Raw genomic sequence first — 72,089 nt, 5'->3', positions numbered from 1 at the left:
ATGAGTGTAGCTCTGTGAGGGTTGTCCTGAGGGATAGTAAAACGTCCTGGCTTGACCGAGGGAGTTCGGGGCGAGGAGGAGGTGAACCTTCCTTTGTACACAAGAGTGATTGTAATTCATCAATTTGAAGTAGCTTGTTTGAAGCTCAAGAGGAGCTGTGTTGTTAATTGGTTTGCAACTCTTTCCCTTTTATTTACTTATTATTATATTGCGATCTTTTAATTGCTTATCGATTGGCTTTTCGATTGGTTGTCTTCGATCCTTACAATTGGTATCAGAGCTTGGTCTCCTTGAGATTAAGCTCTAACGGCTTGGAGTAAAGATGACAACCAATAATGCTATGTTTTTTGAAGGACATTCTGTTATTAGACCACCTATGTTTAATGGGTCAAATTATGTGAGTTGGAAAGAAAGAATGATTATTTTTTTGCAGTCTATTGATATTGAATTGTGGTTTATTATTAGTGAAGGTCCTTATGATACCTCTCTTATAGATGAAAATACTCACAGATCTAGACAAAAAATGAGAAGTGAACTGACTGCTGCGGATAGAATTCATCTCACCTTAAATGCAAAAGCCATGAATGTGTTATATTGTGCCTTAGATTCAAATGAATCTGCTAGAGTCAAAGGCTGCAAGTCAGCCAAGGAAATTTGGGATAAATTGAGAGAATTTCATGAAGGTAGTGAGAATGTTAGAGAACAAAAGAAGTCCATTCTGGTTACCAAGTATGAATCGTTCAAGATGGAAACTCATGAAAACATAGATGAGATGTACTGTAGATTCAACGACCTCATTAAGGACTTAGAGGTGCTGGAAAAAGAATATTCTCTAGGTGAGAAAAATAGAAAAATCCTGAATGCCTTGTCCAATGATTGGGAAAATAAAGTGACTGCTATTGAGGAGGCTAAAGATTTGAATACTATGCCTATTGAATCTCTTATTAATTCTCTAACCTCTTATGTGCTGAAATTTAAATCCAAAGTGCAAGAGGAGGAGGATGCGAAAGTAAGAAGGAGCATTGCTCTAAAGGCATCACAAAATGAAGATGATTCTGCCTCCCTAGATGAAGAAGATGTGGAAGGTGATGATAGTGATATTGCACTCATCACACGAGGCTTCAAAAGAATACTCAACAAGAGGAGATTCAGAAAAGGTGGACCTAGCAACTCCTTCCCGAATCAATCCAACAACTTGAGAAACAAAGAAAAGCTAGAGTTCAACAAAAAGCAAACTGATAAGTGCTTTGAATGCGGCCAACCTGGACACTACGCAAGTGAGTGCCCAATGAAGAAGAGAAAAGGTGAAAGAAAACCCAGATTCAATAACTTCCAGTTCACATGGAATGAATGCAACTCCGATGGTGAAATTGAAGAGGAAGAAGAATCTGCTCAATTGGCTTTCATGGCCATTGGAGATGATGAGGTAACATCTTCTAACTCTCAATTTGAAAGTGATGATGAAACTGATGATGATCTTGAATCTTTTATTATAAAATTGCATGATAGTTTGAAAGAATCTTGTGTTAAAAATAAGGAATTGAAACACAAAATTAGTTTTCTTCTTCAGGACAATACACGCATTTTTCAAGAAAACAAAAAGCTGAAAACTGAAAATGATTTCTTGAAAAAGAATGAGATTGATTTACACTTTGAGCTTGATAGAAAAACAAAGCTTTGTGAGTTGTTCAAAAAGGAACAAGGTGATTTGAAAAGAAGAATGGATGGTTTAAATGAGTTGCTTAAACACAAGAAACAAGTCTGTTTTCAAAAGAATATGTTGAATTCTAATTCCAATGAATTTGCTATCCATAGGAGAAGACAAGTAAAATTTATTAAACCTGTTCATGTTAATAACTCTTTGGTTATGTGTAATTTTTGTTGTCAAAAAGGTCACATGAAAAGTGATTGTTATGTGAGAAAGAATATGAGAAGAGGCATGAAATGCATGTGGATAGTTAGACATGATGCTAATTTTAACAAGTATGAGGTTTTGTCTAATCATTGCAGTGATTCTTGTTCATAACATTTTTTCTTTTGATACTTTGATCTGAGTTTTCGCTGATATCTTTGAATACTACTGAATCTATATGATGTCAAAAAGAGTGATAAAAGAATAATGCTGATCTCATGATGATTTGCTGTGATTGCTGTCATTTCTCTATTTTTTCTTGAAATATTGAATTCTCTGTTATTGTTGCTGGATTACAGTAGTTGATTTTTACTCTTATGATGACAAAAAGGGGGAGAAATGGATGCAATGTGTAATGTGTAAGGGGGAGTTATTCTGAGATTATGAGTTTGGCTCTTAAAAGTTTTGGTTGCAATGATTGAGGGGGAGCTTATACTTATTTTTGTTTCTTTCCATCCATTGTTTTGTCATCATCAAAAAGGGGGAGATTGTTGATCTTGATCCCTATCTTTTGATGTTTACAAAACAAATGGATGTTACTAATGTCTCTTAAAAGATCTATTCAGTTATGAAGCAAATTAGTTCCAAAGATCAAGTACAATTGAAAGATGACAAAGTATGCTGAAACTGTCGGACGCTCAAGAAGTCAGGATCGGACGTCCGATAATCATTGCACAACTTCGGACGCATGCTTCGGACGTCCGATAGGAGCCTTCGAAGTCGACGAAACTATCGGACACTGAATATGTCTCTACCGGACGTCCGATAGAAACAAGATAATTTCTCAAATCTGTTTGTTTGCTGTCGGACGCACAAAGAGCTTGCACCGGACGTCCGAAAGAATTGAAGAAAATCTCTGAAACTCACTACCTGCTGTCGGACGCATAAAACAGGGCTATCGGACGTCCGACACTACCAACAGCTAGTTGACTGTTCAGCTACTTTCTATCCGTTGGAAGCATTAATGAGGCACTTTCTTGGTCCTATATAAATAGTGGTTAGTCAGACACTTCAAACAACTTTGGCACACTGAAGATACAAAAGATCTAGAGAGATTTTAGTGAGAAAATACTCCAAAAAGAATATTTGTAGTCTTAGTGGTGTGAGGTTCATTGTAAGCTTTTCATTTGTGAGTGAATCTTTCATGAGTGTAGCTCTGTGAGGGTTGTCCTGAGGGATAGTAAAACGTCCTGGCTTGACCGAGGGAGTTCGGGGCGAGGAGGAGGTGAACCTTCCTTTGTACACAAGAGTGATTGTAATTCATCAATTTGAAGTAGCTTGTTTGAAGCTCAAGAGGAGCTGTGTTGTTAATTGGTTTGCAACTCTTTCCCTTTTATTTACTTATTATTATATTGCGATCTTTTAATTGCTTATCGATTGGCTTTTCGATTGGTTGTCTTCGATCCTTACAATTGGTATCAGAGCTTGGTCTCCTTGAGATTAAGCTCTAACGGCTTGGAGTAAAGATGACAACCAATAATGCTATGTTTTTTGAAGGACATTCTGTTATTAGACCACCTATGTTTAATGGGTCAAATTATGTGAGTTGGAAAGAAAGAATGATTATTTTTTTGCAGTCTATTGATATTGAATTGTGGTTTATTATTAGTGAAGGTCCTTATGATACCTCTCTTATAGATGAAAATACTCACAGATCTAGACAAAAAATGAGAAGTGAACTGACTGCTGCGGATAGAATTCATCTCACCTTAAATGCAAAAGCCATGAATGTGTTATATTGTGCCTTAGATTCAAATGAATCTGCTAGAGTCAAAGGCTGCAAGTCAGCCAAGGAAATTTGGGATAAATTGAGAGAATTTCATGAAGGTAGTGAGAATGTTAGAGAACAAAAGAAGTCCATTCTGGTTACCAAGTATGAATCGTTCAAGATGGAAACTCATGAAAACATAGATGAGATGTACTGTAGATTCAACGACCTCATTAAGGACTTAGAGGTGCTGGAAAAAGAATATTCTCTAGGTGAGAAAAATAGAAAAATCCTGAATGCCTTGTCCAATGATTGGGAAAATAAAGTGACTGCTATTGAGGAGGCTAAAGATTTGAATACTATGCCTATTGAATCTCTTATTAATTCTCTAACCTCTTATGTGCTGAAATTTAAATCCAAAGTGCAAGAGGAGGAGGATGCGAAAGTAAGAAGGAGCATTGCTCTAAAGGCATCACAAAATGAAGATGATTCTGCCTCCCTAGATGAAGAAGATGTGGAAGGTGATGATAGTGATATTGCACTCATCACACGAGGCTTCAAAAGAATACTCAACAAGAGGAGATTCAGAAAAGGTGGACCTAGCAACTCCTTCCCGAATCAATCCAACAACTTGAGAAACAAAGAAAAGCTAGAGTTCAACAAAAAGCAAACTGATAAGTGCTTTGAATGCGGCCAACCTGGACACTACGCAAGTGAGTGCCCAATGAAGAAGAGAAAAGGTGAAAGAAAACCCAGATTCAATAACTTCCAGTTCACATGGAATGAATGCAACTCCGATGGTGAAATTGAAGAGGAAGAAGAATCTGCTCAATTGGCTTTCATGGCCATTGGAGATGATGAGGTAACATCTTCTAACTCTCAATTTGAAAGTGATGATGAAACTGATGATGATCTTGAATCTTTTATTATAAAATTGCATGATAGTTTGAAAGAATCTTGTGTTAAAAATAAGGAATTGAAACACAAAATTAGTTTTCTTCTTCAGGACAATACACGCATTTTTCAAGAAAACAAAAAGCTGAAAACTGAAAATGATTTCTTGAAAAAGAATGAGATTGATTTACACTTTGAGCTTGATAGAAAAACAAAGCTTTGTGAGTTGTTCAAAAAGGAACAAGGTGATTTGAAAAGAAGAATGGATGGTTTAAATGAGTTGCTTAAACACAAGAAACAAGTCTGTTTTCAAAAGAATATGTTGAATTCTAATTCCAATGAATTTGCTATCCATAGGAGAAGACAAGTAAAATTTATTAAACCTGTTCATGTTAATAACTCTTTGGTTATGTGTAATTTTTGTTGTCAAAAAGGTCACATGAAAAGTGATTGTTATGTGAGAAAGAATATGAGAAGAGGCATGAAATGCATGTGGATAGTTAGACATGATGCTAATTTTAACAAGTATGAGGTTTTGTCTAATCATTGCAGTGATTCTTGTTCATAACATTTTTTCTTTTGATACTTTGATCTGAGTTTTCGCTGATATCTTTGAATACTACTGAATCTATATGATGTCAAAAAGAGTGATAAAAGAATAATGCTGATCTCATGATGATTTGCTGTGATTGCTGTCATTTCTCTATTTTTTCTTGAAATATTGAATTCTCTGTTATTGTTGCTGGATTACAGTAGTTGATTTTTACTCTTATGATGACAAAAAGGGGGAGAAATGGATGCAATGTGTAATGTGTAAGGGGGAGTTATTCTGAGATTATGAGTTTGGCTCTTAAAAGTTTTGGTTGCAATGATTGAGGGGGAGCTTATACTTATTTTTGTTTCTTTCCATCCATTGTTTTGTCATCATCAAAAAGGGGGAGATTGTTGATCTTGATCCCTATCTTTTGATGTTTACAAAACAAATGGATGTTACTAATGTCTCTTAAAAGATCTATTCAGTTACGAAGCAAATTAGTTCCAAAGATCAAGTACAATTGAAAGATGACAAAGTATGCTGAAACTGTCGGACGCTCAAGAAGTCAGGATCGGACGTCCGATAATCATTGCACAACTTCGGACGCATGCTTCGGACGTCCGATAGGAGCCTTCGAAGTCGACGAAACTATCGGACACTGAATATGTCTCTACCGGACGTCCGATAGAAACAAGATAATTTCTCAAATCTGTTTGTTTGCTGTCGGACGCACAAAGAGCTTGCACCGGACGTCCGAAAGAATTGAAGAAAATCTCTGAAACTCACTACCTGCTGTCGGACGCATAAAACAGGGCTATCGGACGTCCGACACTACCAACAGCTAGTTGACTGTTCAGCTACTTTCTATCCGTTGGAAGCATTAATGAGGCACTTTCTTGGTCCTATATAAATAGTGGTTAGTCAGACACTTCAAACAACTTTGGCACACTGAAGATACAAAAGATCTAGAGAGATTTTAGTGAGAAAATACTCCAAAAAGAATATTTGTAGTCTTAGTGGTGTGAGGTTCATTGTAAGCTTTTCATTTGTGAGTGAATCTTTCATGAGTGTAGCTCTGTGAGGGTTGTCCTGAGGGATAGTAAAACGTCCTGGCTTGACCGAGGGAGTTCGGGGCGAGGAGGAGGTGAACCTTCCTTTGTACACAAGAGTGATTGTAATTCATCAATTTGAAGTAGCTTGTTTGAAGCTCAAGAGGAGCTGTGTTGTTAATTGGTTTGCAACTCTTTCCCTTTTATTTACTTATTATTATATTGCGATCTTTTAATTGCTTATCGATTGGCTTTTCGATTGGTTGTCTTCGATCCTTACAATTGGTATCAGAGCTTGGTCTCCTTGAGATTAAGCTCTAACGGCTTGGAGTAAAGATGACAACCAATAATGCTATGTTTTTTGAAGGACATTCTGTTATTAGACCACCTATGTTTAATGGGTCAAATTATGTGAGTTGGAAAGAAAGAATGATTATTTTTTTGCAGTCTATTGATATTGAATTGTGGTTTATTATTAGTGAAGGTCCTTATGATACCTCTCTTATAGATGAAAATACTCACAGATCTAGACAAAAAATGAGAAGTGAACTGACTGTTGCGGATAGAATTCATCTCACCTTAAATGCAAAAGCCATGAATGTGTTATATTGTGCCTTAGATTCAAATGAATCTGCTAGAGTCAAAGGCTGCAAGTCAGCCAAGGAAATTTGGGATAAATTGAGAGAATTTCATGAAGGTAGTGAGAATGTTAGAGAACAAAAGAAGTCCATTCTGGTTACCAAGTATGAATCGTTCAAGATGGAAACTCATGAAAACATAGATGAGATGTACTGTAGATTCAACGACCTCATTAAGGACTTAGAGGTGCTGGAAAAAGAATATTCTCTAGGTGAGAAAAATAGAAAAATCCTGAATGCCTTGTCCAATGATTGGGAAAATAAAGTGACTGCTATTGAGGAGGCTAAAGATTTGAATACTATGCCTATTGAATCTCTTATTAATTCTCTAACCTCTTATGTGCTGAAATTTAAATCCAAAGTGCAAGAGGAGGAGGATGCGAAAGTAAGAAGGAGCATTGCTCTAAAGGCATCACAAAATGAAGATGATTCTGCCTCCCTAGATGAAGAAGATGTGGAAGGTGATGATAGTGATATTGCACTCATCACACGAGGCTTCAAAAGAATACTCAACAAGAGGAGATTCAGAAAAGGTGGACCTAGCAACTCCTTCCCGAATCAATCCAACAACTTGAGAAACAAAGAAAAGCTAGAGTTCAACAAAAAGCAAACTGATAAGTGCTTTGAATGCGGCCAACCTGGACACTACGCAAGTGAGTGCCCAATGAAGAAGAGAAAAGGTGAAAGAAAACCCAGATTCAATAACTTCCAGTTCACATGGAATGAATGCAACTCCGATGGTGAAATTGAAGAGGAAGAAGAATCTGCTCAATTGGCTTTCATGGCCATTGGAGATGATGAGGTAACATCTTCTAACTCTCAATTTGAAAGTGATGATGAAACTGATGATGATCTTGAATCTTTTATTATAAAATTGCATGATAGTTTGAAAGAATCTTGTGTTAAAAATAAGGAATTGAAACACAAAATTAGTTTTCTTCTTCAGGACAATACACGCATTTTTCAAGAAAACAAAAAGCTGAAAACTGAAAATGATTTCTTGAAAAAGAATGAGATTGATTTACACTTTGAGCTTGATAGAAAAACAAAGCTTTGTGAGTTGTTCAAAAAGGAACAAGGTGATTTGAAAATAAGAATGGATGGTTTAAATGAGTTGCTTAAACACAAGAAACAAGTCTGTTTTCAAAAGAATATGTTGAATTCTAATTCCAATGAATTTGCTATCCATAGGAGAAGACAAGTAAAATTTATTAAACCTGTTCATGTTAATAACTCTTTGGTTATGTGTAATTTTTGTTGTCAAAAAGGTCACATGAAAAGTGATTGTTATGTGAGAAAGAATATGAGAAGAGGCATGAAATGCATGTGGATAGTTAGACATGATGCTAATTTTAACAAGTATGAGGTTTTGTCTAATCATTGCAGTGATTCTTGTTCATAACATTTTTTCTTTTGATACTTTGATCTGAGTTTTCGCTGATATCTTTGAATACTACTGAATCTATATGATGTCAAAAAGAGTGATAAAAGAATAATGCTGATCTCATGATGATTTGCTGTGATTGCTGTCATTTCTCTATTTTTTCTTGAAATATTGAATTCTCTGTTATTGTTGCTGGATTACAGTAGTTGATTTTTACTCTTATGATGACAAAAAGGGGGAGAAATGGATGCAATGTGTAATGTGTAAGGGGGAGTTATTCTGAGATTATGAGTTTGGCTCTTAAAAGTTTTGGTTGCAATGATTGAGGGGGAGCTTATACTTATTTTTGTTTCTTTCCATCCATTGTTTTGTCATCATCAAAAAGGGGGAGATTGTTGATCTTGATCCCTATCTTTTGATGTTTACAAAACAAATGGATGTTACTAATGTCTCTTAAAAGATCTATTCAGTTATGAAGCAAATTAGTTCCAAAGATCAAGTACAATTGAAAGATGACAAAGTATGCTGAAACTGTCGGACGCTCAAGAAGTCAGGATCGGACGTCCGATAATCATTGCACAACTTCGGACGCATGCTTCGGACGTCCGATAGGAGCCTTCGAAGTCGACGAAACTATCGGACACTGAATATGTCTCTACCGGACGTCCGATAGAAACAAGATAATTTCTCAAATCTGTTTGTTTGCTGTCGGACGCACAAAGAGCTTGCACCGGACGTCCGAAAGAATTGAAGAAAATCTCTGAAACTCACTACCTGCTGTCGGACGCATAAAACAGGGCTATCGGACGTCCGACACTACCAACAGCTAGTTGACTGTTCAGCTACTTTCTATCCGTTGGAAGCATTAATGAGGCACTTTATTGGTCCTATATAAATAGTGGTTAGTCAGACACTTCAAACAACTTTGGCACACTGAAAATACAAAAGATCTAGAGAGATTTTAGTGAGAAAATACTCCAAAAAGAATATTTGTAGTTTTAGTGGTGTGAGGTTCATTGTAAGCTTTTCATTTGTGAGTGAATCTTTCATGAGTGTAGCTCTGTGAGGGTTGTCCTGAGGGATAGTAAAACGTCCTGGCTTGACCGAGGGAGTTCGGGACGAGGAGGAGGTGAACCTTCCTTTGTACACAAGAGTGATTGTAATTCATCAATTTGAAGTAGCTTGTTTGAAGCTCAAGAGGAGCTGTGTTGTTAATTGGTTTGCAACTCTTTCCCTTTTATTTACTTATTATTATATTGCGATCTTTTAATTGCTTATCGATTGGCTTTTCGATTGGTTGTCTTCGATCCTTACAATTGGTATCAGAGCTTGGTCTCCTTGAGATTAAGCTCTAACGGCTTGGAGTAAAGATGACAACCAATAATGCTATGTTTTTTGAAGGACATTCTGTTATTAGACCACCTATGTTTAATGGGTCAAATTATGTGAGTTGGAAAGAAAGAATGATTATTTTTTTGCAGTCTATTGATATTGAATTGTGGTTTATTATTAGTGAAGGTCCTTATGATACCTCTCTTATAGATGAAAATACTCACAGATCTAGACAAAAAATGAGAAGTGAACTGACTGTTGCGGATAGAATTCATCTCACCTTAAATGCAAAAGCCATGAATGTGTTATATTGTGCCTTAGATTCAAATGAATCTGCTAGAGTCAAAGGCTGCAAGTCAGCCAAGGAAATTTGGGATAAATTGAGAGAATTTCATGAAGGTAGTGAGAATGTTAGAGAACAAAAGAAGTCCATTCTGGTTACCAAGTATGAATCGTTCAAGATGGAAACTCATGAAAACATAGATGAGATGTACTGTAGATTCAACGACCTCATTAAGGACTTAGAGGTGCTGGAAAAAGAATATTCTCTAGGTGAGAAAAATAGAAAAATCCTGAATGCCTTGTCCAATGATTGGTAAAATAAAGTGACTGCTATTGAGGAGGCTAAAGATTTGAATACTATGCCTATTGAATCTCTTATTAATTCTCTAACCTCTTATGTGCTGAAATTTAAATCCAAAGTGCAAGAGGAGGAAGATGCGAAAGTAAGAAGGAGCATTGCTCTAAAGGCATCACAAAATGAAGATGATTCTGCCTCCCTAGATGAAGAAGATGTGGAAGGTGATGATAGTGATATTGCACTCATCACACGAGGCTTCAAAAGAATACTCAATAAGAGGAGATTCAGAAAAGGTGGACCTAGCAACTCCTTCCCGAATCAATCCAACAACTTGAGAAACAAAGAAAAGCTAGAGTTCAACAAAAAACAAACTGATAAGTGCTTTGAATGCGGCCAACCTGGACACTACGCAAGTGAGTGCCCAATGAAGAAGAGAAAAGGTGAAAGAAAACCCAGATTCAATAACTTCCAGTTCACATGGAATGAATGCAACTCCGATGGTGAAATTGAAGAGGAAGAAGAATCTGCTCAATTGGCTTTCATGGCCATTGGAGATGATGAGGTAACATCTTCTAACTCTCAATTTGAAAGTGATGATGAAAGTGATGATGATCTTGAATCTTTTATTATAAAATTGCATGATAGTTTGAAAGAATCTTGTGTTAAAAATAAGGAATTGAAACACAAAATTAGTTTTCTTCTTCAGGACAATACACGCATTTTTCAAGAAAACAAAAAGCTGAAAACTGAAAATGATTTCTTGAAAAAGAATGAGATTGATTTACACTTTGAGCTTGATAGAAAAACAAAGCTTTGTGAGTTGTTCAAAAAGGAACAAGGTGATTTGAAAAGAAGAATGGATGGTTTAAATGAGTTGCTTAAACACAAGAAACAAGTCTGTTTTCAAAAGAATATGTTGAATTCTAATTCCAATGAATTTGCTATCCATAGGAGAAGACAAGTAAAATTTATTAAACCTGTTCATGTTAATAATTCTTTGGTTATGTGTAATTTTTGTTGTCAAAAAGGTCACATGAAAAGTGATTGTTATGTGAGAAAGAATATGAGAAGAGGCATGAAATGCATGTGGATAGTTAGACATGATGCTAATTTTAACAAGTATGAGGTTTTGTCTAATCATTGCAGTGATTCTTGTTCATAACATTTTTTCTTTTGATACTTTGATCTGAGTTTTCGCTGATATCTTTGAATACTACTGAATCTATATGATGTCAAAAAGAGTGATAAAAGAATAATGCTGATCTCATGATGATTTGCTGTGATTGCTGTCATTTCTCTATTTTTTCTTGAAATATTGAATTCTCTGTTATTGTTGCTGGATTACAGTAGTTGATTTTTACTCTTATGATGACAAAAAGGGGGAGAAATGGATGCAATGTGTAATGTGTAAGGGGGAGTTATTCTGAGATTATGAGTTTGGCTCTTAAAAGTTTTGGTTGCAATGATTGAGGGGGAGCTTATACTTATTTTTGTTTCTTTCCATCCATTGTTTTGTCATCATCAAAAAGGGGGAGATTGTTGATCTTGATCCCTATCTTTTGATGTTTACAAAACAAATGGATGTTACTAATGTCTCTTAAAAGATCTATTCAGTTATGAAGCAAATTAGTTCCAAAGATCAAGTACAATTGAAAGATGACAAAGTATGCTAAAACTGTCGGACGCTCAAGAAGTCAGGATCGGACGTCCGATAATCATTGCACAACTTCGGACGCATGCTTCGGACGTCCGATAGGATCCTTCGAAGTCGACGAAACTATCGGACACTGAATATGTCTCTACCGGACGTCCGATAGAAACAAGATAATTTCTCAAATCTGTTTGTTTGCTGTCGGACGCACAAAGAGCTTGCACCGGACGTCCGAAAGAATTGAAGAAAATCTCTGAAACTCACTACCTGCTGTCGGACGCATAAAACAGGGCTATCGGACGTCCGACACTACCAACAGCTAGTTGACTGTTCAGCTACTTTCTATCCGTTGGAAGCATTAATGAGGCACTTTCTTGGTCCTATATAAATAGTGGTTAGTCAGACACTTCAAACAACTTTGGCACACTGAAGATACAAAAGATCTAGAGAGATTTTAGTGAGAAAATACTCCAAAAAGAATATTTGTAGTCTTAGTGGTGTGAGGTTCATTGTAAGCTTTTCATTTGTGAGTGAATCTTTCATGAGTGTAGCTCTGTGAGGGTTGTCCTGAGGGATAGTAAAACGTCCTGGCTTGACCGAGGGAGTTCGGGGCGAGGAGGAGGTGAACCTTCCTTTGTACACAAGAGTAATTGTAATTCATCAATTTGAAGTAGCTTGTTTGAAGCTCAAGAGGAGCTGTGTTGTTAATTGGTTTGCAACTCTTTCCCTTTTATTTACTTATTATTATATTGCGATCTTTTAATTGCTTATCGATTGGCTTTTCGATTGGTTGTCTTCGATCCTTACAATTGGTATCAGAGCTTGGTCTCCTTGAGATTAAGCTCTAACGGCTTGGAGTAAAGATGACAACCAATAATGCTATGTTTTTTGAAGGACATTCTGTTATTAGACCACCTATGTTTAATGGGTCAAATTATGTGAGTTGGAAAGAAAGAATGATTATTTTTTTGCAGTCTATTGATATTGAATTGTGGTTTATTATTAGTGAAGGTCCTTATGATACCTCTCTTATAGATGAAAATACTCACAGATCTAGACAAAAAATGAGAAGTGAACTGACTGCTGCGGATAGAATTCATCTCACCTTAAATGCAAAAGCCATGAATGTGTTATATTGTGCCTTAGATTCAAATGAATCTGCTAGAGTCAAAGGCTGCAAGTCAGCCAAGGAAATTTGGGATAAATTGAGAGAATTTCATGAAGGTAGTGAGAATGTTAGAGAACAAAAGAAGTCCATTCTGGTTACCAAGTATGAATCGTTCAAGATGGAAACTCATGAAAACATAGATGAGATGTACTGTAGATTCAACGACCTCATTAAGGACTTAGAGGTGCTGGAAAAAGAATATTCTCTAGGTGAGAAAAATAGAAAAATCCTGAATGCCTTGTCCAATGATTGGGAAAATAAAGTGACTGCTATTGAGGAGGCTAAAGATTTGAATACTATACCTATTGAATCTCTTATTAATTCTCTAACCTCTTATGAGCTGAAATTTAAATCCAAAGTGCAAGAGGAGGAGGATGCGAAAGTAAGAAGGAGCATTGCTCTAAAGGCATCACAAAATGAAGATGATTCTGCCTCCCTAGATGAAGAAGATGTGGAAGGTGATGATAGTGATATTGCACTCATCACACGAGGCTTCAAAAGAATACTCAACAAGAGGAGATTCAGAAAAGGTGGACCTAGCAACTCCTTCCCGAATCAATCCAACAACTTGAGAAACAAAGAAAAGCTAGAGTTCAACAAAAAGCAAACTGATAAGTGCTTTGAATGCGGCCAACCTGGACACTACGCAAGTGAGTGCCCAATGAAGAAGAGAAAAGGTGAAAGAAAACCCAGATTCAATAACTTCCAGTTCACATGGAATGAATGCAACTCCGATGGTGAAATTGAAGAGGAAGAAGAATCTGCTCAATTGGCTTTCATGGCCATTGGAGATGATGAGGTAACATCTTCTAACTCTCAATTTGAAAGTGATGATGAAACTGATGATGATCTTGAATCTTTTATTATAAAATTGCATGATAGTTTGAAAGAATCTTGTGTTAAAAATAAGAAATTGAAACACAAAATTAGTTTTCTTCTTCAGGACAATACACGCATTTTTCAAGAAAACAAAAAGCTGAAAACTGAAAATGATTTCTTGAAAAAGAATGAGATTGATTTACACTTTGAGCTTGATAGAAAAACAAAGCTTTGTGAGTTGTTCAAAAAGGAACAAGGTGATTTGAAAAGAAGAATGGATGGTTTAAATGAGTTGCTTAAACACAAGAAACAAGTCTGTTTTCAAAAGAATAGGTTGAATTCTAATTCCAATGAATTTGCTATCCATAGGAGAAGACAAGTAAAATTTATTAAACCTGTTCATGTTAATAACTCTTTGGTTATGTGTAATTTTTGTTGTCAAAAAGGTCACATGAAAAGTGATTGTTATGTGAGAAAGAATATGAGAAGAGGCATGAAATGCATGTGGATAGTTAGACATGATGCTAATTTTAACAAGTATGAGGTTTTGTCTAATCATTGCAGTGATTCTTGTTCATAACATTTTTTCTTTTGATACTTTGATCTGAGTTTTCGCTGATATCTTTGAATACTACTGAATCTATATGATGTCAAAAAGAGTGATAAAAGAATAATGCTGATCTCATGATGATTTGCTGTGATTGCTGTCATTTCTCTATTTTTTCTTGAAATATTGAATTCTCTGTTATTGTTGCTGGATTACAGTAGTTGATTTTTACTCTTATGATGACAAAAAGGGGGAGAAATGGATGCAATGTGTAATGTGTAAGGGGGAGTTATTCTGAGATTATGAGTTTGGCTCTTAAAAGTTTTGGTTGCAATGATTGAGGGGGAGCTTATACTTATTTTTGTTTCTTTCCATCCATTGTTTTGTCATCATCAAAAAGGGGGAGATTGTTGATCTTGATCCCTATCTTTTGATGTTTACAAAACAAATGGATGTTACTAATGTCTCTTAAAAGATCTATTCAGTTATGAAGCAAATTAGTTCCAAAGATCAAGTACAATTGAAAGATGACAAAGTATGCTGAAACTGTCGGACGCTCAAGAAGTCAGGATCGGACGTCCGATAATCATTGCACAACTTCGGACGCATGCTTCGGACGTCCGATAGGATCCTTCGAAGTCGACGAAACTATCGGACACTGAATATGTCTCTACCGGACGTCCGATAGAAACAAGATAATTTCTCAAATCTGTTTGTTTGCTGTCGGACGCACAAAGAGCTTGCACCGGACGTCCGAAAGAATTGAAGAAAATCTCTGAAACTCACTACCTGCTGTCGGACGCATAAAACAGGGCTATCGGACGTCCGACACTACCAACAGCTAGTTGACTGTTCAGCTACTTTCTATCCGTTGGAAGCATTAATGAGGCACTTTCTTGGTCCTATATAAATAGTGGTTAGTCAGACACTTCAAACAACTTTGGCACACTGAAAATACAAAAGATCTAGAGAGATTTTAGTGAGAAAATACTCCAAAAAGAATATTTGTAGTCTTAGTGGTGTGAGGTTCATTGTAAGCTTTTCATTTGTGAGTGAATCTTTCATGAGTGTAGCTCTGTGAGGGTTGTCCTGAGGGATAGTAAAACGTCCTGGCTTGACCGAGGGAGTTCGGGGCGAGGAGGAGGTGAACCTTCCTTTGTACACAAGAGTGATTGTAATTCATCAATTTGAAGTAGCTTGTTTGAAGCTCAAGAGGAGCTGTGTTGTTAATTGGTTTGCAACTCTTTCCCTTTTATTTACTTATTATTATATTGCGATCTTTTAATTGCTTATCGATTGGCTTTTCGATTGGTTGTCTTCGATCCTTACAGGATGAGAGCCTTTTCTTCGCCTCTTCGGGGTCGCGTATTCCTTACCTTGCCTTTGCAGATGACATCTTAATTTTCACCCGTTGCTCGGAGGCCGGTCTAGATGCTTTGCAGGGTTTTCTGGCTTCTTATCAGGCTTTTTCGGGACAAAAAGTTAATACGCGCAAAAGCTCTTATATTATGTCTACCCGGGCTACTGAGGAGCAGTTGGGTATGGTTGCCTCGAAGCTACAGTTCTAACAACAGCACCTGCCTCTTACTTATTTGGGAGCACCAATCTCAAGAGAAAAGTCCAAATGCATTCTCTTTGACGCTATTGTAGCACGGATACGGGACCGTCTCTGCCATTGGAGCTCGAGACTTCTCTCGTCTGGGGGAAAGCTAATACTATTGCTCCATGTGCTTATCTCTATGCCCATATAACTACTGCAAGTGTTGGACCCACCGCAAGCCGTCCTAATGAAGTTGAGCAGGATCTGTAACAGTTTCTTATAGGATAAAGACACTCGGTCCAAGGGAATACACTGGGTGTCTTGGGAGAAGCTCTGCTACCCAACGGAAGAAGGAGGGCTAGGTTTTCGCTCCTTTGCCGACATTAGTTCTGCTTTTGCTTGCAAACTCTGGTGGCAGTTATGAAAGCGAGATTCAGTTTGGGTGGAATTTATGTATTCCAAGTACATCAAGGGCTGTCATCCTACCCAAGCACGGGTCACCAAGCCATCGCCGTTGTGGAGACGGTTGGCGAGCATAAGCGACGTTGCGGAACGAAGCATTAGGTGGTGTGTGGGCAAAGGCTTTGTGGATTTTTTGTATGATCGATGGCTCCTTGAATCCCCATTGATAGAGCTGGTCCCAACCAGTGACCCGCCTCATATGCTCTTAGCAAAGTTCTATGGGGATGGGGGTTGGAAAATAAGTCAGTTGAAGAGCTGGTTGCCAGACCCTCTCGTCCAGCAAATACAAAATGTCGACTTATACCCTAATCAAGATGATCACATGGTTTGGGCGGCTTCTCCCTCCGGATCGTTCACGACCAAATCTGCTTGGGACCTGATTCGCTAGAAACGCATCCCGACTCTGATGGATGACCTGCTTTGGAGCAATATTGTGCCACTCAAGATGTCCTTCCTGGCGTGGAAGGTGGTGCGAAACTTGATTCCGATGGAGACGAATCTGAAGAAAAGAGGAATACCAATGGCGTCAAGATGTTCGTGTTGCCTCTCACACGAAGAAACCTTAGGTCACATTTTTGTCACGGGTCCGGTAGCGATGGAGGTCTGGGGCGTCTTCCAAAGGAGGTTTGGTATTCTGGAGCCTCAACCATCTTCAGTGTCAGGGGTAGTTTCATTGTGATTTGGCTCGAGTCCCGTGATATCGCGAGGACACATTAGGACGATCGTTCCCATTCTAATCTTTTGGTTCATATGGAAGTCCAGGAACAGAGCGCGGTTTGATGGCGTATGTCTTGAAGCTCGCGGGGTAGTTTCCTCGATTGCTAGTTTCGTGGAACAGCTGGGATTGGCAAACAAGCTCTCGAAGCGTCTTTTTAGGGGCAATCATGAGGATCCATGGGCACGGCTGGGGGTCTGCTTGGCACGTCACATTGAGGTGACTGTGGTCTCTTGGAAACGGCCGCTGCAGTTTTGCGTCAAATTGAACACTGATGGCAGTGTCACCCAAAATCAGACTTATGGGGGTGGGTTGCTCCGAGACTCTGATGGCCGCCTACTTTTTGCTTTTCACAAGGAATTTGGAGACACAGATGTGTTGGGGGCGGAAAGCTTGGCGTTGTTGCATGGCCTTCAGTTGTGCACTGGGTTGGTAACGGGATCTTTACTGGTGGAGGTGGATTCTGAGAATCTGGTTCACCTATTGCAGGCAGGGGGTGTGTCGAAGTGGCCGTTCTACAATACATTAAGGAACATAAGTGGTCTCCTTGTTTCATTGTCGGCGTCCATTTCGCAGTGGTAAGAGAGGCAAACTCAGCGGCAGACAATCTAGCGGGCCTGCGCCTTGGTCGGAGCTATATTGCACTTCACATACTCAACTTCCGAGACAGATAAGGGCATCGATAGGCTTAGATAGTAAAGAATTCCCATTTCCACGTTGCCGAAGTGTAAGGGGCTAGCTCCCCATCGAGTGCTCTTTAGCAGACTAGGTCCCCTCTGTAATTCCTCTCATTAATAAATCAGGAGCTGGCATCCCCACCCCGTGGATGGGGCTTTGCCAAAAAAAAAAAAGTGGTTTCAACTTCATGTTTTTGTAAGTTTTAATGACCAAATCATCAATTTGTGAGAAGTGAGAAGGTATTTGGATGATTCTTGATAATTTGAAATGATTTCAAGTAAACATGATGTGCAAAACATTCAAGAGTGTGAAATGCAATTAAGAAACAAAGTAAAGCTTGGCAACTCTGACACTTTCTAGTATTTCAACCATAACTTGAGTAACAAGCATTTGATTGTGATGATTCCCAAACCATTTTGAAGCTAAAACACAGAGTTACATTTCTTATGAGACATCGAAATCTAGTTCATATATTTTCATGGTAAAAAATGTCAGAAATGCATTTTTGCTGCCAAAGTTTGAAATAGAGTTCTAATCAATTGAGGGTTTTTCAGTCATTAGAATTGGAAGGACAACTCAAAGGACTATAATTTTTATGTTTCGTACAAAACCTAGTTTGGTTTCCATCATTGAGAAACAAGCAATCCAAGTTGATACAAAAACAAAGCAATGTTGAAGATTCACCAAAAAGTGCAAAACCTGTAGCAAGTGGATACGCACTTGCCTCACGAATCCTGATTTCAGCTCTGCAAGTTGCTCATGTTCACACAACCTTGTTGATCAATTTTTCTACAAGAATTTCAGCTGGGTATGCATAAGGAATCATAGAGATTTCAAGAATCACCTTTTGATGATTTCAAGACACAAGTTGGACAACTTGAAACATGACTGTTTGGAGCAATTTCTTCTATGAATAGGACCCTTCAAGACTTATTTTCACAACTTTGGATGGCTAGGAACTACAACAAAAATGTAGCTTTCACTGGTTCTCCTTAGTTCATTAGCTTAGTATAGGTTAATTTAGTTTTATTCCATCTTGTATCATGTTAAACAAGGATGAAGATTGTGAATTGAAGATGGAGAAGATGTTGCTCACATGTGACAAGGGATTCCATCTCTTCAACTCTTTAACTCTTGTATTTTAATCTTATGTTTAGTTATAATACAAGTGTGGTGTTTCCTTTCATGTTTTGTTAGTTTGTAGACCTAGAGATGAATGAACTATCTATTATCCTTATGTGAGGTTTTTATGATTATTTGAACTTATTTCTTGAGCAAGTTTTAACATTTTGTTATTACAATCATGATTAATTGGTACCATTAGTTATGATTATCTAAAGGTGTTGTTTCATCAATGAAAAGTTGTGATCTAATACTAGTTCATGGAAATGATAAACTTAGGGAGTTAACCTCACTAATGTAGGGTTGCACCTTTGTAGCCTTGACGGTCTATTCTATATAATTTTATAGAATCTAATGAACCTCTAACTAGTTTCATATCACATTAATAGGTGTTGAGTAATTATAAGTATGGCCGGTATATCGGTAAAAGCGTGTATTACGTACATTTAAAAATTACACCATAATTAGCGAATTTATTCATTTAACCATTGATTTCACTTATAAGAGTAGTTAGGAATTCCATAATCCTAGAAATATCTTTATTGTTGTTTTACCGTCAGTGGTTGGGGCTGACATTGACAACTTAGAGGAAGTGTTGCAAGATGTAGCTGCTACTCAAGTTAATTTATCTGAGGTGGCTAAGAGGGCGCTCAAGTCTACTGCCGATCGAATTATTAGGGATTTGGCTACTCGGGTTGCTCAAGAAAATAATAAGGACATTGTGGTTCAAACTCATGGTGACACTTTTACTGTTGAGGGATCGGAGGGGGAAGAGAAAGACGTTTTAGGGGAACTCCCTTCTTTGGCAGGAAATTTGTTGCCTCACCATCCGAGGTGGCATAGACAGGCTACGGAGATTGCACACACTCCCGTTGAATTATTAAATATTGATCAAGTGGCAGTTTTTGAGCAAGAACCCAAACCAGCTAAAGGTAGGGGTATTCGTGCAACATTTCCTTCAGATAGGCAGCTCAGGTCTATTTCGAAAACTTCTCAAAATTCATTCAAAGTTATCCCATGATTAATGCACTCTACTAGAACATTTTGGGGATTTTGAAATCTCCTAATCTTAGACATTTAAAGCAATTAATTGTGATGCATAAACTAGCTTTTGTTGGAGTTTGTGAACCTAAAATATCTTTTGAGGAGGTGGACGCCATTCGTATGAGCCTTAATGTTGATTTGGTGGTGTCCAATTCATCGGGAGACTTGTGGGTTTTCTTTAGTCATCCATTTGGTTGTCAGGTAGTAGGTAGTTCAGACCAACATCTATCCTTACGTGTGATTCATCCTCAGCTTTCTAGTGCAGTTGTTGTGTCTTTTGTACATGGTAGACGTACTGTTGCAGAGAGATTGTGTTTATGGAGGGATTTACTCCGGGATAAACTGGGTGGAGGGGCTTGGTGTATTGTGGGGATTTCAATGTGATTGTGTCCTCCAGTGAGAAGAAGGGTGATAGGCCTTTTCACCCATCCGAGGGGCTAGATCTCTTGGATTTCATGCAAGATGCCGGTATTTTTTATGTTGGTTTTTTGGGGTCTAGCTTTACATGGTACAATAATAGATATGGTCGGGTCAGGATTTGGAAGCAGTTGGATCGTATGTTGATTAATTTGTAATGTCTAAATATCATGTCGTCTATTTCAGTCTCACATTTGGTGTGAGAGCCATCAGATCATGCTCCCCTTCTTCTTTCTTTCTTTTCTAGATTGGATAACACGCCTCATCCGTTTAGATTTTTAAACGTTTGGACATCAAAGGAGGGGTTAAAAGATGCAATAAAGGCAGTCTAGCAAGTTGAGGTTATAGATTCACCATTCTAAGTGGTATGATCGAAATTATGGTGCTGCTAAAGCTATCCAGAAGTGGAACAATGAGACATTTGGTGATATTTTTGCTAATGTAAAGAAGGCTGAGAAGGCTGTTTTAGTTGCTAAAAACTGAATGTTGGTGGATATGTCAGAGGAGGCTCACATTGGTTTGCAATGGGCTAAGGCTGAGTTAAAAAATGTTTTGGCTATTAAAGAGCATTTTTGGAGTCAAAAGTCCAGAGTCAAGTGGCTGAAACAGGGAGATTGAAATTCTCGATATTTTTATTCTGTGGTCCAACAGCGAAGGTTTAGGGGAATAATTCATAAGTTTAAAAATGAAAGTGGTACTTGGGTTATAGATGACGAGGAAATAGGAGCGGAGGCTGTTAGATATTTTGGTGATTTGTTTTCGGCTGACCCTATTCCTAAGTGTCAATTGCTGCATGTTATTCCAAATTTCAGTGTTGATATTGATAATAATTTGTTGGAAGCAATTCCTTCAATGGATAAAGTTAAAAAGGTGATCTTTGATATGGATGGTGACACTACTGTAGAGCCGGATGGATTCACAGGAAAGTTTTTCACATTTGCTTAGGATGTTTACATGGCCATAGTAAGTTTTTTCTGTGGTGCGGAACTTCCTTGGTTTGTTACTACTATGTCTATTGTTCTTATTCCTAAGGTGATGAATCCTCAAGATTTTACCCAGTTCAAGCCTATTAGTGTTTGTAATTTTTTGAATAAGGTTATTTCTCGAATACTGGTAGGCCGATTAGCTTCTGTTTTGCCAAATACTATCTCCCCTCAACTGAGTGGTTTCGTAAAGGGTTAATGTACGTCTGATACTTTTCTATTAGTTCAGGAGTTGATCTCTAATATTGGAAAGAAATGTCGGGGTGGAAATGTGGTATTGAAACTTGATATGGCGAAGGCATGTGATAGGATGTCGTGGTTTTTTTTAGTTAATGTGCTACGTCGATTTGGATTTGGGGAAAGGTTTATTGATATGGTTTCGAGGCTTTTGTTCAATGTGTGGTTCTCGGTGACAATGAATGGAGCATCTTTTGGTTTTTTTAAGCCTTCTAGGGGGATTCGGCAAGGGGACCCATTTTCACCGGCATTATTTGTGATTAGAGCGGAGGTGCTATCTAGAAGCCTAAATTTACTAGCAACACAACCAAATTTTGTGGGATTTAAGGGGCTAAGAAATTGCCCTCCTATCTCCCACCTGGCATTTGCGGATGATGTTATGATTTTCACCAATGGCTCCTCGTCGTTTTTGAAACAAGTTTTGAAAGTGTTAGAGCTGTATCAAAGTGATTCTGGTCAGCCATCAAATGCTCATAAAAGTGGTTATCTAGTTCATGATCACAGTTCGGTGGCTCGGCAAAGGGTTATCGAGAGAATTACTAACTTCAAGAGGAGAGCTTTCCTAATTCGGTACTTGAGGTCTCCATTGTACTCTGGCAGATGTAAACGGCCCTATTTTGTAGATTGGAGTCAGGCGGTTGTTAACAAGATGCTTTCATGGAAATCTCGATTGTTATCTCATGGTGGGAAAATTATCTTGATTAAACATATGCTTGCTAACATTGCTATTCACTTGCTTGCTTCGGGGGTAATGCCTAAAGGTACATTTCATCTTATCGAGAAGGTTTGTGCAAACTTCTTGTGGGGTGCACACCAGGACTCACAAAAATACCATTGGGTGGGATGGCGGGATCTTTGCTATCCTCCAGAGGAGGGTGGTGTGGCTTTCAGGATATTCGGGAGAGTTATAAGAACTGTGGTGGAATTTTAGGAGTGGTTCTTCTTTGTGGGCAAGTTTCATGCATGCTAAGTATTGTTATGGAATTTATCCGTGTCAAACTGAAATTTATTCTGCAAGTTCAGGTATTTGGAAAAGGATACTGGATATAAGAGGGCTAGCAGAATTATTTATTTGCTGGAAGCTGAATGATGGAAGTTGTAACTTCTGGTACGATAATTGGTTAGGGTCAGGGGCATTTTACCTCAAGGTTGCTGTACAAGGGGATATGGGTTTTCAGAATGTAATGGGCAATAAGGATTGGGATAGCAGTTTGTTGTATCAAGTCTTTCCGCCGAACATTGTTAATAGAATTTTGGAGACGGATGCCCCAGTTAGAAACATTCCAGATGTCATGTTTTGGGCTCAATCTCCATCGGGTAGGTTTATCCTATCTTCTGCCTTCTAGGAGACTCGAGATGCAAGAGATTCTTCATTCATGTGTAGCAAGATTTGGCATTCGCAGGTGCCATTGAAAGTCTCCTTTTTTATGCTACGTTTGATTTAGGGAAAATTACCGGTGGATGTGGTGTTATCTCGGCACCAATTTCACATTTCTTCCAAATGTTTTTGTTGTTTGAATTGCCAAAGTGAGACGATGAACCATGTGTTCTTGGAAGGGGACTTGGTGTGACTTCCCAAATTTTTGTGTAAGAAGAGAGAGTGTGGCGACTAGAAAGTCGCTCATATTTTCTTAAAATACCCTTTTATTTTGATTAAAGTACTTTATAATAGCTATACTACTCATTTACCTCCCCAATGGTTGGAATAAAGAATAGAATTAAGAGTTTTCTCTTTACTTACATCGTTCGGGTGAACTAGGATTTTTACGTCTTTCGGTAGTATGATTAATCGGTACGGAGTCTGTATTAAATTTGGTGGATAAGAGTGAGTTTTAGATAAGAAAAAGTATATGATTAGAAGTAATAATAATAAGTTAGTGAATCATAAGTGAAAACCCTAGTACGTGCGAGTTAAGGAAAAACGGTTGGAACCAACGGGTACCGTTTGTTACCGAATGAGTGCACCACTAGAATCCTAATTTATTACCTTAATAGCCTTGCTTTTATTTCAGTTAATTAACCCTAAAATATCTCTTAAATTTGCCACAATTTTTTACCAAAAGAAATAAGAGAAAAGTCTAGAAAAGCCAAGTATCATGAAACCTATGGAAGTTGGACTTTGACCAACTTGTTTTAACTTTCCCAAAACAAAAATTTGACCAAGATGTCTTCATTTTCTTCTTGTTTTGTCGACCAAGATGCTCCATTTCTCCTTGTCTTCGCTGAAAATGGTGAGAGGAAAAACAAGGAAGAGCATTTCATACTACAACTTCAACCCGTGCTTGAATCTTCAAGATTTCATCTTAAGCTTGCAATCCAAACCATAGAAAGTGACTTTAAGGAAGGAAGAAGACTTTTGGTGGAAAAAGCTGGAGAGACAAGAAAGCTTATTGTTGCTCTTTTCATAGAGTTTAAAGGTAATCATGTTTAGAAACCATCTCTTCACTTTTAACTTGCATTTTAGTAGATTTAATGCTTGCTTGTTGTAGATTCTATGGAAAATTTCATTGGTTGTGAGTTGGTGGAACTTTTCTAGCTTTGATTTATATTTTTCCAGCCGTGAGATGGTTCTATCTAGCTTTGTTATAGACTTGAGAGAGAGCTGATATGAAGATTTCTAGCTTTAATATGACTTTTAGCTTACAACTAAGAATTTTCCAGCTTTAGTTGAGAATTTTCCAGCATTGATAGAGGAATCTGTCCTGTTTCTGACATGTTTAATTCATCCATGTTAGAGGCCGAATCCGGCTTAGGTAAAAAACATGATAGTTGTAGGAAATGGAGTTATATAGTTGTCTGTAAAATTTCAGCTCAATCCGAGCATTGTAGCTTGTGATATGACTAAAATACCCCTGACTGCCAAATGCCCTATTTTGCGAGCAGTTTTCAGATTTCACATTTTTTACTTCATTTTTCACTTTGATCCATATCAAATCAGCACTTGGTCAAAACAAGAAAATTGTAGTCCTATGTTTCATCTTTCCAACGCATTTGAAAACTCCTCAATCGGACTTTTATAGCCTGAGTTATTGCCATTTGAATCAAGTGCTGACTACCAAACTGACAAAGAACTTCTGGTTCTGTAATTTGCAAATTCGACCTAGATCAACTGTGAACTAGGTTGAGTTGTCTTCATGAAAGTTGTAACCCTTTGTCTTAGCTTCCAAATGGTATAAAGTTTACACCAATCCAATAAATGTAGCTCCATTTGTGAGCAAAATTCTATAAGATGTCAAATATGCTGGTTAGCCTTTTGTCTTCAAAACTGATTTCCGGTTGTATTATTAGACTTGTGTTGTAATTGGATGATTTTGGAGCCTAATTGAATGGCTATGGTGGTAACATTGCTTGTGTGTGATTTTGGGGCTGAATTGAGGAAAATAATGAAGTCATAAATGGCTAAAAAATAGGTAAATACAAAGGGCGTGCTTCCCAAATTTTCACTCGAGGACTAAGCGTGTGTACTTGTGATTCGAGCGAAGAATTGAGGTCGAATTGAACTTGATTTGTCTTGGGCATTCGAATTTTCTTTCATAGAGTTATATAAGCTAGAATTTGGCCGAAACTTGTACCTTTGGAAAAATGAAAGTAACAACTAATAGAAATACGTTTTCCTCGTCACTTTGGCTCAAATGGAGATTTCAAAGTTTAATCGCTTCAAAGTTTCAAAGTTTTAAGAGCGAGCATGAGTTTTACGAATATTCTCCAAATGAGTTTCAATTACTTGATTCTCGTTAAACGAAATGTTTAAGTTTCGAATCTTAGTCGATTTCAAAGCTCTTAAACGATATTTTATCGCAAATTTAGAATCCAAACTAGGAGTAACACCTGAACCTGATCTGTAAAAGCACTACATCTTTGGTGAGTGCTTCCAAATACCTGATTGAACTTGATACTTGTGTTCAATACTGGACTAATGTGATTACATGATATGTGATTGGTTTGATCGGGTAAGGGTGTACTTTATCGCAGTTGCGTTAATGTGATTTATTATTGTTTACTGGTTATTATACATATGTACAACTTGAATACTACCTGAGATCATGTACTTGACTTGTAGGTGTTGAGCGGTAGCATGTACCACACTCAATCCGAGTGGGAGGCATCTCTCATCCCGTCTCACTACTTTTATCCTCACCCTATTGGCTAGTCAGTCGAATCGAGCCAGTAAGAGTTTGGTCGAAGAGACTGGCGAATCATAGGTACTGTTTATTATTTATTGTTTACTGTTCTATTGTTTTGTCGAGTGGAGTGATATCTCCTCGACTAGTCGGTATACTCGAGTATTACCACCAGTGTTTATTGAGGATTTTGGACCCAGTAGGGGGTTTGGATGGTTGACGGAAATTGTAGTTAACTGGTGCTCTACTGGACGGGTTACTTTACTTGAAAGTTGACGGAGTGTCAACTACTACTTGATCAAACTCTGGTGAAGCAATGGGAACTTGGCTCCTGAGAGCCATCCGTATCCTTATACTTTGAAATGATTATTGCTTATTGGGTTATTGTTTCTTTTAAAAAACTTTATACTCGCTCATTTTTTAGATTTGCTAATTGAAGTGTTATTGCTTTCTTTTATGAACTTGTTATGCTCGCTATTTTGCTACGTGGATACTGGTACTTTCAAATAATGGTCAACTGGCTATTTGGAACTTCACTGGGCTTTTAACTCATTCCACACCATTTGTTTTCCTTACAGGGGGTACGAGCGAGGCGTGAGACTTATGCAGACTAGCATAGTCTAGTTTTTGAAAATTTTGATATTGTACTCGCACTAGTCACTCGATTAGGATTGAATATATTTAGAACTCTAATCTTTTGATGTATTTGGGGTTGTATAGATGTTTGAGACAGAAATGAAAATAATTGTACTTCCCAAACTAGGTAACTGTTATTTCCTTTAATCTTGAAGTTGTACCTTATTTTAGTTGAAGTGAGTGAGTAAGTTCTGACGAGAGTTGGGCAAGCGGTCCGCTAAATCCTGGGGTACGCCTTAGGAGAGGTGGGGTCGTCACAGATGGTATCAGAACTATTTCGCGTAGTCTCTGTGTGAAGTGAGTTTGGGCCAAGTGGTGATATGGTCCCGATCATTTGAATATGAGTAAAGGACTAAGTGTTTTTCTTGAGGAAAAGTTGTGACTTATGACAGTGGTAAGCGTAAAATCTTAAAATTTAGATATCTTTATCACAATACTTGAGGTAGATAGATATGTACGTCAGGTAGAAATCTTAAAATTTATTGATTTGCACTTGGGAGCGTACGGCTTGAGTTGTAAATTCTCTTAGTTTGAGATTCTTGTACTTGAGTACCAAATACTTTTCCTGATAGAACACTTGTGAATTTGGAAGGGATATAGCCTCGTGTATTATGAGGTGACTAGAAATCATAAGTGACTTTGAGATAAGTTCTAATAGCAAAGGTCAGAGCACGGAGGATTCTTGTATTGGATTTGAAATTTACCCGATTGAGGAGATTGGTATCTTGGATTAATTTAATAACTGTTTGGCTAGGGTTTTAATAGATTGTGGTTAGATTTGGACTTTACCAGTTGTTGTAAATGTTGAAGTACTAGCTTTGCAAGCCTATTTAATTTCTCCTATGCATGTGAAAATTTGTTATGTGTTTACTTGATTTTGAAACTAAATATGTATTTGTTAGGTGATATATCACATAAATGTATTATGATCTATAGCCATATGCAAAAACTTGAGATAGGGTGTGGAATTTTTGAAATACGAAGTATGCTTTAGGATTTCATCATGTACATAAGTGATAAGGATACTCCTTGTGTTAAAATTTCGGAATAAGAATATGTGGCATAGCTATCTTCTTGTCTATTTCATTTGAGAATAGCTCTGTTTAATCTCTCGTGGTTGGATTGGAAGACATAGAGTGACAAATTTCTTGAGGTGAACTTTACTATTAGTTATGAACTCGTTAATGGGGTATTAGAGTATTCCAACCCTTATCTCGTGAAAAGATTAAGAAAGCACGATTTACGTGATCTTAAGTATGGAATAGGTTTTTACCAAGGAAGAGCAGAATGTCGAAGAGATATCAGGAATGTTTGAAGTAAAGGTTGGAATTTCGAGAACGAAATTCTTTGAAGGAGCGAAGTATGTGACTCCCCGGATTTTTGTGTAAGAAGAGAGAGTGTGGCGGCTGGAAAGTTGCTCATATTTTCTTAAAATACCCTTTTATTTTGATTAAAGTACTTTATAATAGCTATACTACTCATTTACCTCCCCAATGGTTGGAATAAAGAATAGAATTAAGAGTTTTCTCTTTACTTACATCGTTCGGGTGAACTAGGATTTTTACGTCTTTCGGTAGTATGATTAATCGGTACGGAGTCTGTATTAAATTTGGTGGATAAGAGTGAGTTTTAGATAAGAAAAAGTGTGTGATTAGAAGTAATAATAATAAGTTAGTGAATTATATGTGAAAACCCTAGTACGTGCGAGTTAAGGAAAAACGGTTGGAACCGACGGGTACTGTTTGTTACCGAGTGAGTGCACCACTTGAACCCTACTTTATTACCATAATAGACTTGCTTTTATTTCAGTTAATTAAGCCTAAAATATCTATTAAATTACCCACAATTTTTTACCAAAAGAAATAAGAGAAAAGTCTAGAAAAGCCAAGTGTCATGAAACCTATGGAAGTTGGACTTTGACCAACTTGTTTTAACTTTCCTAAAACAAAAATTTGACCAAGATGTCTTCATTTTCTTCTTGTTTTGGCTGACCAAGATGCTCCATTTCTCCTTGTCTTGGCTGAAAATGGTGAGAGGAAAAACAAGGAAGAGCACTTCATACTACAACTTCAACCCTTGCTTGAATCTTCAAGATTACATCCTAAGCTTGCAATCCAAACCATAGAATGTGACTCTAAGAAAGGAAGAAGACTTTTGGTAGAGAAAGTTGGGGAGACAAGGAAGCTTATGGTTACTCTTTTCATAGAGGTTAAAGGTAATCATGTTTAGAAACCATCTCTTCATTTTTAACTTGTTTTTTAGTAGATTTAATTCTTGCTTGTGGTAGATTCTATGGAAAATTTCATGGGTTGTGAAGTTGGTGAAACTTTTCTAGTTTTGATTCATATTTTTCTAGCCACGAGATGGTTCTATCTAGCTTTGTTATAGACTTGAGAGAGAGCTGATGATACGAACGGCACCAACCGTGTGATGCAACCCGTACAGAAAGGCTTGGATCTAGAAGGTAGAAACTCAAGTTGAAGACGACGAACGCAGCGGATCACCTAAACCCGTTGATCACGTGGTCAACGAACCTCGGTATTGATAGAAAATGCCACAATCTAGCGCGGTCCTAGATTGATAAGTCAATTGAATACCTAAGATACAAATCTAAGATATTCAAGGTGCTTCAATGAAGCTTGAGAGAACTCTCAATGTAATTTTATTAATCATCAAAAACTGAGTGTAAACAACGACTTAAGGCTATTTGTAGTCGTAACTAAAAAAAACCTAACAAAGCTTGTAAAAAGTTGAAGGAAAGGCGGCCCGCCCTTGGGCTTCCCTTTGGGCCGCCACTAGCCCAAAAGCACCGGGGGCGTTGCCCCCTAGCCCCCACCGAGACCCCCGTAACAGCTCAGCGTAGGGGCTACAAAGGTGGCCCACATGGGCCATGGGCCATGGCCGAATCTTGGGTAGCTAATCCTCTTGAATGGCTGCGAGTAAGATCACATATCTAGCTTCGTTGAGGCCCTCAATAGCCTTTGGCTCTCCACTGGGCGCCCGGGCTGCACGAACCAATATTTGTAGTGCTTCATTCAATCTCTTTGCGCGGGCTCGTGTCATAGGCCCCAATGGCACCTTCACTTGCTCCACTTGGATAGCTCTCTCGACCTCCTCATCATTCCCCTCCTCTAGCGAAAGATTTATCCTCAAATCGACCTCATCATCTGCAAGATAGGGACTTAGGTCAGCAACATTAAAGGTAGCCAAGACATTATACTCACCTGGGAGATCGAGCTTGTAGGCATTGTCATTGATGCGCGCCACAACTTGGAATGGTCCATCTCCACGGGGCAGCAACTTCTTGCGACGCTGGACAGGGAAACGCTTCTTGCGCAAGTGTAACTAGACCCAATCACCTGGTTCAAACACCACGCGACGCCGACCCTTGTTGGCATGCTTAAGGTACTGTTAGGTGCGAACCTCAATGTTGGCCCTCACCTGCTGGTGTGAAGCCTGGACAAACTCGGCTTTCTTCTTGCCATCAAGGTTAGCACGCTCAGACAAAGGCAAAGGCATCAAATCCAAAGGCGTCAATGGATTAAAACCGTAAACAATCTCAAATGGAGAAAACTGGGTAGCACTATGGACTGTACGGTTATAAGCAAACTCAACATGGGGTAAACACTCATCCCAAGTTTTGAGATTCTTTTTAATGATGGCCCTGAGTAAAGTAGACAAAGTGCGATTAACGACCTCAGTTTGGCCATCGGTCTGGGGGTGGCTGGATGTAGAAAATAGCAACTTAGTCCCCAACTTCCCCCACAATGTCTTCCAAAAGTAAGAGAGAAACTTGACATCTCTATCAGACACAATTGTCCTCGGTACTCCATGCAAACGGACAACTTCCTTAAAGAAAAGATCAGCTATGTGAGTAGCATCGTCCGTCTTATGACATGGAATGAAATGGGCCATTTTAGAGAAACGATCAACAATAACAAAGATACTATCATGACCCCTTTTACTCCTAGGCAGACCAACAAAATCCATAGAAATGTCAACCCAAGGATCCGAAGGAATAGGTAGAGGTGTATACAAACCAAAGGGTTGTAGCTTGGACTTGGCACGGTGACAAGTGATGCAGCGTGACACCACTCGCTCCACATCCCGCCTCATGCGTGGCCAATAGAAGTGTTCCTGTAAAGCACTCAAAGTCTTCGTGACACCAAAGTGTCCCATCAAACCACCTCCATGAGTCTCACGGGTTAGTAACTCACGAATAGAACATGATAGAATACATAATTTATCATGACAATACAGAAATCCATCATGTATGAAGAACTTACCCTGACCCGACTTAACACAAATTTGTAGATATCAGAGAAATCCGAGTAGGTATCCTAGAGTTCTTTGATAAGATCAAATCCAAGGAGTTTAGCATCAAGTAAAGCAGTCAAGGCATACCTCCTGGACAATGCATCGGCAACGACATTGGTCTTGCCAGCCTTGTATTTGATCACATAGGGAAAGGACTCCACAAAGTTGACCCACCGGACGTGTCTCTTATTCAACTTTTGTTGAGACTTGAGGTGCTTTAATGCCTCGTGGTCAGTGTGGATGACAAATTCCTTAGGCCTCAGGTAGTGCTGCCATGTCTCCAGTGCACGAATCAAAGCGTAGAGCTCCTTGTCGTAGGTGGAGTAGTTCAAGGCGGCACCATTTAACTTCTCGCTAAAGTACGCGATCGGCCTTCCCTTTTGGATCAGCACGGCTCCAATTCCTACACCAGAAGCATCACACTCAACCTCAAAAGCTTTATCAAAACTAGGTAAGGACAACAAGGGTACGTGTATGAGTTTGTGTTTAAGGAGTTGGAACGCCTTCTCCTGAGCTTCCCCCCATTCGAACTTCACATCCTTCTTGATAATTACGGTAAGAGGGGCAGCTATAGTGCTGAAATCCTTCACGAACCGGCGATAGAAGCTCGCAAGGCCGTGGAAACTCCGAATTTCACTCATGGTTCTGGGCACGGGCCACTCAGTGATGGCTTGGACCTTGCTCTCGTCCACTCTAATGCCTTGTGCACTAACCTTATAACCAAGGAAAACAAGCTCATTAGTGCAGAAAGTACATTTGCCAAGGTTGGCAAATAACCTCTCCCGTCACAAGACCTCAAGAACAGCTCGTACATGTGCTACATGTTCCTCAGGACTCTTGCTATAGATCAGAATGTCGTCAAAATAAACAACAACAAATTTACCTAAGAAAGGACGAAGCACATGATTCATAAGACGCATAAATGTACTAGGAGCGTTAGTCAAACCAAACGGCATAACTAACCACTCATACAGACCATACTTAGTCTTGAAGGCCGTTTTCCACTCGTCCCCTTCCTTCATTCGAATTTGATGGTAGCCACTCTTAAGATCGATCTTGGTGAATATGACTGCACCATACAATTCATCAAACAAATCATCTAAACGAGGTATAGGGTGATGATACTTAACTGTAATAGCGTTGACGGCGCGACAATCCATACACATCCTCCAGGTGCCCTCTTTCTTTGGAACGAGGATGACAGGAACTGCACATGGACTCATGCTCTCTTGAGCCCAACCTTTTTCTAAGAGCTCGTCCACTTGCCTCTGGATCTCCTTACTCTCTTCAGGACCCATCTCGTAGGCCGGTCTGTTTGGCAAGGCTGCTCCAGGGACGAAGTCTATCTGGTGCTCGATCCCTCTAAGTGGGGGTAGTCCACTTGGAATCTCGTCTGGAAAAACGTCCTCAAATTCCTGCAACACAGAAGAAATTTCAGGAGGTAAGTCAGTGAGTGCCTCATGGGAAAGTAAAATCACCTCTTTGCAATATAAAATATAGACAACTTGCTTAGACAAAAGTAACTTGCGAACTTCCCTGTTCTTGGCAAGCAAGTTGGGCCGTTTCTCCATTCGACCAGATGTTCCAGGGATAGATGTCATCTCGACTGGTGCCTTAGTGATTGCTTTAGAATCGGTTGACTTCTTGGACAACTCTCGTTCATGCTTTTGTTGCAATCGTAATTGGTCTTCGTGCACCTGTTGAGGTGTGAGAGGGACAAGCGTCATCTTTTTGTTGTGGTGCAAGAAGGAGTATTTGTTGGTGAAGCCATCATGAGTAGTCTTCTTGTCATATTGCCATGGCCGTCCCAACAAAATGTGAGAAGCTTGCATTGGGACGACGTCGCAAAGGACCTCGTCTTTATACTTCTCAATTCGAAAAGGCACTACCACTTGCTTGGTGACTTTGATATCGCCACTCTCATTGAGCCATTGCAAGCGGTATGGGTTAGGGTGCCTTAATGTGGGCAAGGAAAGATGATCCACCATGAGAGTGCTTGCCACATTTGTACAACTACCTGCGTCGATGATGAGGCTACATACTCTATCCTTGACATGACATCTTGTGTAGAAGATGTTATCACGTTGGGCCTCATCCACCTTCTTGACTTGGGTTGCAAGAGCCCGACGGGCTACTAGAGCAACACCCACTTGCTCGGTAGTGGCCTCAACCTCCTCCTCGGAATCCTCACCTTCATCAGTCAATGGAGGCATCTCGGCGAATTCATCCTCATCGTCCGATACGACATCTCCGCTCAGTAGGACAATCATGGTACGCCTATTAGGACATTGAGAAGCAATGTGTCCAAATCCTTGGCATTTGAAGCATTTGTCGCGGCTTTGTGGCTTGGAAGAGTCGAATGGAGGCCTTGGAGTTGCCTTTAGGGCTGGCTTGGGTGGTTCGGTCTTAGGAGTAAACTTGGACACCCTTGGACTAGGCCGTTCCCGCTCGAAGGTCGGGTTGCCTCTCCACGCAGGCATTGCCGAGAAGCTAGGGTTACGAGTGTTACCCCTCTTCTTAAGCCTCCTCTCGATCTTGGATGCCTTATCAATTAGTTCAGGCATATCCACGTAGTTTTGCAACTCCACCAATTCGGCGATCTCAGGTCTTAAGCCGTTGAGAAATCTTGCCATGGTAGCCTCTCTATCCTCAACAATATCAGCTCGGAGCATGGTGATCTCCATCTCCTTATAGTAGTCCTCCACAGTACGGCTTCCTAGGACTAATGTCTGGAGCCGTTGATATAGATCACGATAGTAATGGCTGGGTACAAACCGTTTCCTCATAGTGGTTCGTAACTCCTCCCATGTACTAATTTGTCGTTCTCTATTGCGGCACCTGCTAGTGCGCTCCTGCTCCCACCAGACAATAGCGTAATCGGTAAAGTCGAGGGTTGCCAGTTTGACTTTTTGATCATCGGTGTAGTCCTGGCACTCGAATACCATCTCGATTCGCTGTTCCCATTCTAGGTAAGCCTCCGGACTAGACTTGCCTTGGAATGCGGGAATCTTGATCTTGACTCCTTTTAATCCGTCATCGGTCCTCCGGTAGTCCTGTTTAGGCCGACGGATGAAGTCATCTTCCTCGCTATTAGAAGCGAACTCCTCGCGAGATGGTGCATCTCGATGAGCTGCGTTGGACCGAGCTTGAGAAAGCTCTAAGCGGTCCATCCGTTGGTGTAGTGATGCCATAGATTCCCTAAGCATGCGTTGGAATTCCCCCATCATTTCTTGATTGTGTAGCTTGGAGCCTAGTTTGGATGCATCACTCTCCTCCGACATGATATAGTATACCTGCAAAAGGTTAGTAGCAAACAAGTAGGAAAGGGTAGCCCTCACTCACTCCCTCGCGTGTTTGCGCTCTACACTCGTGTATGTCACTCAAGAGCACTCTAATAATCTCACCAATGTTCTCAAACCCTCTTGATAGCTTACCTTGAAGAAATTAGAAGTTCTCCAAGCAAACAATCAACCTCCAACTTAGAGCACGAGAATGTGGCAATCCTCAACGAAATAAAAATGAGTGACTCGAGGAATAATAAAATAAAAGGATGGAATGTCTTAAAATGCAAGAAATGGAAGACTAAGACTCTGATAGGAATGGAACTAGGTGAGAGGGGGCGACCATGGAGGAAAAAGGAAGGAAAATATAGGAGAAAAGTAGGAGAAAATGTAGCAAGGTTTCCTAAAATAAAGGAGTGAAAATAGGAGTATTTTCCTAAAACAAGGAATGACTTCCTAAAGCGTGGAAGAGAAAGTAGGAAGAGTTTTCTAAACAAGGAGTTATTTTAGGGGAGTGTCCAAGTAGAACAAGAATTATCCAAGTGTTCTTACTTAGTTTCTTAAATAGATTTGGACTTCAAGTTAGTTTTGGAATCCCCTTAGAGAACCTGTCCTTGAACAATTTTAATTAGTTTCCAACTCCCAATCTAATGTGGATTACCAAATCAGGTTTGGTGTCCAAAAATTCCAGATTTCTTTCTCCTTGAACCTTCTCAAAGTCGGCTATACCAAATCAGAATTGGTTCCCAAGATTTCCAGATTTCTTTCTCCTTAAACCTTCCCTAAAGTCGGCTATCCCCAAAGCAAATTTGGTTTCCAAAAAAAATTCCAGATTATGCCTTCTTAAACTACTCTCCAAGTCGGTTAGGAAGCCAAGTGCAAAATCAGTTTTGGTAGTTTCCTAACCTCTGAAATTTTCCCAAATGTCCTCTTCTTAAACCCCTCACAAGGTCGGCTATTCTCCTCTTAAATTCCTCTCTTTACAGCCGATCCTTGCCCCCAAAATTTCGCCTCTTACTCCCCCTCAAGACCAAGCAATTCGGCTCCCTCCTCTTTGCACAACACAAAGACAGCTTTGACTCTTGGTTCAAGACAATGGCTTCACAAGATAATGCAAGCAATGCCACTCAAGAATCCCCCAAGCGGCTTGCCCAAGAAGCCCCCAAGAAATTTACTCCTAAACCAAGAAGGCCCCGTATGGATGCAAGAACGTACAAGAAACTTTTTATACGAAGGGAGGTGCAAGTCTTCAAGACTCAAGATGATCAAGATCCTCAAGAATCTCAAAGGGTGATACAAGTGATCAAGGCGCCAAGTGTTGGAGACTTTCAAGAGGAGGTTGGTCAGAATTTTTAAGCCCCCTCTTTTGCTTTAATTTTCTATTTTGCGGATCAAATTCAAGGAACAAAGTGTAGCAAATCAGGTTTTGGCAATAAAGAACACGATTTCCTTTTCTTTCTTATCACCCGTACACTTCCTCTTTCTTTGTCTTTTACGTTTCTGTTTTTTTTTTTGACTTAAAGAACCACACAAACACTCGGCTGTTGGAGTTAAATTCCAGAAATAAAGGCCAATCCCCAACTCGCAATATCGCACAACCCTAATTCTCCAAGGGCTAAGAAGATTTCTTCCAAGAATTTCAAGAACCCTTAGATAGTTTCCAAGAACTTCAAGAAACCCTAGATTAGTGTAGTTGCTCTTCAAGATTCCAACCCCAAACAAGTTTAACCACAAAATCAGTTTAGGAAATTAATTAGAACAACTCGGATAACCCTAAACGGACTTGGACAGATTTGACCAAACCAAGAAACCCTAGCCGCACAAAACCCTAGTCGCCCCCTTTTTTTTTTTTTTAAAACACAATGCGCAACTAGTGCGGACAGATTAGCAACAAGATCTCAACGACACAAGGCGGACAGAATTTGAAGACCAAAAAGGGCAGACTTAGATACGACACAAAGACGAGACAACGACACAAACAATGGAGCAACAAAACAGAATTTTCGACTCGAACACAAGACAAAACAAACGCGACAAAGCTTGGACAGATTCAAGAAAACGCGGATAGAATTTAGCACAAAACAAGAAAAGAAAAATGACACAAAGGAACAAGAAAAACAAAAGATATACGTGATACCTTCAACTAGCTCTGATGCCAGCTGATACGAATGGCACCAACCGTGTGATGCAACCCGTACAGAAAGGCTTGGATCTAGAAGGTAGAGACTCACGTTGAAAACGACGAACGCAGCGGATCACCTAAACCCGTTGATCACGTGGTCAACGAACCTCGGTATTGGTAGAAGACGCCACAATCTAGCGTGGTCCTAGATTGATAAGTCAATTGAATACCTAAGATACAAATCTAAGATATTCAAGGTGCTTCAATGAAGCTTGAGAGAACTCTCAATGTAATTTTATTAATCATCAAAAACTGAGTGTAAACAACGACTTAAGGCTATTTGTAGCCGTAACTAAAAAAAACCTAACAAAGCTTGTAAAAAATTGAAGGAAAGGCGGCCCGCCCTTGGGCTTCCCTTTGGGCCGCCACTAGCCCAAAAGCTCAGGGGCGTTGCCCCCTAGCCCCCACCGAGACCCCCGTAACAGCTCGGCGTAGGGGCTACAAAGGTGGCCCACATGGGCCATGGGCCATGGCCGAATCTTGGGTAGCTAATCCTCTTGAATGGCTGCGAGTAAGATCACATATCTAGCTTCGTTGAGGCCCTCAATAGCCTTTGGCTCTCCACTGGGCGCTCGGGCTGTACGAACCAATATTTGTAGTGCTTCATTCAATCTCTTTGCGCGGACTCGTGTCATAGGCCCCAATGGCACCTTCACTTGCTCCACTTGGATAGCTCTCTCGACCTTCTCATCAGCTGATATGAAGATTTCTAGCTTTAATATGACTTTTAGCTTCCAACTAAGAATTTTCCAACTTTAGTAGAGAATTTTCCAGCATTGATAGAGGAATTTGTCCTGTTTCTGACATGTTTAATTCGTCCATGTTAGAGGCCGAATCAAGCTTAGGTCAAAGCATAAAATTGTAGGGAATGGAGTTATATAGTTGTCTGTAAAATTTTAACTCAATCCGAGCACTGTAGCAGGTGATATGACTAAAATACTCCTGACTGCCAAATGCCCTATTTTGCGAGCAGTTTTGAGATTTCACGTTTCTGGCTTCATTTTTCACTTTGATCCGTATCAAATCAGCTCTTGGCCAAAACATTAAAATTGTAGTCCTATGTTTCAGCATTCCAACGCATTTGAAAACGCCTCAATCGGACTTTTATAGCCTGAGTTATTGCCATTTGCATCCAGTGTTGACTACCAGACTGATAATGAACTTTTGGTTCTGTAATTTGCAAATTTGACCTGGATCAACTATGAGCTGGGTTGAGTTGTTTTTATGAAAGTTGTAACCCTTTGTCTTAACTTCGAAACGGTATAAAGTTTACACCAATCCGATAAATGTAGCTTCAGTTGTGACCAAAATTCTATAAGATGTCAAATCTGCTGGTTAGCCTTTTGTCTTTAAAACTGATTTCCGATTTTATTATTAGACTTGTGTTGTAATTGGATGATTTTGGAGCCTAATTGAAGGGCTATGGTGGTAACATTGCTTGTGTGTGGTTTTGGGGCTGAATTGAGGAAAATAATGAAGTCATAAATGGCTGAAAAATAGGTAAATACAAAGGGCGTGCTTCCCAAATTTTCACTCGAGGACTAGGCGTGTGTACTTGTGATTCGAGCGAAGAATTGAGGTCGAATTGAACTTGATTTGTCTTGGGCATTCGAGTTTTCTTTCATAGAGTTATATAAGTTAGAATTTGGCCGAAACTTGTACCCTTGAAAAAATGAAAGTAACGACTAATAGAAATATGTTTTCCTTGTCACTTTGGCTCAAATGGAGATTTCAAAGTTTAATCGCTTCAAAGTTTCAAAGTTTTAAGAGCGAGCATGAGTTTTACGAATATTCTCCAAATGAGTTTCAATTACTTGATTCTAGTTAAGCGAAATATTTAAGTTTCGAATCTTAGTCGATTTCAAAGCTCTTAAACGATATTTTATCACAGATTTGGAATCCAAACTAGGAGTAACACCTGAACGTGATCCGTAAAAGTACTACATCTTTGGTAAGTGCTTCCAAATACCTGATTGAACTTGATACTTGTGTTCAATACTGGACTAATGTGATTACATGATATGTGATTGGTTTGATCGGGTAAGGGTGTACTTTATCGCAGTTGCGTTAATGTGATTTATTATTGTTTACTGGTTATTATACATATGTACAACTTGAATACTACCTGAGATCATGTACTTGACTTGTAGGTGTTGAGCGGTAGCATGTGTAACAGCCCCACTTTCCCCTAAGGCGAACCAAAGGGGTTAGCGGACTGCCTGCCCAGCTCTCGCCAGGACTACGAGCAGTTACACGCGTTCTAAAACGATTCGGGAAAGTAAAAGCGCGCTCGGACAAGCCACAAGTACCAAAATAACAAAATTTAAAAAAACGAAAACGATGAAGCCGATGATGAACAGTACCGGCCACGTCAGAATCCAGATACTAGGCCGAGAGTAGCCAAAATTTTTCTTTTGCCGTTTGAAATACGAGTTGATTCGAAATTACACCAAACATTAATACATTTCAATTCACCATTTACAACCAAATTGGCATGTCAAAAACTATTCATCATGGATATACATGTTCGGTTTGCCAATCAAAAGAAATTGAACCAATACACATTAGGGTTTCATTCAAAGAGCTATTCCAATTAGACATATACATGGCTCAATTTGGCAACCAACAAGTATGATCTTCCAAAATGATCATTTTCCTGTAAGGAAAACAAATGGAACGGAGTGAGCTAAAGCTCAGTGAGCAACTATCACACAATCCACCAAGATCACTTAAGCATAATCGTTCATTTCAAGTATTCAAATAAGAAGCAAAACAAATCGGTAAAAGGATACGGACGGCTCTCAAGAGCCTGTTTCCACGCTTACATTCTTGATCCAACTTCATTGACCCTCCGTCAATGCTAAAAGTACCAAACCGTAGACCACACTTCACTTCCATTCCTTCCACCCAACATACCCCAACCGGGCCCGCACTCCAAGCAGTAGCTTTAGGCGATACTCGAGTACACCGGAACCAAGGGTCTCATTACCACAAGATTCCCATTTCAGTCCCCGTGGCGAGTCAATTTTCACGACCAAGCCCTCGCTGGCTCGATTCAATTGATTACCAACGGGGTTGAGCTCAGTACAGTAGGGCCGTTGGATACTCGTCCAACCGACACCCAATCAGTTTTCCATGAATAGAATGCAATATCTCATATAGCCAGTGCAGTATTACGGTGAAACAGTAAACAGTCAGTAACAAGGGAAAAGGATGAGGGCGGTCAAGTACACCCTCATCTTAATCATTTCCAATAGCCAAACAAGCCTTCAAGGCATCACAATCACATATAGCAAAGCCACATTATAAACATCCAAGTGAGTAGTATACTCACCAATCAAGTAAGTGTTGTTTCATGCACGTCCGTCAAAAGTATTTCGTGAACCACCGTCACGCCCTAGAACACGTAAACAAATGCGATGAGACTCGATAACGAGTCCTCAAGCCATGCCCATCACAACCCCAATGGGTTTCAAATGCATATAGAGGCATTATAGCAAACCAGAAAATTCAGCGAATGCAATTCATTTGATCCAACAACAAAAACAGTTTTGGCCTCCCTATGCGGTAATGGCATAAAATACGCTACGCTTATCGGATGAGGGTGTAAGACCCACCATCTCGAAGCTAAAAGACAGGGCTACAACAATGTAGAAGGCCACTCAGTCCAAATCCTAGCACAACTAGGTCAAAAAGGCAGAATACCAAACCAGAACCGTAATTGCAGGTTCCCAAATCACACAATGCTGTAATTAGTCCAACTCAGTCTATACAGGTCCAAATGCATTGATTCCAAAGGTATATGTTAGCTAAGACATCAAGCTACATTTCATCAGAAGACAGCAACAACAAAATCCAAACCAATTCCAGTCAAAACAGACGATTACAATCGCAGTTCACACTTTCTGATCACCCAGAACAGCAACAGTAAAAACGACATATCTCACTCTACACTACTCCAAATGACCTGAAATTTTACAGGTACCTCAAAAACATCAATACCTACAACTTTAATGTTTTAAGCAAAGGCCAATTCGGCCTCTATCCAGTACCTAAAATTTCGGACAGAATGCACCCTTAAGAACCCTAGATTTTCCAATTTTCTTCCAAAACAGAAATTAGTTGCAATTAATCACTTTTCCCACCTCCTTAAGTCATTATAGAACATTTCCAAACATCATAGATAACCACAACATCATGATCACATTAAACCAGAAAAATCACCAATAAATTGTAAACTTCACCATTTCATCCAAAAACAAGAATTAAATCACAAAATTCAACACCATAGCCACCATTAGGCACAAATTAAACATCATTAGGTGTAAGAGGAAGTGTAATCATCACTTACCTAGTAAACAAGAGAGAGGGAGTTGTAGAACACCTTAGCTTCCTTAAAAACTTCACCAAACAACTTACTAGCACCTAATGGAAGACTTTTATGGAGTAGAAACTAGTTGATGCAATTGGTTTGGAAGATTGAGCTAAATGGAAGCTTGAAAATTGGAGAAATCTTCTTCCTTCTTGAGCTTAAGAGAGTCGGCCACCAAGGAGTGAAAAATGGTGATTTTTAGTCAATTTTTGAGATATTTAACTTAAGGGTAAAAAGTCAAAAAGTCCAACCAATGAGAAAGTGCCACTTGGCACTCTATTAAATGCATTCCTATCCTTTCTTTTCTCTCTCACATCAATCATTTCACACACTCTACTTATCTCTTAACACCCGATAAATTTTACACAGTATCCGAAACTTAACCTTATTGGCCGAATTTTTCCGAACTATTCGCACTAGTGGGGCCCACGTCCATAATCTATCCGTAATTTTTCAAAAACTCTCCAATACTACAAAAATCATCTAAAAACATAATTACTCATAAAATTCACCAGGTAAATTTTTCCTAAGCCGGAAAATGCAGAAAACATGCAATTAAAGGGGAAAAACCCTAGGAAAAACATTAAGGGAAAAATACGGGTTCTCACACTCTCTCCCCCTTAAAAGAATGTCCTCGACATTCTAACTCCTATATAAATCCGGACAAGATATCGCTCAGAAACCAATCAAGCAGTAGAATTCCATCTACTCCAACTCGTATTCACCAGGTCCAATTTGTTATTCCCAAAGTCAGTCAAATACTAAGCAACATTCTAATCTTACGTATCACAATTCATGATCTTGTAAAGCACTTATCAAATTCAAGTGCTAAATATCACGCCAATCCAACTTATCAAATAGTCATGGTCCAGTGGTCCAGTAGGGAGTTAATCGCGTAACCAGATAAAACAGGCAAAAGGCTTGAAATCGGACGTAATGTCCCAGATATTTGGAAGAAATTCAGGGTATAGCGAAACTTCAAATCAAAATTCATCCCTGGTGGTGCTGGACAACACAACAAGCTAGCACAACGGCTATGCTTCACCAAAGCATTTCAGTTCAGTAAGTTGGCCCTGGTGGTGCTGGACAACACAACAAGCTAGCACAACGGCTAAACTTCACCAGAGAGCCTCCGTTCAAGTATTTCATCCCTGGTGGTGCTGGACAACACAACAGGCATGCATCGCCAGAAGAATGGCAGTGCTGGACAACACAACAAGCAATGCCCCACCAGAGAGGTTCAGTTCAACCGCCACAGAAAAGTAGTAGCCGGTCTACAACCACATGAGTACGAATAAGTTCCAGAGTAGGGTCAACGCAGTGTTCAATCAAATAAGTTCAAAAGCAGAGCCAATGTCTTCAGGTTCATAGTGCGCGAGTACGAAGAGTTCAAAAGCAGGGTCAAATATTAGAAGTTCAGGGAGCATGAACACTAATAAGAGTACAAGTTCAAGTTCAAGGATCATGAGTACAGGTAAGAACACACTGACCTAACCTCTGTCCAGCAATTCACATTCTTAACTAGTCCTAAAATGCAAGTCCACCTACAGGTCACATACCATATATTCAGTGAGATTAGGTCCATTAAGAGTACGTATGAACACACTCGCCTAACAGGGTCACGTCTCAAGACAGTTCAGTCTAGTCGGTCTCAGGCAGCTCAAGATCAATCTCAGGTAGTTCGAGGTCAGTCCCAAGTAGTTCAAGTAGAGCAAATTCCAACACTTACCAATCAGGTGGTGCAAAAGTCTATAGATCCACACCTATCGTGTGCGTAATACTCCAACTATAAACAAAATAAAAACACAAAACAAATACATGAAAACCACGCAAAAGCGTAGGTACCAAAAGTTACGACTCGAATATATACATTTATTTACAAAACCACACCAAAAGATATACAAAGTACCCGACCTCCAGTCGGTACAAAACCCATTATGCACACGAGCACTCCGGCTCCAAAAAGCTAGTCAGTCCACCAAATAACCAAAGAAATTAGCCATGCCAGTCCGAGCAAAAGTAGTCTACAGCTACTCATAATACAAAAGCGACCCTAATCACCTCCCCTAGGGCCCCTCACACTCGGAGGTCTCGGTCCCGGTCCCATGCCGCTAGAACTGTCCGGATCCATACCTACAAACATTAATTCGTTAGGTAACTGACATTTCAACTTAAAATATCTCATTCAGCTTAAAGAGAATAATGTATTCCTAAGGCCTATCACGTATGTCCCACAATTGCCCAAGTCCTCTAACCTAGGCGCTCTTATTTCGTTCGTATCCGGACCCAAGAATCCCATCCAAGATAATTCACAACTCGAGCCGGCCGGTCCCAAGAGTAAATCATCCTTATTAAAGATTCCTACCCGACATACATACCTAGCTTTCTCGAGTCCCATGATAATGATTCGTACACTTATCACATGCCCGGTTCATAACTTATGCTCAAACGAGCACTTAGACATATTCATGAAATTAGGACCACAACACCACTTGGCCCAGTCTCACTCCACGCAGAGACCACGTGAAGTGGCTCTGATACCACTTGTAACAGCCCCACTTTCCCCTAAGGCGAACCAAAGGGGTTAGCGGACTGCCTGCCCAGCTCTCGCCAGGACTACGAGCAGTTACACGCGTTCTAAAACGTTTCGGGAAAGTAAAAGCGCGCTCGGACAAGCCACAAGTACCAAAATAACAAAATTTAAAAAAACGAAAACGATGAAAACGATGAAGCCGATGATGAACAGTACCGGCCACGTCAGAATCCAGATACTAGGCCGAGAGTAGCCAAAATTTTTCTTTTGCCGTTTGAAATACGAGTTGATCCGAAATTACACCAAACATTAATACATTTCAATTCACCATTTACAACCAAATTGGCATGTCAAAAACTATTCATCATGGATATACATGTTCGGTTTGCCAATCAAAAGAAATTGAACCAATACACATTAGGGTTTCATTCAAAGAGCTATTCCAATTAGACATATACATGGCTCAATTTGGCAACCAACAAGTATGATCTTCCAAAATGATCATTTTCCTGTAAGGAAAACAAATGGAACGGAGTGAGCTAAAGCTCAGTGAGCAACTATCACACAATCCACCAAGATCACTTAAGCATAATCGTTCATTTCAAGTATTCAAATAAGAAGCAAAACAAATCGGTAAAAGGATACGGACGGCTCTCAAGAGCCCGTTTCCACGCTTACATTCTTGATCCAACTTCATTGACCCTCCGTCAATGCTAAAAGTACCAAACCGTAGACCACACTTCACTTCCATTCCTTCCACCCAACATACCCCAACCGGGCCCGCACTCCAAGCAGTAGCTTTAGGCGATACTCGAGTACACCGGAACCAAGGGTCTCATTACCACAAGATTCCCATTTCAGTGCCCGTGGCGAGTCAATTTTCACGACCAAGCCCTCGCTGGCTCGATTCAATTGATTACCAACGGGGTTGAGCTCAGTACAGTAGGGCCGTTGGATACTCGTCCAACCGACACCCAATCAGTTTTCCATGAATAGAATGCAATATCTCATATAGCCAGTGCAGTATTACGGTGAAACAGTAAACAGTCAGTAACAAGAGAAAAGGATGAGTGCGGTCAAGTAGACCCTCATCTTAATCATTTCCAATAGCCAAACAAGCCTTCAAGGCATCACAATCACATATAGCAAAGCCACATTATAAACATCCAAGTGAGTAGTATACTCACCAATCAAGTAAGTGTTGTTTCATGCACGTCCGTCAAAAGTATTTCGTGAACCACCGTCACGCCCTAGAACACGTAAACAAATGCGATGAGACTCGATAACGAGTCCTCAAGCCATGCCCATCACAACCCCAATGGGTTTCAAATGCATATAGAGGCATTATAGCAAACCAGAAAATTCAGCAAATGCAATTCATTTGATCCAACAACAAAAACAGTTTTGGCCTCCCTATGCGGTAATGGCATAAAATGCGCTACGCTTATCGGATGAGGGTGTAAGACCCACCATCTCGAAGCTAAAAGACAGGGCTACAACAATGTAGAAGGCCACTCAGTCCAAATCCTAGCACAACTAGGTCAAAAAGGCAGAATACCAAACCAGAACCGTAATTGCAGGTTCCCAAATCACACAATGCTGTAATTAGTCCAACTCAGTCTATACAGGTCCAAATGCATTGATTCCAAAGGTATATGTTAGCTAAGACATCAAGCTACATTTCATCAGAAGACAGCAACAACAAAATCCAAACCAATTCCAGTCAAAACAGACGATTACAATCGCAGTTCACACTTTCTGATCACCCAGAACAGCAACAGTAAAAACGACATATCTCACTCTACACTACTCCAAATGACCTGAAATTTTACAGGTACCTCAAAAACATCAATACCTACAACTTTAATGTTTTAAGCAAAGGCCAATTCGGCCTCTATCCAGTACCTAAAATTTCGGACAGAATGCACCCTTAAGAACCCTAGATTTTCCAATTTTCTTCCAAAACAGAAATTAGTTGCAATTAATCACTTTTCCCACCTCCTTAAGTCATTATAGAACATTTCCAAACATCATAGATAACCACAACATCATGATCACATTAAACCAGAAAAATCACCAATAAATTGTAAACTTCACCATTTCATCCAAAAACAAGAATTAAATCACAAAATTCAACACCATAGCCACCATTAGGCACAAATTAAACATCATTAGGTGTAAGAGGAAGTGTAATCATCACTTACCTAGTAAACAAGAGAGAGGGAGTTGTAGAACACCTTAGCTTCCTTAAAAACTTCACCAAACAACTTACTAGCACCTAATGGAAGACTTTTATGGAGTAGAAACTAGTTGATGCAATTGGTTTGGAAGATTGAGCTAAATGGAAGCTTGAAAATTGGAGAAATCTTCTTCCTTCTTGAGCTTAAGAGAGTCGGCCACCAAGGAGTGAAAAATGGTGATTTTTAGTCAATTTTTGAGATATTTAACTTAAGGGTAAAAAGTCAAAAAGTCCAACCAATGAGAAAGTGCCACTTGGCACTCTATTAAATGCATTCCTATCCTTTCTTTTCTCTCTCACATCAATCATTTCACACACTCTACTTATCTCTTAACACCCGATAAATTTTACACAGTATCCGAAACTTAACCTTATTGGCCGAATTTTTCCGAACTATTCGCACTAGTGGGGCCCACGTCCATAATCTATCCGTAATTTTTCAAAAACTCTCCAATACTACAAAAATCATCTAAGAACATAATTACTCATAAAATTCACCAGGTAAATTTTTCCTAAGCCGGAAAATGCAGAAAACATGCAATTAAAGGGGAAAAACCCTAGGAAAAACATTAAGGGAAAAATACGGGTTCTCACAGCATGTACCACACTCAATCCGAGTGGGAGGCACCTCTCATCCCGTCTCACTACTTTTATCCTCACCCTATTGGCTAGTCAGTCGAATCGAGTCAGTAAGAGTTTGGTCGAAGAGACTGGCGAACCATAGGTACTGTTTATTGTTTATTGTTTACTGTTCCCTTGTTTTGTCGAGTGGAGTGATATCTCCTCGACTAGTCGGTATACTCGAGTTTTACCACCAGTGTTTATTGAGGATTTTGGACCCAGTAGGGGGTTTGGATGGTGGACGGAAATTGTAGTTAACTGGTGCTCTACTGGACGGGTTACTTTACTTGAAAATTGACGGAGTGTCAACTACTACTTGATCAAACTCTGGTGAAGCAATGGGAACTTGGCTCCTGAGAGCCATCCGTATCCTTGTACTTTGAAATGATTATTGCGTATTGGGTTATTGTTTCTTTTAAAAAACTTTATACTCGCTCATTTTTTAGATTTGCTAATTGAAGTTTTATTGCTTTCTTTTATGAACTTGTTATGCTCGCTATTTTGCTACGTGGATACTGGCACTTTCAATAATGGTCAACTGGCTATTTGGAATCTCACTGGGCTTTTAGCTCAATCCACGCCATTTATTTTCCTTACAGGGGGTACGAGCGAGGCGTGAGACTTGTGCAGACTAGCATAGTCTAGTTTTTAAAAATTTTGATATCGTACTCGCACTAGTCGCACGATTAGGGTTGAATATATTTATAGCTCCAATCTTTTGATGTATTTGGGGTTGTATGGATGTTTGAGACAGAAATGAATGTAATTGTACTTTCCAAATTGGGTAACTGTTATTTTCTTTATTCTTGAGGTTGTACCCTATTTTAGTTGAAGTGAGTGAGTGAGTGAGTCCTGGCGAGAGATGGGCAAGCGGTCAACTAAACCCTGGGGTACGCCTTCGGGGGAGGTAGGGTCGTCACAGATGATATCAGAGCAACTTCACGTGGTCTCTATGCGAAGTGAGTTTTGGCCAAGTGGTGATATGGTCCCGATCATTTGAATAAGAGTAAAGAACTAAGTGTTTTTCTCGAGGAAAAGTTGTGACTTATGACAGTGGTAAGCGTAAAATATTTATCATGATACTTGAGGTAGATAGATATGTACGCCAGGTAGGAATCTTAAAATTTAGTGATTTGCACTTGGAAGCGTACGGCTTGAGTTGTAAATTCTTTTAGTTTGGGATTCTTGTACTTGAGTACTAAGTACTTTTCCTGAGAGAACACTTGTGAATTTGGAAGGGATATAGCCTCGTGTATTATGAGGTGACTAGAAATCATAAGTGACTTTGAGATCAGTTCTAATAGCAAAGGTCAGAGCACGGAGGATTCTTATATTGGACTTGAAATTTATCTGATTGAGGAGATTGGTATCTTGGATTAGTTTAATAAATGTTTGGCTAGGGTTTTGATAGATTGTGGTTAGATTTGGACTTTACCAGTTGCTGTGAATGTTGAAGTACTAGCTTTGCAAGCCTATTTAATTTCTCCTGTGCATGTGAAAATTTGTTATGTGTTTACTTGATTTTGAAACTAAATATGTATTTGTTTGGTGATATATCAGATAAATGTATTATATTCTATACCCATATGCAAAAACTTGAGATAGAGTGTGGAACTTTTGAAATACGAAGTATGCTTTAGGATTTCATTATGTACATAAGTGATAAGGATACTCTTTGTGTTAAAATTTCGGAATGAGAATACGTGGCATAGCTATCTTCTTGTCTATTTCATTTGAGAATAGCTCTGTTTAATCTCTCCTGGTTGGATTGGAATGCATAGAGTGACAAATTTCTTGAGGTGAACTTTACTATTAGTGATGAACTCGTTAATGAAGTATTAGAGTATTCCAACCCTTATCTCGTGAAAAGATTAAGAAAGCACGATTTACGTGATCTTAAGTATGGAATAGGTTTTTACCAAGGAAGAGCAGAATGCCGAAGAGATATCGGGAATGTTTGAAGTAAAGGTTGGAATTTCGAGGACGAAATTCTTTTAAGGAGGGAAGTATGTGACTCCCCGGATTTTTGTGAAAGAAGAGAGAGTGTGGCGACTGGAAAGTCGCTCATATTTTCTTAAAATACCCTTTTATTTTGATTAAAGTACTTTATAATAGCTATACTACTCATTTACCTGCCCAATGGTTGGAATAAAGAATAGAATTAAGAGTTTTCTCTTTACTTACATCGTTCGAGTGAACTAGGATTTTTACGTCTTTCGGTAGTATGATTAATCGGTACGGAGTCTGTATTAAATTTGGTGGATAAGAGTGAGTTTTAGATAAGAAAAAGTGTGTGATTAGAAGTAATAATAATAAGTTAGTGAATTATATGTGAAAACCCTAGTACGTGCGAGTTAAGGAAAAATGGTTGGAACCGACGGGTACCGTTTGTTACCGAGTGAGTGCACCACTTGAACCCTACTTTATTACCTTAATAGCCTTGCTTTTATTTTAGTTAATTAAGCCTAAAATATCTCTTAAATTAGCCACAATTTTTCACCAAAAGAAATAAGAGAAAAGTCTAGAAAAGCCAAGTGTCATGAAACCTATGGAAGTTGGACTTTGACCAACTTGTTTAACTTTCCTAAAACAAAAATTTGACCAAGATGTCTTCATTTTTTTCTTGTTTTGGCCAACCAAGATGCTCCATTTCTCCTTGTCTTGGCTGAAAATGGTGAGAGGAAACACAAGGAAGAGCACTTCATACTACAACTTCAACCCTTGCTTGAATCTTCAAGATTTCATCCTAAGCTTGCAATCCAAACCATAGAAAGTGACCCTAAGGAAGGAAGAAGACTTTTGGTGGAGAAAGTTGGGGAGACAAGGAGGCTTATGGTTGCTCTTTTCATAGAGTTTAAAGGCAATCATGTTTAGAAACCATCTCTTCATTTTTAACTTGCATTTTAGTAGATTTAATGCTTGTTTGTTGTAGATTCTATGGAAAATTTCATGGGTTGTGAAGTTGGTGAAACTTTTCTAACTTTGATTTATATTTTTCTAGCCATGAGATGTTTCTATCTAGCTTTGTTATAGACTTGAGAGAGAGCTGATATGAAGATTTCTAGCTTTAATATGACTTTTAGCTTCCAACTAAGAATTTTCCAGCTTTAGTAGAGAATTTTCCAGCATTGATAGAGGAATCTGTCCTGTTTCTGACGTGTTTAATTCGTCCATGTTAGAGGCCGAATCAGGCTAAGATCAAAGCATAAAATTGTAGGGAATGGAGTTATATAGTTGTCTGTAAAATTTCAACTCAATCCGAGCACTATAGCATCTTATATGACTAAAATACCCCTGACTGCCAAATGCCCTATTTTGCGGGCAATTTTGAGATTTCATGTTTCTAGCTTCATTTTTCACTTTGATCCGTATCAAATCAGCACTTGGCCAAAACATGAAAATTGTAGTCCTATGTTTCTGCTTTCCAACGCATTTGAAAACGTCTCAATCGGATTTTTATAGCCTGAGTTATTGCCATTTGAATCCAGTGCTGACTACCAGACTGACAATGAACTTTTGGTTCTGTAATTTGTAAATTCAACCTGGAACAACTATGAGCTGGGTTGAGTTGTTTTCATGAAAGTTGTAACCCTTTGTCTTAACTTTGAAATGGTATAAAGTTTACACCAATCCGATAAATGTAGCTCCAGTTGTGACCAAAATTCTATAAGATGTCAAATCTGCTGGTTAGTCTTTTGTCTTCAAAACTGATTTCCGTTTGTATTATTAGACTTGTGTTGTAATTGGATGATTTTGGAGTCTAATTGAAGGGCTATGGTGGTAACATTGCTTGTGTGTGATTTTGGGGCTGAATTGAGGAAAATAATGAAGTCATAAATGGATGAAAAATAGGTAAATACAAAGGGCGTGCTGCCCAAATTTTCACTCGAGAACTAGGCGTGTGTACTTGTGATTCGAGCGAAGAATTGAGGTCGAATTGAACTTGATTTGTCTTGGGCATTCGAGTTATCTTTCATAGAGTTATATAAGTTAGAATTTGCCGAAACTTGTACCCTTAGAAAAATGAAAGTAACGACTAATAGAAATACGTTTTCCTTGTCACTTTGACTCAAATGGAGATTTCAAAGTTTAATCGCTTCAAAGTTTCTAAGTTTTAAGAGCGAGCATGAGTTTTACGAATATTCTCCAAATGATTTTCAATTACTTGATTCTCGTTAAGCGAAACGTTTAAATTTTGAACCTTAGTCGATTTCAAAGCTCTTAAACGATGTTTTATTGCAGATTTGGACTCCAAACAAGGAGTAACACCTGAACGTGATCCGTAAAAGCACTACATCTTTGGTGAGTGCTTCCAAATACCTGATTGAACTTGATACTTGTGTTCAATACTGGACTAATGTGATTACATGATATGTGATTGGTTTGATCTGACAAGCGTGTACTTTATCGCACTTGCCCTAATGTGATTTATTACTGTTTTCTGGTTATTATTGACTTGATATACATATGTACAACTTAAATACTACCTGAGATCATGTACTTGACTTGTAAGTGTTGAGCGGTAGCATGTACCACACTCAATTTGAGTGGGAGGTGCTTCTCTTCCCGTCTCACTACTTTTATCCTCACCCTATTGGTTAGTCAGTCGAATTGAGCCAGTAAGGGCTTGGTCGAAGAGACTGGCGAACCATTGGTACTGTTTATTGTTTATTATTTACTGTTCTCTTATTTTGTCGAGTGGAGTGATATCTCCTCGACTAATCAGTATACTCGAGTATTACCACCAGTGTTTATTGAGGATTTTGGACCCTGTAGGGGGTTTGGATGGTGGACGGAGATTGTAGTTAAGTGGTGCTCTATTAGACTGGTTACTTTACTTGACAATTGACGGAGTGTCAACTACTACTTGATCAAGCTCTGGTGAAGCAATGGGAACTTGGCTCCTGAGAGCCATCCGTATCCTTATACTTTGAAATGATTATTGCTTATTGGGTTATTGTTTCTTTTAAAAAACTTTATACCCGCTCATTTTTTAGATTTGCTAATTGAAGTGTTATTGCTCACTTTTATGAATTTGTTATGCTCGCTATTTTCCTACGTGGATACTGGTACTTTCAAATAATGGTCAACTGGCTATTTGGAACTTTACTGGGCTTTTAGCTCATTCCACATCATTTGTTTTTCTTACAAGGGGTATGAGCAAGGCGTGAGACTTGTGCAGACTAGCATAGTCTAGTTTTTGAAAATTTTGATATTGTACTCGCACTAGTCGCTCGATTAGGGTTGAATGTATTTAGAACTCCAATCTTTTGATGTATTTGAGGTTGTATGGATGTTTGAGACAGAAATGAATGTAGTTGTACTTTTCAAATTGGGTGACTGTTATTTCCTTTATTCTTGAGGTTGTACCTTATTCTAGTTGAAGTGAGTAAGTGAATCCTGGCGAGAGTTGGGCAGGCGGTTCGCTAAACCCTGGGGTACGCCCTAGGGGGAGATCGGGTCATCACACTTGGCTTTGGCGATTTGGAATTTTTTTGGTTTGTCTTGTGGACTTTTTGTTGTTGACAAGCATTTATGGGGCTGGTTGGCTTGGTGGTGATTGAAGTCGGCAAAGACAGTAAAGTTTATTCCAATCTTTATATGCTGGAATTTATGGAAGGCTAGAAATTTAGCTATTTTCCAAGGTGTGAAGGCAGATCCTCAGACGGTTTGTTGAGTCATCTTTCGAGACTTAAAGGATGCATATTGGCTTAGGTTTGGTGAGTTGCAGGAGGTTGTGGGTTGGCCGCAATTTTTTGGTACTATGGAGCAGCTGCGTGAGTCGATTTCTATAACTTTGGTTCGTTGGAGATCTCCTCATTTGGGTGGTTTAAGCTTAATAGTGATAGTTGTGCGAAGGATAATCCAGGGGTTAGTGGAGGTGGGGGGATTTTGTGGGATTCTTTGAGGAGATTGATTGTTGCTTTCTCTACGTTCTTTGGTATTGGCACTAACATGCAAGTCGAGGCCCGAACTTTATTGGTAGGGATTAACCTCTGTTGCCAATAGGGAATTATGAACCTAGTGATTGAATCTGATTCGATGGTTCTCGTACGGGTTTTGAATGGTCAATATCAATGCCTGTGGTCGATTAGTCATGAGTTGGGCCAGATTCGAGACCTATCCTCAGGTCTCTTTAAGTTTCAACATTGTTTTCAGAAGGCAAATAAGGTTGCAGATGTGTTGGCAAATAAAGGTTGTCTGCAATCTCAGACTAGGCTTTGTGTATATGAGCAAGTAGCTGATTTGCCGAGACTTGTTAGGGGGGAATATAGGTTGGATAAATTAGCATACCCATCTTTTCGACGGCGTCGTCGTTGTAATCGTTAATTTGCTTTCAAATCCTTGTACTCGAGGTAAGGTTTATGTCCTCCTCGGCAATGGTTTGGTTTTGAAATAAAAAATATATTTTTTTATTAAATAAAAAATAAAAAATGGAGTGTGATTAACATTATCATACTTACATTAATTGCATAACAACTAAAGCTACTTATGATTTTTAGGATAAAGACTTTATCAAATTTATGCTATAAACAAGATACTCAAATCAATTTTGAACTTGAAGCAAGACTAATGCTCATAAATTTCGAATTAGGTTTATGAATTTTAGTTTTGTCTCATTGACTTAAAAAATTCTTAACAAGGAAATAAAATATGAATTTAAAGTACCTTAAAAATAATTAGCATGTAATCCAGACATAGTTATTAAATCCGACCCAACCCGACGGTTCGACCGGTCGACCCGATTTAACCGGCCATTAAACCGGGCTGGTTCTCTAATTAGATCATTTCTGCAAGTAAATCGTTGACTTTTCAACGGATCGGCGGTTCAACCGAATTAAACCAGAAACCCAACCGGTTTTGTGGACAACCCGATTTTGAGGAAAAAAAAGTCTTTCCAAGCCTTTGCTTGGATTCGAACCTTTATCACCACCATGCCACTTTGTCACTTGTTAATTAATGGCCATTTTTATGCTATATGAACGTTTTGTTAATTTTATCTTTATTTTTTTAATTCTCCAAAATAAATTTATTTGGAATCTTTTAATAAAACTTATGACCCCTATATTCTATAAATTATAAAATAGATTTCAAAAATAACATATTACATAATTTATTTTAAAGACAAATATTGTTTTTAATAATTTTTTTGCACTTAAAATTCGTAAATAACCTAGATAATTACAGTAAACATATAAAATTTTACACTTGAAGTTTGGTGGATTACTAATTAAATTTATGTTTTGCTGATTCTTATATGAATTAAATATTCTATAGCATATTAAATTAAATGAATATTTGTTATGACATTATTTATTACAATTTATATCATATATTCTATATCAAAATTTATAAGATATAATATTTAAATATATTTAGTGACCCACCGGTTCAACCACTCACCCACCGGTTCAACCAGTGACCCGTTGACCCACCTCCTTCACCGGTCTCCTCTCCGGGCCGAGTTTAATAACTATGAATCCAGTAAACCAATAACTAAATTAGTGAAAAATGGTAACTTCTGCTGAGAGAGAAATTGTTTGTTAATGAGGACGTTTTCTGCCATTGTTGGAGCTCTCTAGCTCTTATGAGTGGATTCAATACATTAAGGGATTTTATAATTAAATCCCTATACAATGAAAGGTTTTCTAAATCCTACCCTAGTATTTTCTTTCTTTATAACATTTTTCAATAATAATTCTATATTTCATTGCTAAATCTAATTAATTAATACTATAAATTCCTAAAGTTCATGGGACTTTTGCCTTGATGGACTTTCACCCCAACTTTCAAAACACTGATTTCATTCAATTCCACCCAGTTAGATGTGGCTTTCCTGCTGATCCATGATTTAGATTGAGATTATTAAATCAATCCAACCAAAGCTTTAACAAGATTAGGTTTAGGATCCCAATTCTGGACCAGAAAGTTGGGGGTGATGGGATGTGGGGAGGGATAGGAGCGTAAAACAAAAGAGAGGGTATGAAAAAGGATAGGATAGTAAAAGGAGGGAGAGAGAGAGAGGAATAGTGACACCTAAACCTTGTAAGAAAGTGAACAAACTTAATCATGTCAAAAAAAAAGCTAAACATGCCAATTGTCAATTTCTTATGGCAAACGAATTAGGAATTACCAAATGAGAAGATGTACATAATCTAAGCTGATTTGGAATTGACAGTCCTTGGACGATATATATATATATATCTCAAGTAGACATGTCAATGGATCGGATTTTATCCAAATCCAATGTACTTGGATAGTATTTGGATTTAATTTTTCAAACTCAGACCCTTTCGAGATCTAGTCCCTATAAAAGAGTTATAGGTTTGGGTAAGATATGATTTTCTATAATCCATAAATATAGTTGAAGTTTTAAAAATAAATAGAAGCACTCGATAGTAGTTTTTTTTTCAATTCATAATATTGCATCAACTTCTTGAATATTAATTTTATTATTTGAAATAAAAATTGGATGGTGTTTATATATTTTTTTGAAATCTATAGACTTTTAATATATTTTTATTTTAGTGCATTTATAAAAATACAACGGACACTACAACAAAAATGGCCTTTTTTGACATGTCTATAAGGACACTTAATGGTTTATGTCATTATAGCATTTCTATTATGACACTTATTATCAACTTAATAATATATGCTCTAATTTTTTTTATTTTATCTGATATAAAAATGATAATGTATCTTTAGGCTCTCTATCATAACACTTGTGAAAATGTGAGATACATCAAGAAAAATTAAAACACAAACGACGTGGTTTAATTTTGGCGGAAGATTCTTTGCCAAAACACTTAAGTGAAATCTCAAAACTTCATTTTGCCTCCTCGTGAAATTTTTCTTCTTCTTATCTCTCTCACAAACTCTCTCTCTCTCTCTCTCTCGGCAAACTCTCTCTCAAAACTCTTGGCCAAAATTTTGCTTTCCCCGCAAAATTTTCTTACCAATTTATGCCCTCCGCCTCTCTCGGCCACTCTCCCGTCCTCTGCCTTACTGAATAATGCAGAAGCTAGGGGAAGCCCTGGCCGATCTCCCCAACATTTCTAATATCCAAACTGGTGTCCGACGAAAATTAGGGCTCTGAGTCTGAGAGAGACCTTAGATTTAGGGCGGTATTCGCAGCATCTGCACTTATTCTTTCTTGGATTTCAACGATCAGCGGCAAATGTCGTCTCCTCCTGGACCCTACTCCGGCACCAGCACTCTCGCCTTGGTAAACCATCCGCTAATTTTTCTCTAATTTTTTGAAAATTTCATTTTGTTTACTTTTGTCTGATTTTTGAGTTCTTTTTGGGTAATTATTTTGTGTCAGTTGGTGATTTGGGGGTTGAGGGTGGATGTTGGGGGTTGAGGGTTTTGGGAAGGAGAAGGTAAAGAAGGTAGAGGAGGTGATGTGGTTGTGGAAGGGAGTGAAGAGGTGGAGGTGGTGGCGGTGATGGGTGGTGAAAGATCGGCGGATGATGAGGTGGTGGAAGCTGTGGTTGTTGGCATAGGAGGAGAGGATGATGGTGGTGGTTACTGCAGAAGTTCCGGTGGTTGAGGAGTGGATGCCGGTGGTGTTGGCATCTGAAAAAAGATTCCAAAGTAGAAGATAGTATTGATTCTGTAAAAGATTCCAAAGTGCACACGACTAAGACAACGTCGGTCCTTAGTGGTAGTTTGTTAATGTTATCCTGATGAGTGACGAGAAGCCATTGGGAAGTCTGCATCTATATTATGTACTCCTAACATCTAGCAGCGGACAAGGTATTTTTCTATTCGTGTCAGCGATAATCTATAGGCTTAAAAGAAGAATTAAAGCCAATATATGAGAGGTCTTCCTACAATGATGATGCATGACAATGACATGATCACGAATTAAATTTGTTATCAAATCGAAGTGGACAAGAAATGCAGGGAAAGAATGTTGCAATTGAGACAATGTTTGACAGAGAGAAGGCATTAAAATAAAGAAAGAGATAGGCCTTTGTTATCAAGGCAAGGACTCTTTTGTAGTCTTGTTAAGTGGCTATTTGTACAAGTGTTACTAAGGTATTGGTAGGCTCTTGGATATTTTTCCTTTAGTTATGGAAGGGGTAGTTATCAAAACTTGCTTCAATCATTTTGTGACAGCTTCAATTCAACTGATTGCTGCTACCATTGGAACTCTTTAATTTAATTTATTAGCCAGCCAAAGTCAGGAGTTGGCTAATAAATTGGTTGTAAGTTTAGTTATGTGTTTGGTATGCACAAAAGTCCGCTGCTGAAATCACAGCAGAAGGAGACAGAGACAGAAAGAGAGAGGATTATACATATACGTATATCTTTCTTGCATATAATGTAAGTTTAATAATACCTAAAGGATGATCAAACCTAAAGCTGAAGGAGTTGTTAGAAACCTTAAAGAGAGATTTCTGAAATTATCTCTAAAATGGAAGATAAACTAACCGTGTTGGATTTGTCAAGAAAGCATGAGAATTGATTTCGACGTCAAATTGCAATATTTGAGCGATATACTCTATTTGTTTTCATATGTTAGTCATGAATTATAATTAATTACTTGCAGTCAGTCCCTTAAATATTAGATCAGAACCAAAAAAATATGTGATGTTTTCTGATAGGGAAACATTTTGTAATGTGTGATGTTTTCTGCATCAGGTGAGGAAGGTGGATATGCTTGAAGAAGTCACTGTTATCTGGTCTGAGAAGGTTAAGGACGAATTGGTGTTGGATGGCAATGACATTGAGCTTGTTTCCCGATCTGCTGCCCTGATAAACCAAGTCAGAGACACTCTGTGCCATATTTATGATATTTGAATCTACAAGTTTTGTTCCTTGTCACTTGTCTTTAAAATGTAGTTCATCTGGCTAAATAGCTAATATACAACCTTTTCTTATTGTGGACAGAAATGCCATGTGAAGAACAAAGATATCCGGAAGTTCCTTGATGGTATCTATGTCAGTGAGAAGGGGCAAATAGCCGAGGAGGAGTGAGAGTTAGTGGCCTACATTTCTTGATCATTTTCTTGGATTGATTCCTTTTTATCATATCAAGATGCTTGTGGGGATTTCTTAGAGATGACTTCTATTTTGAACTTAAAATAGAAGTCATGTTTTTTGGAGTATATATGCTTGCTTTTAGTGGTCTACTTTAGTGTTTTCTTATCTGTATTTAGAATGTATCAGCAGTGTTTTCAACCACTTGCTTGACGATAGCCCATTGCCTGCTAACAATTTAGTTCATCAGTGCTTGTTGCAACCTTTTCCAGTACACACTCACTAAATGGAAAAGGATCTACGGGAGGTGGAAAGCTGAGTCGAATTGGTGAAGTAGAGAAGGGGCTGTTGACGCTAATTTCCTCAGATGCTCCTGGACTTCAGGTGTTGTAACCTATATTTGGACTTTTTTTTTTAATGATCAGTAGTTAGGTTGCAACAATATATACTAATTTCCTGGATTCCTTTTTAACTGCTTATACATTTTTTCTACATTTCAACTAGATCATTTTTGGAATTGTAATGCTTCAACACTTTGTTTTTCTTGATTAATTATCCACCAGTTCTTTCCTATTATTTCCAGGTTTGTGACCCCCATGGCCGCTGGTACCTGGCTGATAGTGGCTTTGTTCTTGGGGACCTTTTATTTCTCACAGGCAAGGCTCTCATCCATGCTACAGCTGGTCTGAGGCCTGCGGTTTCACATCGTTCTAGTGGCGGAAGGTAGATATTGGTGCTTAAGTGTAATTTGATAGTTGCCCAAGAATGTCATAGGTTGAAGAAATTTCTCAACTGATCAGTACACTTTGCCCTGCAGGACATCTCTCGTCTTTAGGCTCATGCCACAAGGCAATGCAATACGTGATTGTTCACCAATTGCAGCAGCTGGTCATGTCATTCCTCAGAGTTATGTGCCAATCTCTGTAACCCAGTTTATGGATGCTATAATAGCACTTGTTATGTGCCAATCTTTGTAACCCAGTTTATGGGTGCTATAATAGTACTTGTTATGTGCCAATCTCTGTAACCCAGTTATGTGCCAATCTCTGTAACCCAGTTTCGATTAGCTATGTTAGTACTTGTTACTGACACTTAGTTCAATAAATTATATTTGAGCATTAGCTTTTGCTTTTGCTTTTAAATTACGACAATATTCTATTCTTTGGGATAATTTTACAAGTCCTTTGGGTATATGGTTGACGGAATGTATAGCAGGAAGCACAATCAGGTTGCTTCTTTATTTAAAAAAAAAAAATCCGGGCAGTTAAAAGTGTCAGCATAGCTCAACAACTTCGACAATATTCTGATACTTTCCATTGTTAAGAAAATGGATTTTTGTTGGCAGATGAGATGCTATAATAGCATAGTTTTCCTAACACCTTGAATAGTACGAACCTATCCCCACATTAGAAGGGACAACACTTGTCCGAGGTGTGAGGAAAAGTAAAGTGTCAGCTTAGATTATCTTTACTGACACTTTTAAATGCCGTTAAAGGTCATTTTTGTTGTAGTGGGATATCAAAAGGATCTAATCCATACTGTACCCATTGATATGCCTAATCCTAAGGCCACATTTACTGCCATCCAAACTAGATACAAGTCGGACTCGGATACTCTATATGATTATAGTCTTATGAAAATGGCTTGACTATTCTGTTATTCTTGGTTTTGATGATCACAAAGTATTTTGAAATGTATCTAACCTTCTTCGATTATAAGTGTCTTTACATATCAAAGAATCAGGTATGAATAGGTCATGAAATGCATTTCAACCAAAAGAAGAAGCAAAAACAGGATACTCACGTCGGACGGCCGAAAGGAATCTGTCGGACGTCCGAAAGGATAAAGAGCATCAAGAAGGAAGCTCTGTCGGACGCTCGTGAGGAAGCATCGGACGTCCGGAAGGATCGGACGCTTGCCATCGGACGCTCATCAACCGCATCGGACGTCCGAAAAATTCCAAGCTAACTTGCCAACTCTCTGCCTACGATCGGACGCTGCGGTGTCGGACGATCAAGACGCATCGGACGTCCGAACGTCAACTTGGATGCCATCGGACGATTGGTTCGGACGATGATTTGATCGTCGGACGTCCGACAGCCCCAACGGCTAGTTGACTCTTCAGCTGCCTTCTATCCGTTGGAAGCATTGATGAAGCCCATTTCTGGTTCCCTTTAAAATCAAACTGGTCTGAACGAAGTAGAGACTTTTGCACACTTTGTTTACAAGATCTCAGGAGATATTTTAGCTAGAAAATAGTCTCCAAAGCTAGATTTGTTTTAAAGTGGTGTGAATTTCTGGTGAGCATTTCTTTTGTGATTGAAAGGATCTTTAGTGTAGCTTTGTTGAGGGTTTTCTGAGTGATTGTAAAACTTCTTAGCTTGACTAAGTGAGGCTTGGGGCAAGGAGGAAGTGCTCCCTCCATTGTACATCTAGTTGATCGTCTTCCATCAAAGAGAAGTTGCTCTTCCTAGTGTGTGGTCTTCAAGTTTGAGGATAGCTTGGTAGACACTTGGTTTGATTCCCCAAATTTACTTTTCTGTTTAATAAAATTCTCATTGCTTGTTTATACTTGTGTTTCTGATCAATATAGCTCTTGTCTTCTACTCTACTTGGTTGATCATTACTAGAAAAGAAGGAAATTTTCATTTAGCAAAAATTGTCTAAATCTGATTAAGATTTTGAATAACCCAATTCACCCCCCCTCTTGGTTGTCTTTGGGACTTACAATTGGTATCAGAGCTTGGTCTCCTTGAGATTAAGCTCTAACGGCTTGGAGTAAAGATGACAACCAGTCATGCTATGTTTGTTGAGGGGCAATCTGTTACTAGGCCTCCCATGTTCAGTGGCTCTAACTATGTTAGCTGGAAAGAACGAATGATTATCTTTTTACAATCTATTGATATTGAACTATGGTTTATTGTGAGTGAAGGACCGCATGAAGCTAACTTTCTTGATGCAGATACAGGGCTGCTTCGGCCAAAAATGAGAGCTGAAATGAATGCTCAAGACAGGACTAACCTCACATTGAATGCCAAGGCCATGAATGTTCTTTATAGTGCCTTAGATTCAAATGAATCAATTAGAGTGAAAGGCTGTAAATCAGCCAAAGAAATGTGGGATAAGTTAAGAGAAATCCATGAGGGTGGTGACAATGTGAGAGAACAGAGAAAGGCCATCTTGGTCACAAAGTATGAATCTTTTAAGATTGAACCTCTTGAGGATATTGACAAAATGTTTTGCAGGTTCACTGACTTGATCAAAGATCTCGAGGTGTTGGGCAAAGAGTACACCTTGGGAGAAAAGAACAGAAAAATTCTCAATGCATTGGGCAAAGAATGGGAAAATAAAGTGACTGCAATAGAGGAGGCTAAGGATTTAAGTTCTGTGCCTATTGAATCTATCATTAACTCACTAACCTCTTATGAATTAAAACTGAAATCAAAAGTGCAGGAGGAAGAGGATGCTAGAGCAAAAAGAAATATTGCTCTAAAGATTACTCAAAGTGAAGATGATCCATCTCACTTGGATGATGAAGATTCGGATGGTGATGATAATGATCTTGCTCTCATCACAAGAGGCTTCAAAAGAATCTTGAATAAAAGGAAGTTCAGAAAGGGAGGACCTAGCAATCAATTCCAAAATTATTCATCAAATGCAAGGAACAAAGGAAAACAAGAATTCAACAAGAAGCAAGTGGACAAATGCTATGAATGTGGACAGCCTGGACACTATGCAAACGAATGCCCCATGAAGAAAATGAAAGATGGAAAAGCTGATCGAAAGCCAAGATTCAACAACTTCCAGATTACTTGGAATGAATGCAACTCTGAAGGGGAAGTTGAAGAAGAGGAAGAATCAGCTCAAATGGCCTTCATGGCTATAGGAGATAATGAGGTAACTTCCATACACTCTCAATCTGAAAGTGATGATGAAGAAGATGATGATCTTGAATCATTTGTTGAAAAACTGCATAATGCTTTGAAGGAATCTTATGATAAGAACAAGCAGCTAAAACAGAAAATTGCTTTTCTCATTCATGAAAATGCATGTCTCCTTCAACAAAATAAACAACTAAAAACTGACAATGAATGTCTTGTAAGAGCCGGATTTGATGTTCAGAATGAGCTTGATAGAAAGACAAATATTTGTAAATTGCTGAAGGAAAGACATGGTGATTTAAAAAGGAGAATGGACAAATTGGATGAGACGTTGAAAGCAAGAAAGCAGGAGTTTATCAAAAGGAACATGTCACCTACACATCCTACTATTTTTCAAAGAACATTTGCACACAACAAAAATGCACATGGTTTCACAACATATAGAAAAGGTGGATTAAGATATGTCAAACCAGTACATGTTAAGGACTCTTCCATTATGTGTGGTTTTTGTTGTCAAAGAGGGCATTTGAAAAGTGATTGCTATGTGAAAAGAAATCTGAACAAAGGGATGAAATGCATGTGGTTAGTTAGATATAATGCTAACTATTATGGACCCAAAAATTAAAATGGGTACCAAACACCTTCTCTTTTCAGGAAAAATGCTCACACAAGTCCAAATGGTTCATTGATAGCGGTTGTTCAAGGCATATGACCGGTGATCCATCTTTGTTCATAAAGCTGAAATCAAAATCAAGTGGAAAAGTGACATTTGGTGATGATGTGAAAGCTAAAACAATTGGAATAGGTGATGTTGGTAAGGATGGTGAAACTTTTGTTCATAATGTGCTCTTAGTTGATAACTTGGGTTATAATTTGCTTAGTGTTAGTCAATTGTGTGATAAAGACTTGAATGTGTTGTTTAGAAAGTATGAATGCATTGTACTTGATTCCAAATACAATGTTGTGTTCAAAGGTAAGAGGTTCAACGACATTTATATTGTGGTTCTTGATAAAATTGATTCTTCTAGCTTAACATGTCTTAAAGCTTCAAATGAAGATCCTTGGTTGTGGCATAGAAGACTTTGTCATTTTAACATGGAGTTACTAAAGGAAATTTCGAAAAAGGAGTTAGTTAGAGGCTTACCAAAAATCAGTTTTGAAAAGGATAAAATATGTGATGCATGTCAATTTGGAAAGCAAACAAAAGTTTCTTTTAAACCAAAGAAGTGTGTATCTACTTCCAAACCTTTAGAACTCTTGCATCTTGACTTATTTGGCCCTACTCAAATCTCTAGCTTGGGTGGTAAGAAATACTGTTTTGTGATTGTAGATGATTATTCTAGATACACTTGGGTAATATTTCTTGCTCATAAGGATGATGCATTCAAGAATTTCACTTCATTGTTTGCTAAAGTGCAAAATCTGCTTGGATTAAAAATTGTTAGAATTAGAAGTGATAATGGAACAGAATTCAAGTATTGTGGTTTTCCAGAATTTTGTGATCATAATGGCATAACTCATGAGTTTTCTATTGCAAGAACTCCACAGCAAAATGGTGTTGTAGAAAGGAAAAACAGGACTCTCCAAGAGGCTGCTAGAACTATGTTAAATGAATGTAGGTTGCCTAAATATCTTTGGGCTGAAGCGGTAAACACTGCATGTTATGTGATGAATAGAATTCTCTTGAGACCTATCTTAAAGAAAACTCCTTATGAGCTGATTTTTGATAAGAAACCTACAGTTGGTTATTTCAAAGTATTTGGTTGTAAATGTTTTATTTTGAATCTAAAGGAACATCTTGGTAAGTTTGATAAAAAATCTGATGAAGGAATATTTTTGGGGTATTGTGAAAATAAAAGAGGATACAGAGTTTTTAATAGAAGGACTCTTGTGATTGAAGAAGCTATACATATAACATTTGATGAAACCAATGATGATAATTCCAAAAGTCCGTGTGAGGATGATGATGTAGGTGTTCGAGCAGGAATGGAAAAGCTGTCATTTGGAAATGAAGGAAGTTCTAAACCAGCAGCAACTGAAATGGAAAATGAAGTTCATAATGATCAAGAAGAGGAAGATGAAGACAAAAATGATGATTCACTCAAAGATCTTCCCAAGGCTTGGAAATTCAGCCAAAATCATCCAAAAGAGCTTATAATTGGTGATCCATCCGAGAAGGTAAACACTCGTTCCTCATCTAGAAAATTGATTGACAATTTTGCTTTAGTGTCTCTTTTTGAACCCAAAAATGTCAATGATGCTTTAAAGGATGAAAACTGGATTTTGGCAATGCAAGAGGAACTTAATCAATTTGAAAGAAATGAAGTTTGGACACTTGTTGATAGACCTCAAAATCAGCCTATCATTGGCACAAAGTGGATTTTTAGAAATAAGTTAGATGATAAAGGTATTGTTGTAAGAAATAAAGCCAGATTAGTTGCTAAAGGATATGCACAAGAAGAAGGAATTGATTTTGATGAAACATTTGCTCCCGTAGCAAGATTAGAATCTATTAGAATGCTTCTTGCTTTTGCATGCTTTAAAGGCTTCAAATTGTTTCAAATGGATGTTAAAAGTGCCTTTTTAAATGGTTTTATTGATCAAGAAGTATATGTGGATCAACCCCCCGGTTTTGAAAATACAAAATTTCCAAGTCATGTGTTTAAACTATCTAAAGCTTTATATGGTCTAAAACAAGCTCCAAGAGCTTGGTATGAAAGACTAAGTGGTTTTTTAATTGAAAATGGTTTCAAAAGGGGTGTTGTGGACACCACACTTTTTACTAAGCAAGTGTTGAATGACCTTCTTATTGTGCAAATATATGTTGATGATATTATTTTCGGTGCTACTAATGAGTATCTATGCAAGGATTTTTCCACCACTATGCAAAGTGAATTTGAAATGAGTATGATGGGAGAATTAAATTTCTTCCTTGGACTTCAAATACATCAAGCTCTTGAGGGAATTTTTATAAATCAAGCAAAATATACCAAGGAGTTGCTGAAAAGGTTTGGCATGGAGGACTCAAAGCAAGTTGGAACTCCAATGTGCACTTCTACAAAGCTTGACAAAGATGAAGAAGGTAATCATGTGGATGAAAAGCAATATAGAGGTATGATCGGAAGTCTACTCTATTTAACCGCAAGTAGACCTGATATTATGTTTGCTGTTTGCTTGTGTGCTAGATTTCAATCTTGTCCAAAAGACTCACATTTAAATGCTGTAAAAAGAATTTTTAGGTATTTGAAAGGTACATTAGACTATGGTCTTTGGTATGCTAGATCTAATGAGTTTGCACTATATGGTTATTCGGATGCTGATTTTGGAGGTTGTCGTGTGGATAGAAAGAGTACTAGTGGAACTTGTCATTTTCTTGGAAATTGTTTAGTCTCTTGGTTTAGCAAAAAGCAAAATGCAATATCTTTGTCTACAACCGAAGCGGAATATATTGCCGCTAGTGCATGTTGTGCTCAACTTTTATGGATGAAGCACACTTTGAATGATTTTGGATTGTTGTATGACTGCATGCCTGTATTTTGTGATAATACTAGTGGTATAAATTTGACCAAAAATCCTATTCATCATTCTAGGACAAAGCACATAGATATAAAGCATCACTTTATTCGTGATCTTGTTCAAAAAGGTGACATATGTGTAAATTATGTTTATTCTAAAGATCAATTTGCTGATATTTTTACCAAAACTCTGCCATTAGATCAGTTCATTCATCTAAGATCAAAATTAGGAATAATCGAAAAATCATCCTAAAATTTCTCAAAGTCTTCGGACGTCCGAAAGAAGATGAACGGACGTCCGATAATGTTCTTCAGCCATTTTCCAGAATTGCACCTGTTCGGACGCAACTGTCGGACACAAAACTTCGTTCGGCCGTCCGACAGTGCAACGGATCACTTTTTAAATCTACTTTCTCCCTCATTTGCTTCAATTTTTTTTTCTATTTCCTCTCGGACGAAAACCCTCTCATTTCTCACTCTCAAATTCATACCATTCTGAAGCTCTCATTCCCAAATTGATTCAAACAAAACTTTTCCTGATTGATTGCGATTCATTTCTCCTAATTATTTCATCGAATCGCAAAACATTTCGTAAATTCCCAAATTTCCCTCAAAACCCTACTTTCTCATAACTGCTCTGTCAAATCTTGTTCAAGGACTTTGTGTCCCAAAATTTCTGTACGATTCACTTCCCTACTGCTGTGTGCATCATTTGCATCCCTCATTCCACACATTTCGCACAATGGTGAATCTAAGGGGAGGAAAAGTTACTGCCGGACGCAAGCATCCACTCAGGGATGAGGATGAGAGTCTTCCCACTGTCAAACGGACATCCAAACGCTTCAAAAGAGGAGCTATCAAGGGTCAAATGCCACGGCCTACACCACAACCCTCCTCTCAGCCTGAATCTGGACAGGGGACATCTTCTCAACCGCCTCCAAAATCAGCCCCTCCTCCTACATTCTTTGATGATGCTGCGAAAGACAAATACTCCTGGATATCCCAGAAGGGTGTCATCCCTCAAAGAACTGTAAACCCCTCTGAATTTCGCTCCATAGGTTTAGAATCCATTCTGAGTCTATTTGCTTTCCAGAAATGGTCACATCTTATTTCTATGCCAAATGTCTACTATCCTGATATGTTGCATCAATTTTTTGCCAATCTAAGGAAAGGTTCTGACCCAACTGAAATATTTTCCAGGGTTAATGGGGTAGACTTAATCATTGACTCTGAAATTGTGAACTCCATTTTAAATACTACCATTGAACGTTTATGCAAAGATAAGATTGCTAATTTCTTTTCTTATGAAGAGCTTCCTACTGCTGCAAATCATTTTGATGGGACAAAAATGTTAACCTATTTCAAAAGAAGTTTTTCCTCACCTGCTGATGCTAAATTGAATGATCTGGCTCCTGTGAATTTAATTGCTTTTTCCATCATTTCAAACCTGCTTGTGCCCACTGATGGGCACAGAACTGATGCAAACAAAATGGAGTTGTACCTCTTTTATTGTTTTCAAGAAAAAATTCGTATTGATTTTGGTTTTGTCATGTGCAAGTTCTTACTTCGCTATGCCACTGATTCTCGCAGAAAATTGTCTTATGGAAAGTTTATTCAAAAGATTTTTGAGTTTAACAAAGTCCCTATTCTAGGTGTTTGTCCTAAAGAAGCATCTTCTTATGCCTTTACAAAAGGGTATTTTGAAAGAAAAAATCTTGTTTTCAAAGATAATCTGTGGGCTTATAAGGGTGCATCTTCTAGTGAACTTAGGTCTAAGACTGCACATGATCCTTCACCCATTTCACTCACTCCCATTCACCCTAGGAAGTCTGCCACTAAAGCATCTTCCTCTTCCAGTGATGAAGTAATTGAGCTCCTTCGTGAACTCAAACAGCATGTTCTTCTTCTAGAACATGGTCTAATGCTCACTATGTCCTCTGAGCAACAAACTGCCTTCCTAGACAAAAAGAACCTCCTGTTTCCCCCCCTGTTGTTGAGGAAGTTTCCCATGACAAAGAGTCACACCCCACTGATCCAAGTTCATCAATTCCGGATCCTGGTTCTTCAACCCCTGTGACTCCTCATGGCACCTCTACATCAGATAAAGGCAAGGCACCAGTTGAAGAGGCTGCTGAAGATGATGAAGAAACTGAAGAGGAGGATCTTGATCAATATCAGCTCTCTCGGAGGACAACTGGATCCACTTAGTTCATCATTTAGGACATTTGCATGTTGTTTGTCTCTTTTATGTTTTTGTAGTATTCAACAATGAATGTGTAATGTAATGGATATTTTAAGTTTCATTTTGGATGTCTAAGTACTGTTTTGATGGATGTCTGAATATTTTGATGAATGATTGTCTATTCTGCTTATGTGAATGTAATGAATTTGTGGATTGTCTATTCTGATTGATGGTCTAAGTTTTTGATGTGTAAATTTGTCTAAATTTGTGAATTTGTGGATGTGGTGATGTGATTGGTTGCCCGTTTGTGATGACAAAAAGGGGGAGATGGTTATGATTGATGATTGGTAATGTTAGGATATGTTGGATTGATTGTTTAAATTTGGATTGGCTGATATGCTTAATTGATTAACTCGGATGGGCAGCCTTGTGAGGGGGAGTTTTCCAAAATTTTCAAATTTTGTGATTCACTAAGACAGGGGGAGTTCTTGTCTATTTTGAAAGAGGAAGTTTTCATTGCAATCATAAAATTTCATTTCAAACCTTTGTTTTGTCATCATCAAAAAGGGGGAGAATGTTATTCTTGGTTTTGATGATCACAAAGTATTTTGAAATGTATCTAACCTTCTTCGATTATAAGTGTCTTTACATATCAAAGAATCAAGTATGAATAGGTCATGAAATGCATTTCAACCAAAAGAAGAAGCAAAAACAGGATACTCACGTCGGACGGCCGAAAGGAATCTGTCGGACGTCCGAAAGGATAAAGAGCATCAAGAAGGAAGCTCTGTCGGACGCTCGTGAGGAAGCATCGGACGTCCGGAAGGATCGGACGCTTGCCATCGGACGCTCATCAACCGCATCGGACGTCCGAAAAATTCCAAGCTAACTTGCCAACTCTCTGCCTACGATCGGACGCTGCGGTGTCGGACGATCAAGACGCATCGGACGTCCGAACGTCAACTTGGATGCCATCGGACGATTGGTTCGGACGATGATTTGATCGTCGGACGTCCGACAGCCCCAACGGCTAGTTGACTCTTTGTGACGCCCCCACTTCTCCCTAAGGCGAACCAAAGGGTATCCGCGGGACGCCTGCCCAACTCTCGCCGGGACTCACTACAATCGATCATTCAAAAGCTCGAAATACTTTAAGTAACCTCAATACATAATTAAAGTACTTCGAATATCTCACACTTACAATTATGCAGCTTTCAAGCTTAAATACAACCCAATGGAAAAGGGGTACTATAGCCATCCGTTATAATATAACTTAAAGTCTTCAAAAGAAAACAATCTAGTACTACTCACGAGCACCCTTGGTCTCGAACCCTGTAAAAGAAATCCACAACGTGGTATGAGCTACACAGCCCAGTGAGGTTCCAAGACACTCTAACAGTTCAAATAAATCAAATAAGTTGGGCATATCATACGCATGGTTCAAGGTTACACAATGGCATGTTATCATGAGGCAATAATCATTGTACAGGTAATTTGAGCATATCATAGGTATGGCACGTTTTCATAAAACGGTTATCATTATGTAAAATAAACACACATTGAAGGATACGGTGTTCCAGTGGAACTCTGTCGGTCATCTGCACCTTATGACTTCCGGATCCCCTCGGTTTGACTGGCCATCACCTTATCCCTCCAGTGGTAATACTCGAGTATACCGAAACGGTTGTCCAGGGTTCCAACCTACCCGACCGAGCCCAGTCCTGGCTCGAGTAGGTCAGTAACCGAGGCAGGGCCCAAGTTCAGCTTAGAGCTTACAACATGCACAAGTAATCAAGTAATTCGACAAAAGGTAAAATTCATCATTTGAGTAGGTCGAGTGAGATAAAGTACACACTCGCCTAACAATGATGGACAACTTCATATAACATGTGATTCATGATAATCAAGTGATCAAGTGGATACTTAGCACGTAAGCACGTAAGCAATACAAGTTGATTTCATGGGAGCATATAATTCACGGATATCGAATAATCATATAGATTAGAAATCATATGAGCAAATAGTCAGGTAATCAGGTAGTCATGTGGGTTGGTAAACGGTTCACGGTTAACGGTTAACTGTTCACGGTTGACGGTTAATTGACAAGCATTGGTCATATGCATAGGCCATCATTGGCCGTTATCCCATTTTTACCACGTGAGAGTCGAGGAGATTCACTCCAACGACGTATGCAACCTTAGCATACCAAGTCATGTTATTCGAGTATTTTCAAGCATGAATTATTCATCTCAAAAGAGAACGAGTGCGATAAAGTACACACTCGACTCCATTTTTCAAAACCAAGTAGACTAAGTAAACAATCTAGCAAGTTAAGCATGTATCGAGTTCATATGGTCATTTGATATGGTTAATGATTTAACCAATTCATGTAGATATACAATGCAAGTATACATTCCTTAAATAGGCATGAGTATGGTAAATACTTAACACATAGCACTTAATAATCATGAAATAAGCGTGTCCTAGACTTATTCAATTACGTATTCCTATATGGAACACTCACCTAGTCAAAACAAGCGAGTAGTTTTCAAACAAGCGTTTTAGGTGTCCGCTCCGAGTTCCCCTTGGAGATTCCCTCGAGTGCCTGAGTAAACAACCATTAACTATTATACACTATCACTTAGAACTCCTACTTATCAAAGAAGGTTGTACAATCTAAAGGGAATTCATGAATTGGGCCTTAATTATTAATAATCGAGGCTCAAGAGTAAAGTTTTAAAGTCTAAAGAAACAGACTAACATTTTTCATGAAATCGAGTTAAAAATGTTCAATCGGTATCGAGAAAAGAAGGCAAGTTCCCAAAATCTCATTTCTAAGAAATTGTCAAATTTTAGCTTTGGGTGTCAATTCTAGAAAAATCGTATCTTGCACTACGTAGGTCCAAAATTGGAAAGCTTGATACCATTGGAAACTACATTCCGAGTACTACAAGTTTCTAGAAGACACTTTCCCATGATTCCAAATGGAAGGTATTCAAAAGTTGGATCAAAGTTACAGCTGTAGAATACTAAGACAGTTTCAAGGTTGGTTTTTGGCCAATTTTGGAAATTCAGTAAAATTCACTTGTTTTGAACTAACCTTTGAAATTTGGAAATCAAATAGTGTTACAATCCAAGAGTATAACAATACAAGCGGATTGAGAAATGGAGTTTCGAGCACCAAGATATAGTAGCCCCAAGTTGAGGAAGATTCAAGACTGAAGAAGAATTTCCAGTTTTGAACCTCCAACACTAGAAATTTAATTCGGTATCGAAACGAACTTGGATTGGTACCAAAATTGGCAGTATTTTACTCCCATATGAAAGGTACCACTCTATCAAATTTCAGGGAAAAATACTTTCGGTAAGATAGTTAATTAGTCAACCAAAGTTCAGGAAAATTATAAGGCAATCTGCCTTTGACTTTCATTTTCCAAATTTCCAATCGTCTAACCAAGAAAGTTATCCAACCATGGTTCATTTGTGAAATAAGGGTCTAAGATACACCCATAATATCTTTGGTAAGTGTTTAATATCAAAAACATCAACTAACAAGTTCATTCCAAGATTTGGTTCCAAACCAGTCCCAACATTAGGGTTTTCCAAAACAGAGCAGTCCACTTGTTTCAGTCACAACTCAGTCAATTTAACTCGAAATTGAGCATGGCTTATGCCGTTGGAAAATACATTCATAGTACTAAAACATCACAGAAGAAGTCATTCCCAAATTCGGCACCCATCTGGTTCAAATTCGGGCATCAAGTTGCTGCCTGAACACTTCATTCCAGACGAACAGAGCAACAGGACAGCGAACTTAAAACATTTGGTTCGGCTTGCTCACAAGGAATCAGAACGTGAATTTTATACCAAATTAAAGCTAGGAATGTCTAGTTTCAAACGCCACCGACGGCACATGATTTCGACATCCGAGGACAGAGTTATAGCCAAAATGCCAACGCTGGACAGTGCAATACGGAACAGATTTCCAGATTGCCACTTCTAGGAGAAAAATTCATTTGACCCACCAAACGTTAATGTTTTCCAACGAAAATTTTTACACACATAATATAACATATATACATCAGGTTCATGCCAATAGATCACCAAAAATGGGCCTTCTTATGGCCGAACAAAACAGGGGCATTTTCGGAAATTCTTGCCAAGACCTCTACTTTGAGTTTCCAACAATAACACTCCATAAACTCATCATTATAACCACTAAACTACCATTAAATCCAACAGTAATCCTTAAATCAGCAACAACAACCCAAGTGTGGGAATACCAAGAGCCCACTCATTTCATTTTCACCATAAACAAGCTAACTAAGTGCATGCATGAGCTTAATCTTGCTATATAAATTCCAAAAGACAAGAATCCAAGGGTTGATCATTACCTATTCCTTGGGTGTGCAAGATCAGAAATTTCGGCCCTCTTGAAGCTCCAAGAACCCGTGAAGATGCAGCCTTTTGTTAGCTAAATCCAACCTCCAAGAGGTTTGCTAAGTGGTCTCCAAGTTTGGTGTGATTTGGAGGTGATTTGGGGTAGTTTTGGTTGAGATTAGTGTGCAGAATTTTTGTTGCAAATGAGTTAGAGAGAGGGAGTGTTTTGGCCGGCCATGAGGAGAGGGAAGAGAGAGTGTGATTTTGATCTAAGTTGGCTTCTCAAAGAAGATTAAATGTGTGGTGAAAAATTGCTCCAAAGTCAACTCTTGTAAGGCTCGTTTGGCACGTTTTTAGGCTCGATTTTCTCGCGCGTTTGGTTCACTAGTGCACTAAACCTCTAATGCACTCATGTTAATATAAACATTATTCACTCTTAATTGTCTCGAAACAAGGGTCTAAAGTTCCTCAAATAAAGTCGCGCGTGTGAAAACGCGTACCGTCAATTTTTTATGCTATAACGCGAAACCTCCGGGAAATTCTTATAACGACAGTACTAATAACTATCACTTGAGTATTTAAACATTAAAATACCAAATTTAGGTCCATTGTACATGTCTCCAATATTCCAAACTTATTGTACTCTCAAGCGGATAAAATCTTCAAGCACTATTCACTGTTTTTACTAAACGCGCTCCAGGAAATTAATTCATGAAATGAGTTACTTTAAAAATATAATGAAGTTATATTACCATGTATTTAGGTCTAATAAGACTAGAAAATATTCCTCGAGGCAAATATCCAATTAAATAATTTATTAAGCCACAAATTAGGCTAAAAAAAATAATAGTTTTTACGAGTCCTCACACTCTTCAGCTGCCTTCTATCCGTTGGAAGCATTGATGAAGCCCATTTCTGGTTCCCTTTAAAATCAAACTGGTCTGAACGAAGTAGAGACTTTTGCACACTTTGTTTACAAGATCTCAGGAGATATTTTAGCTAGAAAATAGTCTCCAAAGCTAGATTTGTTTTAAAGTGGTGTGAATTTCTGGTGAGCATTTCTTTTGTGATTGAAAGGATCTTTAGTGTAGCTTTGTTGAGGGTTTTCTGAGTGATTGTAAAACTTCTTAGCTTGACTAAGTGAGGCTTGGGGCAAGGAGGAAGTGCTCCCTCCATTGTACATCTAGTTGATCGTCTTCCATCAAAGAGAAGTTGCTCTTCCTAGTGTGTGGTCTTCAAGTTTGAGGATAGCTTGGTAGACACTTGGTTTGATTCCCCAAATTTACTTTTCTGTTTAATAAAATTCTCATTGCTTGTTTATACTTGTGTTTCTGATCAATATAGCTCTTGTCTTCTACTCTACTTGGTTGATCATTACTAGAAAAGAAGGAAATTTTCATTTAGCAAAAATTGTCTAAATCT

General features: G+C 38.6%; 1 protein-coding gene and 2 long non-coding RNA genes across 4 annotated transcripts; 1 reads left to right on the top strand and 2 right to left on the bottom strand.

The window, feature by feature from the left end:
* Nucleotides 1-30,512: 30,512 nt before the first annotated feature.
* Nucleotides 30,513-33,770, bottom strand: LOC140011307 (uncharacterized). Its single transcript, XM_072060097.1, has 3 exons — nucleotides 31,466-33,770; nucleotides 31,284-31,372; nucleotides 30,513-31,202 (listed from the first exon to the last, which is right to left on the bottom strand). Exons 1-3 carry the CDS (start codon nucleotides 33,768-33,770, stop codon nucleotides 30,513-30,515), a joined length of 3,084 nt encoding a protein of 1,027 aa, XP_071916198.1.
* Nucleotides 33,771-56,370: 22,600 nt separating this feature from the next.
* Nucleotides 56,371-56,687, top strand: LOC140011506 (uncharacterized). The gene is made up of 2 exons (XR_011818691.1): nucleotides 56,371-56,493; nucleotides 56,620-56,687. It is a non-coding gene; the product is annotated as an uncharacterized lncRNA (long non-coding RNA).
* Nucleotides 56,688-67,416: 10,729 nt separating this feature from the next.
* Nucleotides 67,417-71,080, bottom strand: LOC140011020 (uncharacterized). 2 transcript variants are annotated; one of them, XR_011818247.1, is made up of 3 exons: nucleotides 70,682-71,080; nucleotides 68,812-68,892; nucleotides 67,417-67,619 (listed from the first exon to the last, which is right to left on the bottom strand). It is a non-coding gene; the product is annotated as an uncharacterized lncRNA (long non-coding RNA). The 2 variants fall into 2 exon arrangements; XR_011818246.1 differs by lacking the exon at nucleotides 67,417-67,619 and having other exon boundaries at nucleotides 68,514-68,892.
* Between the last annotated feature and the right edge of the window lie 1,009 nt (nucleotides 71,081-72,089).

The sequence above is a fragment of the Coffea arabica genome, chromosome 7e (genome assembly GCF_036785885.1).
Source record: "Coffea arabica cultivar ET-39 chromosome 7e, Coffea Arabica ET-39 HiFi, whole genome shotgun sequence".
NCBI lineage: Eukaryota > Viridiplantae > Streptophyta > Magnoliopsida > Gentianales > Rubiaceae > Coffea > Coffea arabica.
The sequence above is the reverse complement of the archived record's forward strand: the minus strand, read 5'-3'. Positions and strand labels throughout refer to the sequence as shown.

What these genes read in the sequence shown, in the direction of transcription:
- LOC140011307 (XM_072060097.1), bottom strand. Translation starts at nt 33,770, where the DNA reads ATGTCGGAGGAGAGTGATGCATCCAAACTAGGCTCCAAGCTACACAAT. An exon ending in GGCCTTCAAGACTAAGTATG is followed by an intron (nt 31,373 to 31,465) that starts GTCTGTATGAGT and finishes GTCCTTTCTTAG; the next exon opens with GTAAATTTGTTGTTGTTTAT. An exon ending in ATGTACGAGCTGTTCTTGAG is followed by an intron (nt 31,203 to 31,283) that starts GTCTTGTGACGG and finishes CTTGGTTATAAG; the next exon opens with GTTAGTGCACAAGGCATTAG.